Here is a 72089-nt window from a genome sequence, read left to right on the forward strand (position 1 = left end):
AATTCAAATCCAAAATTACTTGGACTTCAATATCTCAAATCTGAAATTTTCTGAAATTCCAAAAATCTACTAAATGGTTACATATTTCATAAAATTTAAAAAATAATACAACTAGCTCGAATTGAATTGATTAAATTTGAAAATTGAATCCGAATTTGAAAAAACCCGAACCCGCCCATTTGTTATCTCTGAACATCTTTGGGAGTTTCATATAGGGGGCAAAAGTACGAGTTTAAAGCCCAACAATTTTGAATGGAAGACAAAGATGATAAAAGGGTATGAAACTCCATGAAGAAATGCTAGACTACAAGAGTTTTTTCGGTTCACAGGTTGAATGAGTGCCGCAATTTTTCATGGCAGAACATTTCTTCCAAATTTAAAGGAGGTCAGATCAGAAAACTCTAGCAATTGTCAAAGGTTTAGTTTGGAGATACATTTAATTCAAGTACACCACAATGCTTTCAATAGCAAAGTGTCCCTTCAATGAGTGAATGGACATGGGAGATTCTATGGGGCTCTGGTGGGACTTAAATCCCGCTAGACGCAAAAGCTGACATGGAAGTGGTACCATTCAGTTCTTTTGGCTGTAATTAAACAGATAACAACATTGCTGAAGCTGCAACCCACATCCTAATTAACTCAAACTGAAACAAAAAGAATCAATATGATTATACCTGGCTAACAGCTATGGAGAGAATTGCCATTAACCCATTAGATCTAAAGTTTTAGAAAAAGCTGTCATTCTATCAGTAATTGTTATAACAGCTTTGGCGAGAATAGCCATTCCCAACTAGATCATTTGTTTCAAAACCAGCTGAAAGTGACAGGATACCCACGGGGTTCATGGGTAGTAAGAGAGCTGAAATCATTCAACGAACAAAACTCATTACTAAAATAACAGTCTTGTATAGAACATGCACTGGATAATGACTGATGAAGAGAGTATGGTATCATCTTTTCTCCGACAAACAAAAATAACAACAGTTTTTACCTTAGACGCTTCTTGACTTCAGTATCGTCTTGTTGTTCGGTGCATTTAAGTGTCTAACTACAGAATTATTATGTTAGCCTGCCCATTTCTGTGTCTTCATATCAAGTCACCATCTCTATGCACATCTTAGCTGCCTCGTATTTCCATTAGAGGTTGCTGGATTGCTATCGCTGCTGAATATTGAGTATAATGCAGTTTTCATAGCATCCAAAAACTCTTTCATACGTCTGTCAATATATATTTACCTGCAAAATGAAACAATAGAAAATTTCAAAATTAACATAGGATAAAAAGTTTAGGTTTTGATGCACAAAAATGTAGAACAGCGACTTGCTGTCAAGATATTAGGGAAATCTTTTGCAATCCCTACCAAAGACAAGAACTCCAAAAAATTTATGGTCAATACAAAATTCTTGGTTTGTTTTACATTTCCAAGCAAATAATTAGATACTCACATGTTTGTGGCCTGAAGGATTATATTATTTCATCAAAACCTTTATGAATAACATAACATAGATGTTTGTAGCGAAAGAAAATGGCATAAAGATAAGAGAGAATTTCTTTTATAACACATCCACATATATAATTGCATTGACAACTGATACACAAACCAATTACAAATGCAACATAACTTTGATCCTCTGAATCAATTATGCAGAGAGAGAACCAGAAATGAATGTAAAGTCTATAGAGTCCAAATAATGTGAGTTGAATCAAAGATGTGGAATGACCAATGCAAAGTAAATGACGCATGCTTAAATGAAAACATGCCTTGCCAAAGGATATTGCCATGCATCTGAATCTATAAATTAGGATAGATGCATGCAGAGAGAAAGAATATAAATTTGGAGACACACGCGGAAGGAATTCAGGGTACAAAGCCTATGCAAGTTCTGCTACCTATTAATCTAAAGTTCTTTTCCTATCCTAACTTTAATAACCTTTAGGCTTAAAGAGCACACTTACTTTGTTTAAACCCCAAATTGCCTTTCTGATAAGGCTACTTCAGCTTGCAGCACTATAATTGCTTTGGTCCTTCCTTGCTACCATAGATCTCTGATTTCTCACTGATGAAGTCCATGCCTTCTTTGGATTCTTTATCAGATTCACCATTCTCCAATTTGATCTTTCCCTGAAAAACATTTGGCTTTGCTTCTTCTGGACTTATTTGCCTAATAGGCAGCAGATAGGAAGATGCTTCACAGGGCTTCATGCTCTCTGCTTCCAGGATAGATTCAGCCCCATGGTTAGTGTTCAATGTGTGAACGTCTCCAGGTCTTTGAACATTGGTGATCCCAGTTATTAATTCCTCTTCACCTTTTTTAATGGAAGTAACAAACTCAATTTGAGCAGCCAGGACCTCCCTCTCAACTTTCACATTCTGAGGGTTTATGCGGAGACAAGTGGTGACATGTTCAGATGCTTTATTTTCTGTTTTTGTCAGGTTTTCCACCTCATTAGCTGCTTTTCTACTGATGTTACCAGATCCTGTAGCAATTTTCTTTGAAGTGAGATCCAATGTAGTAAATGGAGCTTCATTTAATGTTTCATCTCCTTCACTTTCTTTCTTTTCAAGGGCTTCATTCTTTCTGCTAATGTTCTGTTGACTAACGTCAATTGCCTCACTGTTGATGTCAACATCTATTTGTGTGGTCTTTAATTCATCATAGCGAACATGAGACTTCATATGTGCCTCTAGCGTCCCCACATCTTTGCCAAATTCCCTACTGAAAGTCCTATTGGTTCTTATTCTTTTAGCTTTAGGCATAAGTCTTTTCCTTGAACCCTTTGGCTCTTTTGCTAATTCAGCAATGCTGATCTTTAAGAAATCATCTTCCACAGCTTTTCCACTTTCTTTAATGCTACTGTTGTCTGATACCATGCTCCAGAACTCAGAATGAGACTTCACTACAGCTGCTTCTGCTTTAAACTCTGTGCTAACTTCTTTAGGAGCTTCAGAAAAGAAATTAGATTCATCTTCTTCAGGACTTGCCTCACCAGGTTCTTCCTTGTCACTGACTTTATTATTTACTATTTCACCAACTTTCGTTGGAATCACATCCACATTAGAGGCTAAACCCTCCATAATAACTTCAGTGTCCTTCCTCCATCCTTTTGAACTTGTCCTTTTGCCCTCTTTCTTTGCTTCTCTTTTCAGCTTGGACTCTGAACTCTTTGTCATTGTTTTTGCACCACTAACATTTCTTGAGTACTCTTTCATCACAGCTTCTCTAACATTACCAGTATCCAGTCCATCAGCCTTTCTAGCAGAATAGGGTTTGCTTTTCAACTTGAAATTGTCAGTTGGCATTACCTCAAGTTCAAACCGTTCTTTCCTCAAGTCCAACGCCTCCTTGTCACCATCTTCATACAGAATCCTATGCAGCCTATTCTTCTTATCAAAAGCTATAATGCATCCTGTGAACCATCTGCGTGAACCTGACCAGTAAACCTTGACTCTCTTGCCAACTACAAATTCATTGTCATTCTCCTCCAGATTAACCATGCGGAAAGCAGGAACCTCTTTCCTTGGACGAAGCCTGGACACACTTGTCTGTGGAGATAACAAATATGCACAAACTATTTCTCTGTCTGCACCCCTCTTTCTGTTCATTGGAGTGTTTATGTTCTTGTTGTCCTCCTCCTGCACGGTGTCTACCTCTATCTGTCCATTGCCAATAGGAACCTCTTCACCAGTCTGACTCTCCTTTGGCTTAGAATACTCTGCCTTGGACTTCCCTTTCATAGTTATCATTTCTGTACCTTCTTTTCCCTCATCATTGTCAATACAATTTCCTAACAAGCTTTCTTTTGCCCTGTATCTAATGCTGTTAGATCTCCTACTAACTTTCCTCATAATTTCTTTTGGCAGACTCCCTATAATTAGGTCATCATCCTTGGCTATCTCATATGGTTTGAATCTGCCTGTGGTTCCCCTAGAATACACAAGTCCATATATCTTTCTATTGGCCCTTTTTGCTACCTTATCAGCCATCTTGAAAACAGAATATCAAGCCTGAAAACTTACATAATTGAAGTGTTGTCAATATATAATCAGAAGGGAAAACAGAAGGTAGATAAAGAGTGCAAAATAATTAACTTAAAAGATAGCACCAAGTCATAGTAACACAGAACATGTTGAAACTCTAATCTGGTGATGGAATCCTTGATCTCATCCACAACCATAAATGCCTATTTGAGTTATTAGTTTGCAAGAACTTCTCCTCAACCCACAATTTGCATGACTTGGAATTCTGGAATATTGTCAATCAGATTACAATTGTTCCTAGTAAAATGCAAAATTGTCCAAGCCCTTAAGAAAATTACTGAAAGTAAAAGTTCGTTCCTTAATAGAGCCTTGTACAACTCATGAGGAACCAGCTACCATCCATAACTAACACAACAGAAAGTGAAAACCATTGAACTACACAGCATCTATTTTTCTCAACCCCATAGATGAAGAAAGGACCCTAGGTATAATGGGCTAAATAATGTTTTAGTGGCTACAAGTAAAATGGCTGCAGAGAGGACCTAAATTATTAGGGATGCCCCTTGATCTAAACATTTTCCAAAAAAAAGATTTTCTAAGTGTTTATATTAAATTATACATGTTAATTGGAGATATATTGCATTGCTGATATTCTCAGAGGTTTAAAATGGATGAAATGGAATTGTTTTAGGCCAGTGGAGAGCAGCTTCCAGCAAAAATCTTAAAAGAAGCAAGGGAAAATATTTTGGAATGCTCATAATTTAGATGGTTGAGTATTGAAATGACCACATGTTGAAAAGAAATTAAGCAATTTGTATTAAACTTGAAATGATTCAAGAATATGCTATGTTTGGATGCAATTGAGAGTGGATTTTGATTTTATGTTTTATTTAAATTGTGAGAATGAAATGGACACAATATGCACAAATTAGCTAAGAATCAATATGCTTATACATTTGACAGGGCATAGGAGATAAATTTCAAATTCTCAAATATAAATTTTAAATTCTCAAATACCTATAGATATTTCAAAATTCACCCCTAAAATAGGCATCCAACAAAATCAATGAATTCGAGAATAACCATGAAGGCACATTTACATGTGCTTTATCACACAATTTATACTAAATTTGAAAACCAAATCCTTTCTCTTAAATCCAAGTTTCCAAATGCAAACTAAAACTCAAGACAAAACATAGTATGTGGTGTCATCACCTAGTTCATTAAAATTACAACCATCTAACTCCATGGTTTCCAATAAGCTGGACTGATTCTCTGAAGTTTGTGGGACGAGAACACACCGGTTAAGCAGGTCGAAACAGAGAAACAAAAGCAGCTACATCAGGTATTTTCAAGTATAAAGTTCTTACATTTTCTCGGTTTAATGGAACTCTGAAGGTCAAATAGTCACCATGACCATACTAAATGGTTAGAGAAAAGGTTTGTCAAATTGCATTGTGCGTAACTAGCCCATTATTCTCTTCAACTCTCTAAACCCTATTGTGCATGGCATTGAAGTTTTGAAATGAATTTGCAGGATGCCAGTTGGAAGCTTGTGTCGGTTGACAGTTACTATTTTGAATGCGTAAAATTACTTGTGCAATAACAATTGAGTTGAAAGAATATAACTTGAAACTTTTTCCTTTGGCATGTGGTAAGAAAGATCCTATTTTTTTAAGAGAAAATTAAAGAATGAGCTTGATCATGAAACATATCTAAACTTTATTTATTTATCTATTTTCACATCAGAAGAACCTGTATCATCAGAATTGATGACTAAAACTCAACAACACACAGAGCTAACTCATGTACAATGACGAGAACTAAGACAAGTAGAGTGAAACTAAAGCAGTTCAAACAAGGCATTTTTTGCTAATTCTTTTGAAGCAATAGTAACTTTAGAGAGGAATAGGAGAATGATAAACAAATATATAAGAGACAAATAAGCAAGGACCAGAAGACTGATACTGAAAACCCCAGATTCATCGGATAAGAAAGCTGGAAAACAACATTTACATCCTAACTCGTGACAAAAACCTTGTTAAGAGGAACTTGAATAAAACGAGTTGAACACATTCAAGACTGGCTTGAAACCAACATTACCAAAAAGTTGAATCCTCAAGTCAAAAAACCCCCAATGGCCAAAATTTCATCATGATTAAAGCTTAGAAAAAAATAAAACCCCTTCATATAGGAAAAACCTGACTATAGTCAAATGGTGATCAGATAATTCTATAGCATAAAGAAGGTAAAAACTAGGTTATTTTCAAGGGAATTATTAAGATGAATTGTTATTACTGTATTTCTTTCAGGAATTTTGAAGTTCTGGGATACTAGAATTGCATGGAAGAGGAATTTCACAGAAATTCATATAAAGACTCAGCCTTGGGCCACAAATAAAAAAAACCAAACGCTCATTTACAAAAGAACTCCAATACAAAGAATTCATACAATTGATTGAACACCATAACCTATACCTAGATTAAAAAGTAATACTTTAAAAATTGAAAACTTTTACATGCAAAATGAAGAAATAAAAAGGGAGGAAAAAAGAGTCAAGGCAGCTAACCTTGAATGCAGCCACAGAAACTTTGGTTTTGCAAACTTAGAAAACCCAAATGCTTTCTCAACTGAGACCCTCAAAAATGTGATACTGAAAAGCCTCTTTATTTTTATACAGTGAAAAACAAAAATACCCAAAAGACCAAAAATGCTTCTTGGAAACCAAAAAAAAAAAAAAGGGAAAAGACAGGACAAGCCTGAGTGCCTGAGTGTCAGTTTAAGTAAAGATACAATGTGCCAGGTGAGACTTGGATTTTGGTGGTAAGCTACAAGTATTGTATCCTTGTTGGGCTCCTATAATGTTACCTTTGGCTAGGCACACTCAAGGGCCATGTCAGCTTTGAAAAGTGGCGGGAATGCTGTTGGGTTTGACACGTGGCTAGCTGTGTTGGGCTTTTCTGTTTAACTTGCAACGCAGCAGTAATCTCAGTTTCTAGAAATAAAATACAGCTTTTCCATTATAATGATTTTATGTAAAGAAGATGGCCTTTAAACACTCTTTTCTATTTTCTATTATTTCGTTTCTTGTTCCTAGACTATGTTTGCTTCTACATTTTTTGAAGTCTGAGAAAGCATAAAAACAAAAATACAAAAAAATAATAATAAAGGGACAATTTCGTAACGAGAGCAAGCATTACAAATAAGAAAAAAATGATGCATTGGAAGAAACGGAGAGAAAGACAGGACGGGTTCTTTAGTAACGAGAGGAAGAATTGTAAATAAGTAGAAAGAATGTACTCGAAGACGACGAAGAAAAAAACTAGAGTAGTTTTAAAGTATTAAATGTAGTGATAAGCGGTGATTGACGATGAAATAAGGTTGAGAAAAGAAGAGAATCAAGTTAAGAAGGAAACTTGAAGGAGAGAATTGTAGAGAGTTTTGAAAGAAAATTGTGAGAAATTTGTCTATAAGTATCATTTGTCTAAGTACCTTTTGTAGAATAATTATTAGTGAAGTAAATTTCGATCAAAGAATTTTCGGTAAAAATGTTGGTCGATGAAGGTGTCGATGATGTTCCTTAAAGAAATGTTTATGTGAACAACTATTCTCTAAGGATGGTGTTCTATGAAAGAGTTATTTCGTGAATAATTGTGAAGAGAAATGTATCATTATATAAAGTAATAACAATGAAGTTTTAAAATTTTTAATTCTTTAAAGTTAAAATCAATTAACAAAATCATACAAACACATTATATATAGGTTTTGACCAAGGATGATTACCTTTAATGCCGACTTTGATTTACTCTAAGGTAGTGATCACCCAAATTCTCTTGCAAACCAAAAGTTGTCTAAACATACTGCCTTTAATGGTGATTCACACGAATTCTTATAAAAAAACTTTTTCTAAGGATGGGAGGAACACAAACTATACTCTAGCTAATGAGTATTTCAAAAAATCCTTTTGTCTTATCTCTCAAGTTTGTTTTCTTTGAGTTGCTCTTAGCTTATTTTTTGCATCTAGCATGTTATAAGAAGGGTAACGTGTATTCCTTTTGAAGATGAGAGTTTGGACAACTTATATTTGTGCATAAGTTGCGTTATTCATAATTAGCCATTATGCTAGCCAAATGTATATAACAAGGAGACATTATGTCTATTATTTTATTTTTTGTATCTTTGGGTTTAATTCACACCAAATTAAATTCAACTTAATTTGTCTCAATTTTGATCTTTCACAATTGTTCTATTGTGTTTGACTCATTTGATTTCTTAGCATATTGATAATAAACATAAGCATTGTAATATTTTGTATTTGACTTAGATGAATTAAACTTTTTGACTCTATCACTAATTCTTTAATTAGTCAATCTATGTTTATAAATTATGATAAATACTAGCTATATTATCATGAACCCCAATTGCTAAAGAAAGTCAATATGACTTGACAATCTATCCGTGAATGGTCTTAATGAATAATTAATATCCTTTCATTATTAAGCATCTCGATTTGAAATTGAGTATGGTTTACTATCTACTCAATCTTGTCCAATCCTATTAAGTTTTATCCTTGACATTAACTCACAAATATGCTTTAAAACAATTCTAAACTTTTGTTTCACTTTGGCCCAGGGTTGAGAAAAAATCGAACAAACTGAAAATTGTTTCGAAATCATAGTGTTTGATTCAGTTCAGATCGACTTTTTTCTTATTTAGTTCGGATCAAATTCAGATATTAAATATGTATATTAAGTTTAGATCTGATTTCGGATCAAAATGTGAAAATTTGAAAAAACCTGAACCAAATTATATATATTTCTTGGTTTATATATATTTTAAATTTTTATAAAATAAAAATAATAATTATATATAAAAATCTACTTAAGTATATTAAAATTTTATATTTAAATAGTATATAAAAATAAAAAATTAAATTTTAAAAATTGACAAACCGAACTGAATCTAACTAGTAAAATTTAATTTGGTTCAATTTAGATCATATAAAGCTTTGGATTAGATTTTAAAAATTCATAATATTATGTAATATTTGAAAAAACCAAACTGAATTCGATCCAATTCGAATCGTTATCTCGTTTACTTTGGTAAAATATTTTTCAAGTTAATTCAGTGAAGACTAATTGAGAAACTCTCTTGATCACATAAGATGATGAATCCTATCTTAATTACTTCATACATCTTCATACGTTTTATTTTATACATAACAATACTCGATTTGAGTAATTTTGGTCAGAACCATAAGTAAAGAAAAGTTAAAGTATAAAATTTATCACATAAGATCATAAGTAATTTCAAGTCAAATGATCACTTATATAACTATCACATGATAATGTAGATATAGACACTATATGAACTACCAAATAACATTCTTATTTCGGGTGATGTTCAGTGAACTTGTTCTTATAACAAACACCTATATGTTAGCTTAAGTTTACCTAAACTTCAACCTATGAAAATGGTTGCTTACTTCATAAGCAAGAGTACAAGCATGTGCTAATCTCAACAACTTTTGTCGATATATTTTTATTGATAAAGCATCAACTAGGAACTATTTTAGAATATACAGCTTTTATGTAATGATGATATCATAATTACAATCTCATTATAATTCTTTTGTAAAGCTTGTTTTATATTCTTATGACATCATGTAAGCACCAACAACCAAATATATCCATATAAGCTTAATAATAAAACAATCAAGACCTTTATTAGATATCAAATACCAAAGTATCATAAATATGAGAATATTTTAATTAAAAAATGATTTGACTTGAAGGGCAAATACCAATAAGTTATTCTATGAAATAATTATCCATGAATAGTTATTCTATGAAAGAGTTATTCCATAAACAACTGTTCTATAAGAGAATTGTTTTGTGAACAACTTTAAAGAAATTGTTTTATGAAAAGTTGTTCCATGAAAGAGCAATTTCATAAATAGCTTTTTCATGAAACAATCTTGTTATATGTTTAGAGTTGTTCAATGAAAGAGCTATTTCGTAAAACAATCTTGTTATATGTTCTGACTTAACCTCAATTTTAGCACTTTTAGAAAATTTTAAAGAATAAAATCGAGTATCTACATTTTGTTCCATGAATGAGAATTTTTAATATAAGAAATTCTCATACACTAGTAAAATGAAAGAGTAAAATAATATATGACAATAAATAAGATATGCTTGTTCTTATAATTTAAAGATGAATAATGAAAATCTTTTTAAAAATGTAAGTTAGAGTAGCGTTACCATGCATAAAAAATTATATATATATATTTTTGTGGCTACACATATGAATGTTTCTTATGAAGCATTTCTTAGAAAAAATACATATAAAAGTCTAAAAAATCACGATTTTAAATAGTAAAAAATATTCTTGAAACTATATGGAAAAACACTTATTGAAACAAGATGTAGGTACATTGTAAAATTTTTTACTATATTTAGGAAAGTGTATGAGAAGTGACTTTTAACTGCATACATAATTTTTTTTTATTTTTTAGGTAAATTGTTTTGTTAAGAAATGTTTTTTGGCAATCACTTTTTAAATTGTAAAAAACATTTTTTTTTACTTTGTAGTGATGCAAGAGATATACTTTTCAAAAATTATGAGTGAAAAATGATAATTTTTAAAAATCATCATTTAAATCTAGAAATCATTTCATTAGAAATGTTTCCTAAAAAATACACATGAATATTTCAATTGTTAAATTCTTAATAAAGAGTAGCATTTTTAAAAAAAAAATCACATTAGAAGTATTTATTGAGATATTATGAGAATAAACAAAAGAACACTTAAAAAAAAAAAAGAGAATTGCTTCTTTAAGTAGTTTTGAAAACACCATATTAGGATAATTCATGAAAAACTTATAATGATAAGAACTTTTTGAGTAATATATGAGATGCTCTTCTCAAAAAATACTTCTTAATATGAAACATAATCATTGGCTAGGCGTTTCTTAGACGAATAATGGCAAAAATCACTTTTTATGATGTTGTGTGAGAATATAAAGGAAGTAATTCTTGAAAAATGACCATAGAAGACATCTTAAGTTGTTGAACAACAAGCATTTTTAAAAAATGTTTTTTAAAGTAACACAAGAAATGCACTTTTCAAAAAAATCTTTAAGTGACATGCAAGTATAAGTTAAATGTTTCTTAGTATAATAATAAGATATTTCTCGAGATGTTGCATAAAAAGTTTTTCACAATAAAAAGTATGCAAAAGATCTCAATTGTCAATTATTTTTCTTTCAGAAGAATTTGTATATAAAAGTAAAGTAATAATAATAAAAAAAGTAAAGTAAAAGACTTAAATGGTCATTTCTTTTAAGAACTTGTATATAAGAAAATGTAGTAATAGAAAATACTATAGCAATGAATTTTATTTTGAGAAGAACTTGTATATAATGATAACAAATAACTTTCTATTTTCACAATAAAGTGATAAAAAACTTAAGGGATCATAACATTTAACTTTTTTTTTTTTTTAGGAAGAGCTTATAAACGAGAATGATGTAAGACTACAAAAATTTATTTCCTTTAAAAATATTTTATATGTGATAAGGATGAAAATGGTGCAACACCACAATAATTGATTTTTTCATTGGAAAAACTTGTATGTAAACAAAATAAAAATAGTAAGAATCAATGCATTTCGCTTCTTTTTGAAAGATTTTCATGTATGAAAACTTTTCAAGTTAGGATATTAACTATTTATTCCCATTTGTATAATCAGATGAATGCACTTTTACACTTTTACTCTATCATGTTGTAAAGGGTTTTAAGCATTTCATATGTACATTATTTTCATAGTACTGTGAAATTTTTAACTTATGAAAATATGTAATATAATAATATGTATATGATGTAATATTTATGGGATTTTTCAACTTTGATATTTGCAGAGTCTTAAAAGTATTAGTGTTTCATTATAATTACAATATCTCATCCTATGAGTTAGTTAAAGTGTGTATTAGTAACACTAATATAGTTATGTGCTCAATAAAGGAGAACTCTCCACTTCATATTAAGGAGATAATTTCTGAACCCGATACAAAATAGATATTCAATCCAAAAAAGAGTGGTGAAGTTGCAACAAAAAAGATAAAGAGAAATGATTTCTATCAAAATATAAATTATGGTCAAGAAAGAAATAATAAAGTTGTAGCCAATGAAGGTATCTCAATTTATAAACAAGAGATAATTCATGGGTTGGTATTAAGGGAGCTTACTTGATAGCAAGTATAAACAACAAAATTACGCCCAAAGAATAAGCAATATAGTTGTGCATAAACAAGATTTTCTATTTATAAAAAAGAAATAATTCTCAACTTTATACTAAAAAAGTTTATTTGATAGCAAGTATCAATAATAAAATAATGACAAAAAAAGTGTGATAAAGTTGCAGCTAAGGAGTGATTCTAAAGTTCATATTAGGGAGGTAAATTCTCAACCAAAAAAAAAAAAAAACATCAAACTCCATTATGTAGTAAAGAGATAATTTTTTTTTTTAATTTAGTACCAAAGAGATTAATTTAATTCAAAGTATGAACTATTAAATTGTAGCTAATAAAAGTGGATTTAACACAACGACCATATTGATTATCAACTTTGTATCTCAATTTGATTTTGAAAATTAGTCTCATGTCAAATTAAAGAGAATTCTTAACCCGAATTAAGGTGATGGCTTTTTTTTTTTTAATTATAGAAAAGAAAACCTTTCATCACTTATGCAAATTTGGCAAAGAAGCATGTATTAATGCATGCTAACATATCATTTTTCTAATGTTACTTTTATTACTTAATTGAAATCTCAAACATGTATGCATTAAATAAGAATAGTAAATAAATACTTAGTTGAAAATGATAAAAGGTAAAGATTAAAATTTTGTAACTTATTAAACTTGTATAATGAAAGAATAAACATTCTAACCGAATTATTGTTTAAGTTCTATTGCTCCACCACCGAGTATTTTTGTGGCATTAGGATTTTCCATATATATCAAGTTGCTCATGTCGTTCGGTAATGCAAATGTATTTGGTAAAGTTTTACTCAATGCAATTGTTTTTTCTTAACAAAGTTGTCTAAATGCAAAAAGGTTTTTAGTTATAAAGGAAGTGTTGTAAACAAGCAAAAAAAAAAAAAATACCGAAAAACAATGTAGTGGAAGACTAGAGCAATCCTTAAAGTATTAAATGCAGTGGCAAGTGGTAATAGACGGTGAAAAAAAACTAAGAAGAGAAAAGAATAAGGTTGAAAATGAAACTTGAAAGAAAGAATTGTAGAGAGATTTTTTAGAGAGAAAATTGTAAGAAATCTGCCCAAAAGTCTAAAAGTCCCAAAATGAATTGTGCTAGCTCCTATGTAAATCTTCAAAATAGGAGTTACATAATATGTGTAGCAATGACAATGAGTAAGGTCGAAATGAGTTTTTGCTCATGCCAGCTTCATAAAATTTATATCCAACTTTGACCCTACACCAAAACATTATTTTTTCATACATGACCTGACCCACATATGTATATAATTACAACTAACCTGACTCGAAATTAATTTAATAATTTTAATTTAGTATAATACTCATAAAATATTATTTTTAATATAAATTATATCTCAATTAGATACAAATATAGCATTTTTATTAAGTTAATACTTAATTAAAATATTAAATAATAATATTATTAATATAACACATATATAAATATAAAATTAAATAACTAATAAAAATATTATATATATACTAGGTTAGGTCAAGGTGGATTTACTTAAAATCCAATTCTAATTTGACCCGACTTAAAAAAAATTTGACTTGAAACTTGATTTAAAAAAAAATTGAGCCTATAAGGTTGGGTTAGGTTGAAACTCGATGGGTTCATGTATGTTTGCCATCCTAAATATGTATGTTAAGTAGGTATAATGATAGAAATTGACAATTACAAAGGTTTTAATGCTTTGTTTAATGAGAGTTTAGCATTTGGTAATAGTGAATAGTGAACATAAAAGTTCACTGTTTGTTGTGAAAGAAGAAGAGAAACACTCATATTTTAAGAAAAAGTTAAGATGAGATTTCTTAACTGTTTTTATATTTGATCCATTAAGTCAAGCTATCTAGAACATCCTAATAGTGAAGTTAGCCCAAGAACTGTATCATATTTTGAGTTATTTTTTTTTATTTCAATCGATGATGTAACATTCGGTGAAGTGTATTTTGTAAAATAATTTTTAGTGAAACAACTTTTGATGAAACAACTTTCAGTAAAGGTGTTATTTGATGAATGTGTCAGATGATGTTCCTTGAAAAAGTGTTTCAATGAACAATTGTTCTATGAAGATGGTATTCCATGAAGGAATTGTTCCATGAACAACTATTCCATGAAATAGTTGTTCTATGAACAACTATTCGATGAAGAGTTGTTATATGAAATTAAAGTTGTTTTGAAAACAACTATACTATGAAAGAATTGTTCCATGAACAATTATTATGAGAAATAGTGGTTATGTGAAAAGCTATTTCATGAAAGAGATATTCCGTGTACATTTGTTCTATGAAACAATTTTGTTATTTGTTTTGACTTAACTTTAATTTTTGTAGTTTTAAAGAAACTTAAAAAAAAAAATATTAGTAATTAAAATCAAATATCTACATAAATAAAAAAAAATAAAAATTTGGCGAGTGGACAAAAAAACATCTATTTATCCATATGCTCTTTTTATTGGATTTCTTGTTTTAGTTTTTCAATATCTAGTAAATTAACATAGAGTACAAATTAATGGATATACAAAAGAAAGCAATTACATACAAAAATATAAATAATCTAGGCAATTCTAATAAGATTTATTATTTTTTTAGAAGTTACTTCACATATTTTAAAAAACAGAATATGAAAATTATATACGAAATTCATACTTACAAATAGCAATAGCAAAAATTAATAATTAGTAAGTAATAAAATTTTGATATTAATTATTTGAGTAAATAGCACTTGTAGTCTTTATATTTCGAGCGGCATATTATTTTTATCTTTATATTTTTAAATGTCACCACATATTAATACTTATATTTTCAATATTATAATGAAATGATTCATCTATCAATACTTTCATTAATTTTGACACTAGTGTTCATTGTGAGTTGTCACATATGTTTGTAACATAGCAAATATGTGCTTATGTGCACAAAAACTTGATTACTTAGATTTTTCTTTTCTTTTTTTTTTTTTGTCTTTTCTCTTTTTGGTTGATCAGAAGTCATTTGAAGGGTTAAATCTAGCCTAATTGATGCTTTGACGACAACTATAGCTAAATCGACCTTATAACTATTGGCTTGATGAGGTAGAAAAGAAATTGAGCTTCACGTTATTTATGAAGCCTAAGCCCTTTAACTTGTCAAATTGGTAGTTAAATGAGTTGATCGGACTCCAAGTTGATTGGGCTAAATCTTACTTTTTATTTTGGTTGACAAATCATTGATTTGCAATAGGAGAAAATGGAAAAAAAAAAAAAGTAGACAAAAATTAAAAAATAAAAGGGAAAGTTTTTAATAAAATTTTATAATTAAAATAAATAAATTTTAATTTTTTGTAACTTTTTATTTTTTTGAAAATATAATATAAATTTTAAAATTTAAAATTAAATAAAGTTCAAATAAATATGTAATATAGATATTAATAGATAACATACAAATGTCATCAACTAAGAGAAAGACTTACATGAAATTTTTTAATTGAAATATGTGAATTTTTTTATTAAGTCGATTAAAGAAAAGTTAAAATTAAAAATTAAAATTGATAAATTAAAATTTTTTATTATATAGATTAAGAATGTAAAATTTTTAAAAATTTTAATAAATTTTTTATCATTAAATAAACATCGATCAAATATAATAATTATAAAAGATATTTTCAATTATATTTTTAAAAATATTATTAATTTTTTTATTAAATTTTATCGATTTATTGATTTAAATTTTTTATTAAAATTTATATTAGATTATCTTTAATAAAAAATTTTATCTAAAATATTTCATACAAGTTCTCTGTCAACTAAAACTTAACATCAGAAATATTAAAAAAAAAATCAGTTTATTACCGTATTAAAAGTATAGAAAGCAACAAATGACTTAATAAAATAAAATATACGGATCAAGGTGGTATATGACAACTATAAATGCTATTTATTCTATTTGTAAGTGATCACTCACATTATCGGACATTTTAACATTTTCCTTTTTATCATTTCTTTTTTTTTTTTTTTTTTGGTCTTTAAAGCTTTCGTTAATAAGAAAAATGAAAAGAGATGAACATGAAAAAAATTATTAAAATACCAACAAAAAGAATAATAATTAAAAATAAAGATTCATAACTATTTTTTTAAAATTTAAAAATAGATGAATCATATAAATTATGAATTTGAAGTAATCTTAATTAATAATTATCAATAAAATTTAAATTTAAAATTTTTTCATCAGTAAAAATAAATTTTAATTAATTAAACTAATCAGTTATCCGTAATTTATAATCATTTTCATAATTTATAACTTAATTATTAAATTAACAAAATTTTTTCTCTCATTATTACCAAGTAAAGCTTCACACTTCAACTCAACTTCCAACTCCGGAGGAATGTATGACAGTTGACCAAAAAACCGACCAATGCCAACCACTTACATCCCATTAGTTTCCCGCCTGCTTTTGAGGACTAACAGCTCGGATTGAATATTAAGAAAGGATTGTGATTTCTTGGAAAGATATTCGTATCAGCATACTGCAATATACAGGTAACTGCTTGTTTTAGGCTTTTGCTGGTGTTATGGGTAATTTTCTAAGCTTTGCTACATATGGGGTTTCCAATTCCTATAGGTTTCTCACAGTTTTAGGGCCTTTAGGTAGTTTTCAAAATCTGATGCATATGGGCTTCTATATTTTTTTTTTTTTTAAGATTTTGTTGTTTGAACTTATGGGTTCCTCCTGAAATTTTGATTTCTATGTGCATTTATTCGTTTTGACTTCGAGTCATGGTTTCTAAAGTTTTCAACTTTCCCATTCCTTCCAGGTTGTTTGGTGGTTTACAAGCCGTGAAGAACCTAGTTATCAGCTTTTTTCCAGTTTGATTTGTGAGCTTTTCTGACATGAATTAATTAAATCATTTGATGTATAAGTTTTTCACCCCATAATCTGTTAGAGATTTCAGGTTGAATCATAAAAATTCTTGGGTTTCTTGGATTTTTATTTAATAATTATATAACGTGGATATAGTAATTTTTCTATTCTGGAATATTAGGTCCTTCTGGAGCCATGTTGCTTGTAAGCACTAAAACCTTCCTTAGGCCCATTGCACCTCAGGTCTTTTCTTCATTGTAATGGAGTTGAGAGATGATAAACTTGTTGTAGTTCAGCAGTTTTCATTCTTTTCTGTCATGAATGGTTGATGATTACAAGGTTCCATTTCATACAGAACTCTTACTAAGGAGTTGTAAAATTATGAATTTAACTAGGAAACTCGTAATTTGGTTATCAATGATTCCAGGATTCTGAGCCATGTGAAAGGTCAGCCTTCAGGAGAAGTTCTTGTCACTTAAATAAGCATTTATAGTTGTGGATGAGATCAAGACTATGATTTCTAGATTAGAGTTTGAACACGTTACTCGTTACTATGAGTTGGGAGTCAGGACTATCTTCTAACCATTCCATTATCTCATAGTCTTGCCTTTCCTTCTGTGTTTCTTTTTAAATCTCGACAATGTGAATTGTACAAGTTTTCAAGTTTCTACTTCTCAGGGTGGCTGATAAGGTCTTAGCATGAGAGACCGATAAGAAGATTTATGTGCTTGTGCATTCTAGGGAAACTACTAGAGATGCCACCAAATGACAAACCAAGGATAATTACCAGAGTATGGGTAGTCTGTCAAAAGAAACGATGAGAAAGGTTGTCAGAGAGAGATGTAAGGGAGGTAATACAGAGGAAAAGAAAGCTTGTCAGAAAAATTTATTAAGAATATTGAGGGAGAAGAAAGTACAGAACAGATAACCATGAAATAGAAGTGCAAGGTAGGGTATTCTAAGCAGAAGTGGAGTCAGTCTGGTAAAGGGGTCCCTTTTGGCAAAGGACAGATAAAGGAAGACATTGCAAAAGAGGACAACAAGAACATAAACACTCCAATGAGGAGATAGATGGGTAAAGATGGAGGAACGTTTTGTGCATATTTGTTATCTCTGAAGAAAAATTTATCCAGGCTTCATGCTAGGAACGAATTTCCTGATTCCCCCATGGTTGATCTTGAGGAGAATCACAATGACAATATAATTGGCAATGAATGTCAAGGTCTATTGATCAGGCTGTTGCATATTTTTAACAGGAAGCATACCTTTTGACAACAAGAATGGTTCCATAGCATTTTGTATGCAGAGGGTGACAAAGTGGTGTTGGACTTGAGGAATGAACAGTTTCAGCTTGAGGTAAGGGTAACTGAGGGTTGCAAGTTGAAAACTGAACTCTCTTCTAAAAGATAGGTTGGAAGTTTAGATATTGGCAAGGTTAGAGAATATGTGATGAAAGAGAACTGAAGAAATGTTAGTTGTGCAGCAGCGGCAAAGAGTTCAGAGTCAAACCAGAAATAAGATGCAAAGACAAAGGGCAAAAGGATAAGCTCTTGAAAAAATAACAAAGAAACTGAAATGTGAAGTTACCATGGAAGACTTGGCCTCACATGTGGATGTGATCCCATAGAAAGTTGGTGAAGTAGTAATTAAAGAGTCCATTGACATGGAAGAACCCAGTGAGAATATCAGCAATGGCATATATCTCCAGTTAACATGTATAACTTAATATAAACACTTAAACATTCATAGCCCATTGTACCTACGGTCCTTTGTTCACTGCCATAGGGTTGAGAAAATAGACCACTGTGTGGTTCAATGGTTTTTAATTTCCTTCTTGTCAGCAATGGATGGACATTGGTTCCTCATGAGTAATACAAGGCGCCATTTCAGAAAGAACTCTTACTTTCAACAATTGTCTTAAGGGGTTGCACAATTTTTGCATTTTATGAGGAACCCTTATAATTTGACTGACACAAATATTCAGAATTTCTAGTCATGCAGAAGGTCTGGGTTGAGGAGAAGTTCTTGGAACACTAACTTAAATAAGCATTTATGGTTGTGAATGAGATCAAGAGTTTGAACATGTTCTGTGTTGCTGTGAGTTGGGACTATCTTCTAAGTTCATTATTTTGCACTCTTGATTTTCTGCTGGTTTCCTTTCTGATTATGTCTTGAAAACACTTCAATTATGTAAGTTTTCAGGTGTGATATCCTATTTCTCAAGGTGGTTGATAAGATAGCGGAAAGGGCCAATAGAAAGATATATGGACTTGTGTATTATAGCGTAAGCAGTGACAGATGCAAACCATATGAGATAGCCAAGGATGATGACCAAATTATAAGGAGTCTGCCAAAAGAACAATGAGGAGGATTGTTAGTGGTGGATCTAAGGATATGTTTGGTACACAAGATTATAATAGGATAGGATAAGATGATTTTGTGAATAGAATTAGATTAAATAATGTTATCCTATCTTGTGTTTGATATGTGCAAGGACTAGATAGGATAATTTATTGATTGTTCAAAATTATCCTTTCTCAAAGTTTATACATTTTAAATTATTTATGTAAGTTTTAAGGGTATAATATGATATGTAAATTCAATCCCATGGATTAAAAATAATCCTTTCCTCTTTGGGAGGATTGAATCATCCTATACCAAGAGAATGATTAATCCTCCTAGTAATCCTATCTCTTTCTGTAGAAACAAACAAAACATAATATAGGATGATTATCATCCTATCCCATTCATCATCCTATGTACCAAACATGACCTAATAGTACTAGATACAGAGCAAAAGAAAGCTAGTCAGAACATTGTTTTGACAATGTTAACGGAAAAGAAAATACAAAAACATTAACTGTGAGAGGAAAGTCCAAGGCAAAGTGTTCAAATCCGAAGGAGAGTCAGACCGGTGAAGGGGTTCATTGGCAATGGACAAATAGAGGCAGAAACTGTGCAGAAAGAGTACAACAAGAAACTAAACACTTCAATGAAAAGAAATAGGGGTGGAGACAGTGAAATAGTTCATGCATCTTTATTATCTCCACAGAAAAGTTTGTCCAGGCTTCATCCATGGAAGGTAGTGTCTACTTGCTGCATGGTTGTCTGGAGGAGAATGACAATAAATTTGTAGTTGGAAAAAGAGTCAGGGTTTGCTGGTCAGGTTCATACTGGTTCACAGGATGCATAGCTTTTAACCACAAGAATAGTTCCATAGCATTTCTATGAAGATGGTGACAAAGAGGTGTTGGTCTTAAGAAAGAACGGTTTGAGCTTGAGGTAACACTAACTGACGGTTTCAAGTTCAAAACTAAACCCTATTCTGAAAAAAAAAGGTTGCGAGTTTAGATACTGGCAAGGTTAGAGAATATGTGATGAAAGAGAAAGAAAAAATGTTAGTCATGTAGCAGTGACAGAGTTTAGAGTCAAACCAAAAATAAGAAGCAAAGACAACGGGCAAAAGAATAAGCTCAGAAGTGACAAGAAAGACACTGAAGCTGCTATGGAAGACTTGGTCTCACATGTGGATGTGACCCCATAGAAAGTTAAGTAATAAGTCCATTGACATGGAAGAATCTGGTGGCAATTCCTGAAGAAGATGATGAATCTAATTTCTTTTTATAAGCCGCTAAAAAAGCCAATGAGGAGCTTGAAGTAGTGCGGTAGTGAAGTCTCATTCTGACTGCTGGAGTATGGGATCTGGCAACAGTGGCATTAAAGAAAGTGGGAACGCTGTGAAAGATGACTCCTTGAAGATTGGCATTGCTAAATTAGCAGATAGACTGAAGGATTGAAGGAAAAGCCTTATTCCAAGAGCTTCAAGAATGACGACCTGTAATTCTCTGAGCTGGAAAGATAGCAAAGGCGGGGTGAAGTAGGACACTGATATAGAAGCTCATATGCGTCATGATGAAGTAAAGACAACCAAACTGGATGTTGATTGCAACAGTGAAGATAACCATGAAACTTTATTATAAGAGAGTGGAGAGCATGAAGCTCTTGCAAATGAAGCTACTGAAGTTGATTGAGTGCCAAATGTAGTTGAAACTACCACATTTGTCTGATGCCGAAGAACAACTGATCCAGAAGCTGGCACTATTAGTGGAGATGCAGCTAATGAGGTAGGAAATATGATGAAATAGGGAATAAAATATATGAAGAAGAGGCTAGTACTTTTCTCTTTCTTTGATCACAAGGTGAAAGATGAATAAAGGAGCTGGCTGTACATGTGGAATTTGCTATTTAAATTGAAAAAGATTAAAAGGAACTAATAAGTGGGAGAACCATGTACTAAATAATGAGATTTGTTACGTGGAAGAACCTGGCTGTTTAAGTTCTCAAGAACATTATGAGTCTCTTTTTCTTTTTATTTTATGAAAATACCTAAAGAATCTACTACAAATTTTGAAACAGAAGTGATGAGGACATGCTAAAGAGGAGGAGGTGAAATTGTAGGAAGGAGCTGTTTCTTAGTGTCTTGATGGGAACAAGACTCTGGTTTATTAAAATCCCAAACAACAACAGGCAGGTGCAAAAGCAGTAACAATTTTGGAAACAAAGACAACCTTGTCAAATGGGCATAGATGGTTAACAAAAGGTGATTTTTTTTTTTTATTCAAGTGTGGTTGGCGATAGCTTAAATATAGTAATTCTTGCTTTATTTTTTTTGTTTTGGAATGAGGTTTTAGGTTGTTATCTTTTCTTGTAATATATTTATCTCAACGACAAGTTCATGGTTGTCTGCTGAGAATTCTGTCTCTCTCTTCCTTCCTCAAGAGTTAACCAGCTTGACTGTCTGAGTACCAAATCCATCTAGCGCAAGGTCCCATAGATTTCCCGGCCCTTTTTCTAGGTGTTCAAATGTTTGAATTTAGGCTCTTTGCTAGGTTTTCTGGCTCAAAATTTCCTTACTAAATTAGTATCATTCCCTAAAAACAAGCTTATGCTAAGGCTAAAGTAAGAGCTAGATCTTTGCCAACATTGGTGGATTATACTTGAAGCCATGTTAAGTACATTTCCATAGGGTAGAGTTGAGATTAGACTTGCTAAATTTGAAGGTATTAAGACTATTTAGTGAAGGTAATAGTAACTCAGTCCTAACTGTTAAAGCTGAAATTGCTCTACTGATGCTATACGGTTATATAAAATTAGCTTGTGTGATAGCATTGAGAGCATCTAGCTAAAGGTGGACCTGAATTAGGGCTTTCTACCATATATCCAAATTTTGAACTTAAATATGCATATCAGATATTTCAAAAAAAAAAAAAAATGCATATCAGATATCAAATCAGCAAAAACAATAAATTAATGAACCATACCTTCTGTTTACTAGAGAATCATAATTAATGAACCACATTGAACTTACAGGAAGATTTGAATTCAATAGAACAAAAGTATAGTGCTCTGATCTTCTTCACATCCATCACAATGTAATCATCCAATGGAAACCATTGTTATTTCTGAACCTGCAATCTAGGAATTTAACTGTCTAACATCTGATTAAATGCACTAATCAGTTCAGAAATTTGTAAAATCCTTTCTTTAAAAACTAATCCAGAGTGGCAAATAGGTTGAGTGGTTATTAACTAGCCTTGTGATGTCAAATCATGTAGAAAATCAATTAGCATATGCTATTGAATTGTCCTTTTTTTTATATACTGTGAAATTGCCATCGCCAGTATAATTTAAAAGATCAGGAAAACAAAACACATGTAATTAATTTTTTACAGTCTGTCACTCTTTTTTGTGATAACCACAATATAACTCCAAAATCGGAAAACTCCAAATATGATAATACATTTTATATAATTCTCAAAACAGCAAAATTTGTTTTAAACTTTGTGCCTGTAATAACCCCTCTAGATTTGATATTTATTTCATATACTTAATCTCAATTGAAAAACTATCTTATAAAAATTATATTCGAATATATAAAATAGAGCTGCTACTGATAAGAGTGAAGAAGCTACTATCTATCATATAAAAAGTTTAATTTGAACTTGCTAGTTATATGCCAGAATAAGTCTTGATTTGATGTTTTGTTTAACAAAGCTGCAAAGAAATCAATGTTACAAAACAAACTGCATGTTTACAATACTTGAACCTGCATTGTGAATGACTTTTCACTCTTTAGGATTGTACTTGAGCCTTTGGAGACTACTCATTCATTTGATCAATTAATACAATCACATCCACTCGACTTAATTTATTATTACATAAGACCTACAAATGTTAAAGGAAGTGAATTAACTATTTGACAGAATTTGTCCTACATTAATCTGAAGAGACTAATTCCAATCGATAGTGAGGCAGATTTCAACTTATTGAATCATGTAAGGAGAAAAGAAAATGATACAAATCGTATGTTGCAAATAAAAATATAAAATATATCTGCTAAAGGGATGATCGAATCCAAGGAATTATAAAAATCTATCAATTAAATCCAAGATGAACTAGAAATTAAATATCAACTCTGTCTACTGGATGAATGATCAAATTCTAGGTCGAAAGAAAATGCTTTCTTTAATCACTAATCATGATGGAAAAGCACTGATGGAGTACTACAAATACAAAGATTTTAATAAAGGTTAAATCAATTCAAACAGAAAAAAACGTGTGAGATATTCATCCTCCTGGTAGAAGGGAAGAAAAGATGGGAGAGGCAGAGCTTACCAAGAATGCTAGGTGAATATCAGACTGTTCTTATAAATTTAAGAGAGGCATGGTCTAGGAGACCAACAGTGGCAGCTGAATCCATTGAGGTTCTTAACTTGTCCTTATAGTAACAAATTAGGGATATGCATCACATTGATTTACCTTTTTAGGTACATCTAATATTGGGCTATGCCAGGTATGTAATCCTTTCTCATTCCATAACTTCATTGGTGAAATCAGTTGTATGTTTCACGCGCTACATTCATTGGGTGAAATGATAGTGGTATATGCAACTGCTAAGTTCATTGGTCGAATATCAGTAGTGCATGTCACGCGCTAAGTTTACCGGTGAAATAGTTAGTGCTTTACATGGTGTGCCCACTGTTATTTCATACCACTGTATACAGCTAATCAACCATGCGTTATCCTTTAGTACAGCTAGACTCTTGAAACTTTTTAAGCTCCGTCTGAAATTTAATTGTCCTTTTAAAGGAATTTCTGGAATATACATATACAGTGCTAATGCTTAATGTCCTAGTATACACCAAGTCAATATTTATGCATTAACCACTGATTCAGTGGGATTATGAACCTGGCCTGTGAACTATAATCAATGGTCTAAAACATTTTTCTGTCACCATGACATGCTAGTTGCATGTGTGTTTTGTGATAGTAAGAATGTTTAAGAACCTCATGTTAAATCCATAGTCTATTGTGTTTGTGGTTTTGTTTTGAATTGTCATAAGGTGATGATGAAATTGTTTAATAAGGGTATTAAATAAAAATCAAAGGCATTTATTGATCTGTTCTTTGAGTTTCTTTTGGGAAAGGGGGTGATTTGAAGATAAAAGTTCAAATGCAGGATCATATATTGATTGATTATTTTCATAGAAATTAAATCAATTTCACTGTAGTTTTATGGAAGAAAATTCAATGCTATAAGCTCTGCAGGTAAATTAGAAGGTATTATTATTCTTATACTCTAGCAAAAGATTTGATACCGTACATGATTATACATTAAATGATTTTTTATGATTGTATGCAGATAATTTATGAAAGGTTACCATGCTAGCCTCTGATCAAATAATTGAAGGGGCTTTTTTCATTGCTTTTTGAGAGAACTATTATTTCATCTCAGTAACATAAAATTCATGATTAAGGTAGTTGCTAGCATTTGTGAGCAAACATAGTTAAACACCTGAAAATGAGATGATTGAAGAGAAAAACTCTTGAGGAAAAATGAGCAAAGGTATCTTCCCTTTTATGTGTAGGTTCCACTAATTCAATTCCCTTGTAGCTGTATGAAATAGATAAAAATAAAATACTGAACAGTTGCAATCTTTTATTGGTAAAGGAAGCCCCCAAGATGCAACAGTCTGTCTAGTTTTAATTAATATAAAAGCAGGAAATCAAATTAGCTATCTAATTTTCTTACCACAGAAGAGTTTCAGTAATAGTAATTATGTAACATTGAAATTTTGTATTTTTTTGGCAGTTAAGAGGGTAGAACGTTATATTTTAAGGTAAAGGTGTGGCTACCCTTAGCTTGTTATGGTCTTAACTGAACCACATACTGATAATTTAGCCCCAGGAAAATCAAGTAAAGGTTGCTAAGGATTCTAGCTACCATGGAGTTAGGCGGCATGACATGATAAATAACAAAAAAAAAAAAAAAAAAAACTTATTATGGATATAGTTTACACATGAGATTAATATATATATATATATATATATATATATATATATATATATAGCACACTCCTGTTCTCTTTTGGTCAAGAGGTAATAGCGAGCTACAGAGCTGACATAGTGAAACTGTTCAGTAGAATGTTGATCCATTATAATGCTGGATTGAATTTTTTTTATGCTTAAAAGTGAAATCTTATTAAAACTAGAACCCAGCGGGTGAAGATGTTGATATTTGAAAATGAACACATAGATTCAAATTATGAAGTGAGAAAAATACATTAGAAAGAACTTATTAATGTGCTGTAAGCATTAATACTCAAGAGTGGTACTCAACTCACTCTTGAGTTGTAAGCATTTGATCAGATGACCTATGTGAGATTTGGAAATTACCTGCATGAGGTCTGGCATTAGAAGCTGCCAGCAGATATGCTCTGCTGGTTATTTGCACTAGCAATCTAGTTGTCAGCACTGGTTAGGCGGTCGGCGATGCTAAAATGTGACCCATCTCTCTTTGAAATCTATGCAACCTGACTTTAACACATCAGGTGAGGTTGGCTTTGGGTCTCTTGAGCCTGATTAATTGATTATACCAACGTATATCTGAACCAGGATATATAAACTATTTGAGACAAGCAGGGACGCTAAGCAAATTTCAATTTTTAAAAAACTAACAGATCAACCGGAAGCCTCATTGTAAATCACAGCAAGTTACAACGGAAAAAGATCTTCATTGTTACAATGACAAATGATCAAAGCATATATGTTTCTTGTTTTAACTCGTGAAAGAGACCAGCTCATTGGTTGGGATCTTTATATTAAATTTGCAAACTGTATTATCAGCTATCGAGGGCAATTAATAAGGATTTCTGCTATTTAAAGTATTTATAAAAGAAAGCAGGGCAATTTTAATTTCCTCAATCTGGTAATCCACCTAAAAAGCTCGAAGTGGTTGTATGTATCTTTTGACAGTACATAATGAAAGCTATTGAACAGACAGATTGAATGCCAGACATACACTTCTAACGAAAAAGACCTGTTGTGTAAAGCCTCATCCACATATTTACAACCACAAATTGAACAATTACTTCAAATTTCCCTCTCAACACTTCCTCTTCTTCTCCAACTTCATCACAAAGAACAGTCTGACCAAAGCTATTTAAAGACACTATAACACTTCAAGCCAACCCTACCTATCTCAAAGGTTCCACGTGAAAATATATTGGGAATAAAAAGAAAAGAAATTGACAATAATTTTTATCAACCAAGCAAAAAGCAAGGAAATTCTCTCTTTTTTCCACAGCAACATTAGTTCCTTTTTCTAATTCTCCATTCGACTTATACTCAATTGGCTAACTGTAATGAACCATCCCTCATTAACTTCAAGCTTAGACTGTTGAATCTTTCCCGCGAATATTGTCTGGATGCTTTTCTCCAATCAGTACCAGCCTTCATCATTGCAGCAAACTCTTCATAAGTTATGCGTCCATCCTGCAATATATGAGTAAGATTTAAATTCCAATCAAACGACAAGATAAAACTTCTTCCAGATGTTTTGGACCCAATGGTTTTAAAGAAGAACCACATTGAGACCTGTATCCAAGCGCTAAACACAATACATACAGGATTTGCACATACATAAAGCAAAATGATGCATATAAGTAGCTCTTTATATATCCGAATTCAATAATCTATAGCAGAAAGCCAATGGATGAGGTGCAATACAGAAACTAGTATAATTGCTGAAAAGAAGTGGATTTGATAAGATGAATGCATCAAACTCACCAGGTTGCTAATGTATGAAAAGTAGGGTGGTTGTTTTAGGTTTCCACTGATAATATAAGACATAGAGGTACAATTATCTGAATATGCAAAGAACAAACAGACAACATTGAACAAAAGATTGTTCAGTCATGCAAAGGAAACCAACTTTGGAAGGGATAGTGATAGAAGATTCACGGCTTCACCATAAGATCAGGCCTTGGATATTTCGAGGTCAAAATATCAAGATGAAGTTTTGATAAGTTCAAATTAAATCCACTATTACTAAACATGAAATTATTTATACGGTACTAATCACCTTGTCAGTGTCAACATCTTGCATAATGGCATTGATAACTTCCTCACTACTGGTGTCAACTTCATCATTTAACGCATCTCGCAGATCTTCTATCTCTAAATAACCACTTTTATTTAGATCAAGGAAGGCAAAAGCTTTATGTAAGTGCTCATCATTGGCCATTTTCCTAAGGTGAACTGAAACAGCTACAAACTCTCCATAATTCAGAGTTCCATCACCATCAACACCAGCCTGTTAAAAGCAGGTTGCAGTTATTCCATTGATGAAACTGGAAATTCTAAATATGAAACATTAGTCATAGAACATAATATGGTCAAACTCTGGAAACTGCTTCATGATTTCAGACTGGAAGAGCATAATATAGAATTTATGCGATAAGTGTCTCCCAAAAGAAGAATCAAGTAGGAGAATAATAGAGAATAATGATGCTTAGTCCCCCCAAAAAACAAAACCCATTCCATGTTTTTCTCTTTGGTTTTCCCCTTGGGTGAAGTCAAATTAGTTACAGATTTCAAATGTTTAAAGACAATATAAAAGTTCAAATATATCAGTTGTATTAGTCATATTATTAGTTCTTAGATCTGCAGTGATTAAACAAAAAATTGTGGTGTCAGGCACAAATAATCTTACAGCTTCCACTAGGATCTGCAAATCTGCGTCAGGAATCTGTTGGCCAAGCTTTTGAAGCCCCATCTTAAGCTCCTCAAGGTTTATTTTGCCTCGTTTTCCAGTGTCCATCATTTCAAATGCCTCTTTTATGCCTGCTACTTCCTCCACTGACAAATGCTCAGCAATTACCTGGCAAATAAAGAAAACTCCAAAGTACAGTTATTAAAAGTAGAAACTATAGGTGTATACAACCAATAATAAGCCAGTTCCTACCTAGCCCCAAAAAATTGTATCATGTCACTGAGAAGTAGATAAACTATAAGAGGAGATATTATAAGTATTACCCTTAGAGCTCTCTTCTTCAGCTTATTCATTACAGAAAATTGTTTGAGCCTGGCTTTCACAGTCTCACCCAATGGAACATTGGGAGCTTTCTTGGCATTCTGTAACCATGGATGTTCTGCATGCAATAGCTTGGATAATTTTTTATATAAAGGCAATACATATCAACATAAGTAAAGCACCTAAGATAACAGAAGGTTACCAAGCACTCCCTGAGCAGTAAGACGCTGCTTTGGATCAGGATTAAGCATTTTTTTTACAAGGTCCTTTGCATTGTCAGAAACCTTAGGCCAGGGGTCCCTCTTAAAGTCAATAACAGATCGAATAATTGCCTGTGCCACCCCCTGCTCAGTCTCTGTATGAAAACATGACAAATGTTTTTTATATCTATTTTTCTAAAAACATAAGAGTAAAGATAGGTAAATGCATGCAAAAAAATACATCAAACTCTTGATCACATAATATTAAACAGTTTTAAAAGAAAACTTTTTCTTGATATCTCTCTTATCTTCGCCCACAGTCTCTGAAAGCACACACTAACTTTAAAGCTATCTTGATCACTAACCTTCATGAAGTCAAATAAACAAAGGAAAAGTCGAAAAAAATTGAAAGACTAACCTGCCCAAAATGGTGGGACACCACAAAGTAAAATATAGAGGATAACTCCAGCACTCCAAACATCAACCTCTGGGCCATAATTACGTTTAAGAACCTCTGGAGCCATATAATATGGACTTCCCACAATCTCATTGAATCGCTCACCTGTTAAAAAGAGCATTCTTGAGGCAAACTTGAGCTGCTTAAGCATAATATAAAAAGGATATGACTAAAGCAGTTCAAATTTAATTTTCATCACAGATGGAAAAGGGGAGAAACACTTATAAAGCTCAAATAGTCAATAGTTAATATGCAATACCAGATTTAAATAAGACTGACAACCCAAAATCAATTGCCTTCAATGGGGCATTTTCCTTTTTATTAGCAAACAGAAAATTCTCTGGTTTGAGATCACGGTGCATGACTCCATGTTTATGACACACCTGCAACATAAATTGCATACAGAAGACCAGGTTATTTATTTTCGTCAGAAATAAAAGCACCATCATCCATATAGAGAAAAGAGAAAGCAATTGCATACAGGTATGTAGACAGTGAAATGTGAAGAGAAAAAAAGGTTGTCATCAAATGAGTAAGGAGTTCATTTATTATTAACAGCAATTCGGGAGTCCACACAGCCATAGTTGTATGGTAATTAGAAACATCCTTATTACTTTCTTAACATGAGCTTACACGTACATATATTTTAAATATTTTTATCACAAATAACTTTTAAAAACATCAAGATAAGCAATCAGCAGGAATGCCTAAAATTGTCCAGACATGTGGATTTTACACCAAATGACAAAATCCAATCTACCAAACCGATTATTAAGAGCAAAAGAGATCCAAAAAGGTGGATTATACACCAAACCAACAAAAATTCAACCTAGCAAATATTTTTGGTTTACCATTCCTCTTCAAAGAGGTTAAAATCAATATGAAAATGTACTCATTTATCACTAACAAATATAATTAGAAACAAAAATGCAAGAGCAGAACTGGGGCTCCTGTAATGCTAAAACCAGTTTTTTTAGCAAACATATAGGAAGAACTGTATGGAACACATGTATGACCATAAACATGAAATGCAAGACTATATCAATTCAACAACAGAAAGATCATTCAGGAATCAGAATTCAACCTGAACAACTTCGACAATCGTCCTCATAACCCCTGCAGCTGCTCGTTCAGTGTAGTGTCCCCTTGCAACAATCCTATCAAACAACTCTCCTCCCTCACACAATTCCATTACAATGTGCACAGCATCATCATCCTCATAAGAATCCTTCAATGTAACGATATTAGGATGCTTAGGCAAATACTTCATTATCTGTACCTCCCTTCTCACATCCTCGATATCCACTGCGGTCCTAAGCTTCTTCTTGGATATCGATTTACAAGCAAATTTATCACCTGAGTTCACATCAGTACACAAATATGTTACCCCAAATTCACCACGCCCCAGCTCACGGCCTAGATCATATTGAGCTGAAATATCATGACCAGTAGGTTCCTTCAAAACCCTTAGCTTGAACGTAGTAGCAGATCCATTAGTGACAGCATAATCATCTCCATAAAATGGGTTAGCCTGGTTCTTGTTTTTCCCCTTTTTATTATTCTCAACTGGAGAACCAGGGGTAGCACAGCAATTTCCCATGAATCAAAAGCAGCTCTAAAACCAGCAACAGCTCTCAACTTTCTTAAATTTCCTGAAATTTCATGAAATCCCAATTAGTAAAGCAGATAAAATAATGAATCCAGATAAAAAAAAAAAAAAACTTATGAGGTCAGCATACATCAATAAGCCAAAATTAAAATCTTAGATCAACAACCTCAAGTAACTTCAAGAAAAAAAAAAACGATTTTTTTAATACGAATTAAAGAAAAAATAAAAAAGGAAACTTCCTAGAAAGATGGAAGATTTGAACTTTGAAAGGTATTTCGCAGACAGAAACAAACCCAGAAAAGTGATATTCTCTACAAACAACCCTCTCCAACAAGAAGAAAATGGACCACCTTAAACAAAGATGACAAATTTGTTTTAAAATAAAAAAAAGGACGAAATTAAACTAAACCAATTTTTTCTGACAATTTTGGGCTCTGAGAAATTAATCTGAGGAAAACCCAAAGGGTTTTGAAAATTAAAATGGTTTTCTATATTTTGGGTGAAATCTGAAAGGAAGGAGATTCAATGTCAGAAAAAAAAAAAGTTAAAAGAGATAATAAGGAAGAGAGAGATACAGAGAGAAGAAGAGTCAAAAAGACTTTCTCTCTCAAACCTCCCTCTTTTTTCTTCTTTCTCTCAACGATGGAAAAGAGGCAGACAGAAGAAGAACCCTTCTGTTTTTTTTTTTTTTTCCTTTATTTTTTCATAATTATTTTCTTCCTAAACGACCTGAAAAAACCCCAAATTAATTTTTTAAAAAAGGTAAAAACTAAACTTTGTTTCTATTTTTGGTTTGTTTCTCTGTTTATTGTTATTTCCAAATCATTAATAAAGCTTTCTAAAAGTATTATATAAAAAATTAAAAAATAGAAATGTAGTTTTCTGCTTTTTGAAAACAACAGAAAAAAAAAATACTTTTCAAAATTTTGTTTTCCTTTCTGTAAAAAAACAAAGAAGGATTACAGGAAAAAATGAGGATAGTTGAAAAGGATACACTTACCAAACCAAGTCGAAATTTGCAGGGTGATTAGAGTTATAACTATGGATGATTAGATCATAATCAATACATTTTATAAAGGCAACATTTTAGATTAATCCAAAACAAAGAACATTGGTGAGGTCAAAAGTTGGTCACAGTTTGACATCTTTGTTTGGATCTTTTTGTGCTTATGTTCAAGTTAGGGTTCCGTTATTTTTATTATTTGTGAAATATAAAAATAAAAATCCCAATAAAAATTAATGACAATTGGAATTATTTATCATCATGCCAATGTGTTGTTTGCTTGTAACTGACTTTCCCTTTAAGATTCAAAATTCATCATTCCTCTTTTAACTCGAATTTGGTGCTGCCTTTAAGATTCAAACTATAGCGTCCGACTCCCCTCCACTGAAACTCTTTTCAAGTAATGGTCAATACCATTTTAGATTATTGCCACGTGGTTTATTGATTTTAATGGACAAGATTAATCTTTCAATTTTTACTCTTAACCTCAGTCCTTCGCCGCTAACTACTTATAAGTCTCAAGTCTCTCTCTAGAAAACAAAACAATTAGATTTATAATTTTAGATATTATAGGATGATTGGATATAAAAATAATATGATTTGAAATTAAATATATATATAATTTGATAAAAAAATAAAAAATATATTTCATATTTAATTTATCAATATAAATTATAATACAATAATTTTTATATTTCACATATATTTGTTATAAATAAATAAAATATAATACATAAATTATCAAATTTAGAAATACCTATGAATACTTAAGAGAATATAATTATGGATTGATTATGAATAAAATTTTTAAAAATAAAAAAATTTTATATTTAATGCACCGTGTATATATTTCAAATATTATTAATGAATTAAACATAACCACTTTAGTACCGTCCAAATTTGAAAATTTAGAAGCCTTTTGAAATGGATAGCTTTAAATTTTAAATTAAATTAAATGAAATAAAGTATGTCACTTATATCATCAGTTGCCATGATTTGGTAAATGAAAAACTGCAGCCTTACTTGTAATTTTTACCGTTGTGAACTGATGAAGGAATTTTACCGCTAAAGCAAAATAGAACACAGAAGACGAAGAAGAGAGTAAATTGTGAGGGAGGGAGATGGCAAGCTTGAGATTGGAGAACAAAACCCATGTCAAGGACACAACTGGGATTTATATGTCTCAATGAAGAGATTGCTCGTGTTGCTGGCTGATGCACAATTGGGATTTGGTAGTCTCTAACACTCGATGCTTAATTTTTTTTTTTTTTTTGGTAGGATGCACTATAGACGTAAGACTCTAGCTGCTCCATTAATGGTGGTTGAAGGCCGAATTGTTGTGGCTAGTTGTGGTTTGACATAGGTCATGGTGTTGGGGTTTTTTCAACGTTAAGTTGTTCAAATAAAACCCAAAATTTCCCTCTATCAAATACTAGATGTAATCGATGTTGTATTAGTAAGATCAAGAAAGTGTAAAATGGAAGTCATCAAACAAGAGAATAGGATTTTAAGGCACACTCTAAATGTTAAAAATTTTTAGATTTATTTCGCTTTCATCATTTATAATGTGCAACCGAATGAATTGAACAATCGCAAAATATAATAAAGTTCTTGTTTGACTTTACTTTGCATTAATGAAATCAAATCACTGAATATTTTAAGATAAAATTATCTTTTTTATATATTATTTTCTGAAAAAACAAAAAAAAAAAATACATAAAAAATAACTGATATGAATCGATACAAGTCAATATACAAAATTAAACGATACATTAACTTAGATATATTAATTTTCCTCAAAATCAATACGTATTGATGGATGGTCGGTACCAGTACCATACCAATAACATTAGTAGAAGTTATGTGGTTCAATTTAGTTATGTTGGCACAAGAGATTGATATAAAGACAAAAAAGAAAAGGATAATCTAACAACGGCTTCAAAATCTATTATGTTTCAACTTTAAAATAAAACTAAACTTCATTAGAGTACTTATAATTCCTCCAAGTGCACTAAAAGAATAAAAATCGTTTTTGGCCTAAGTTGAAAGAATGGACCATACCCTTCCTAGGTCGCTCTTGGACAGTTAACCATCATCTGAGATAAATATTTTGTTCTGGTTTGAAGATTAATCTATCTATCTACATACAATTTGTTATAAGAAAAACTATGTTATCTTTTGGTTCAGCACTTAGTTGCAAGGTTGTAGATGTCTCAGCTGACAAGTTGAAACGGATATTTTACAGGGTGTATCAAGCTTGCCTTGGCGCAGCTTCTCCACTTAGATGGGGAAGGATACAACACAAAAGCAACATCACCATGGCTTAAAAGATCCAGAAAGAGCAACTGAGGTTTTAAAAATAACCAAGAAAGAGGAAAAGAAATAAACACATTGCAGAAGCATAGGAGATTGGACAATCAAATAACATACTGCTTACTACTAATAAAGATCAGTAGAATCTAGGGACGTAATCAGGCATCAAACAATTTAAAATTCCAAATATAATTATGGTTTAAACCAAGTCAAAGGAATTTTAGAGTCATGCTTCACGTCCTCCTTGATGAGATGCACCCATATTTCATGGCTCATGCCATTTTCTAATGAAATTATGAAGAGGTACTAAATTTATGAAGCTCATTCAAGTAAAATCTATGGACATGCCATTCAAATAAAACAGGATCCAAATCGGGAGACTTAATTACATAGGGCTTGAAACATACTTAAAGGGATATATGAACTACCATTCACAAGACAAAATCTGTTCTAGCAAGTTAGTTCAAAAGAAAGAAACCATACAAAAAAACTACTGCTTCTCTTTTCTAATTTCCAGACCAGAGTGTCGTAACGGTTTTGCCCCAAATTGCCTAAGTGCCATCAATGGAACGTAACTTACAATGCCCCATAGCCCTAATAACGGAATCCATGGCTCATTTCCTCTACGATACAACAAGGGCACACGAGGCATTCAAGACGCCATCCATTCGATTTCATCCCCAGTAATCCTTCGCAAGAAAAGGACCCATTCTTCCTTAGTCTTTAATATCGGCCATTGGCTTTTGCAAAACTCTTCGAATGGTGCTTTATTTCGAAGATATGGTTTCGAAAATGCACTCTTCCCACATTTGAAATGACTTCTAACCCATACGTATAATAGAGATGCACATCCTATGAATCGACCTTTCCCATTTCGTCAACAGAAATTCAATGACCTGATAGTTTCGACTAGGACTGCTGGAGCGAGATTAATTGTTTAGGTTTTAATTTGCTCGAAAAAGTCTACCACAGTTATCTCAATGTAACCCAAAGTCTTCGGAAAGATTACCATGCCATACAATGCTAGAGCAAACACATCCATACCTTGATCATTATCCAAATGCTCCTGAATGAAATTTCGGAGAAAGTCCCAACGAATGCCGAGATGTTCACCTTTAGACTTCACAAAGGAATCAATGGTTTCTACTTTAACCTCCATAAGCTTGGCTAACTTTTTGCGATAACCTGATTTTGGCTTTCGGGTAAATACTTTATCTGGATATTATAGTTCTATCCCGAGTAAAATCGAATACTCCTCGATGGTTGGCACAAAATCTTCATGATTAAAAGTGAAGCATCTATAGGATGGATCCCAAAACTGTATAGCTGCTTTGACCAACTGTTCATCAACCACTACTGAAATGAGGGACCCAATCTGCCTATACTTTTTGCAAAAGCTTTTTTTTCTTTCTTCACTTAACTGACCCCAGACAGCAGCTAACTCTTTTAAATCATTCTGTGTGAGATCTAAATGCACCTTCTCGGGTAACTTAGACACATAACTGGTAGGCAAACAATCTCCGTTCTTTTGTTGAGCCTCTTTCGACCAAATATGTACTTCATTATACGACTCACATGGCACACTGACTGAGGATGAGCAAATCTGTAGTTCTATGGGATCCATAAAAACTTCTTGGGAGAAATGTCCTAGAGCAAATATCTTGATACAAAATTGTATGATATGATTAATGCAAAAAGAAACAAAATTGGTTAGTGTGAGGATGGTTTAAAAAACATTTTTTATTTTTTTTTATTTTTTTTTAGATTTTTTTGTTTGTTTTGTTTTGTTTTGTATTATACACAACTTTTATTCTTAGGTGTTTTCTACAAAAAGGTGGATGAGGCTCTACATAAGGCTAGTTTCCTAGGCTTATTATATGGTGAGTTTGGATTGACAGGGTCTAAAGGTTCCCAAATTGTTCCTCACTGTCGTCCATATTGGACTAGTAAGGCATCCCGATCCTCACCCATTACAGCCTACTAACGAATAGGGTTCAATTCGAGTGAAAGTATTTCGCTTGTCATTACGGAGGTTATCACCTCACGAGAACAATAGGTACTTTACTTCCTCCTATAAAGGACGGAGCTCGGGTATAGAGCTCATGTATGAGATGCATCGTGCCATTGTGTGCAAATATATCCTAATTTATTGACAGTAATATATACAGAAAAAATAAAATATAAGAGGTATAGTAAGAGAAATGTGTGAATTTTTTTGCTTTTTATTTTGTTTTGTTTTTTTTTACTAAAAACGAAGAATAAAAATTTAAGAATTTGATTAAGACTATTTAAATCAAAATTTAAGGATAACAAGTAGTTAATTTTGGCTTGACTCTCAAAAACAAAAGGCTACATCCCCAACGGAGTCGCCAAGCTGTCGTAATGATTTTGTGTCCGCCCGACGAATTTGGAAACAAAATAAAAAAATAACGGAGTCGCCACCAATCTTTTTTTTGGCTAGGTGTGATTGACCACTTATTAAAACATATCTGTTTAATGAAATCTTAAAATTAATTAAAATTTATTAAAAAGATAATTTTACGGTTTGCGAAACAGTCTGGGTTCGAGAGTCGATTATGCGTGGGGAAAGATTAGCACCCCCACAACGCCCGTTAAAAAATGGTACCAATTAACAACGTGTTATCCTTTGATTTTGATACAAACAGTCTTATTTTCAATATTCAAAAAAATAATTTCTTTGATTTTTATTTAAAAAAAATTATTCTTGAGAAAAATAAATCAAAACCTTTTTTTTTGAAATAATTCTTAAAATGTTCCAGTACGTTGGTAACATTAAAAGAACTCTTTCTCACATAGAGATTTTTTAAAGCATCTCTACTCGAAATACTTTTAGAATCTCATCTTTGAAGGCTCGAATTTACTTTTCGTAAGAAAATGTCATGTTAAAAAAATTTATTCTCGAGAAAAATAAATTAAAACCTTTTTATTAAAATAATTCTTAAAATGTTTCAGTACATTGATAACATTAAAAGAACTTTTTCTCACCTAGAGATTTCTTAAAGCATCTTTACTCGAAATACTTTTAGAATCTCATCTTTGGAGATCTAAATTTATTTTTCGTAAGAAATTATGTCATGCATGCCATGCAAAATATTTTCATGTTTATGCACACATTTTATTCTCATTCAAAAATTTTATTAATTATTTTATTAATTTTTTAATTTAAAAATGAAATTTTGAAGAAAAAAAGGAATTTAATCATATTGAAGATTTTTTATAAATATTCCAATACGCTGGTAATATTTTATAAAAAATCTTCTCACCTAGAGAGTTCTTAAAGCATCTCTACTCAGAATACTTTTAGAATCCCATCATTGGATTAAATGTCTTTTCTTCATATTTTTATTACTTATATTTTAATATATTAATCAATTTTTATTTATTATTATTTTTTTTAAAAAAAGAAAATTTTTATTGTATTGAAAATTTTTTTATAAATACTCCAATATTCTGGTAGTATTTTAAAAAAAAATCTTCTCACCTAGAGATTTCGTAGGCATCATTACTCGGAATACCTTTGAATCTCATCGTCGGATAAAAATTTCTTTTTCTCTTATTTTTTATTAGTTTAGTATTATTATTAAAATTATTTCTATATTATTGTTTTTAAAGTTTATTAACATAATTACATAAAAAAAAATTTAATCACAATTTCATCATTTAATCTAACAAATATAAATATTTTAATATATATAAATATTAATAAAATAATATATAAAAAAAAAATTTTTTTATCTGAACCAGACCGATCAACGGTCCGGTCAACGCGCGGTTTGGTTCGACGGTTCGGTCCGACGGTTCGACTCGGTTTGGGCGGTTCAGTGCCGGTCTGGTTCGGCTTGTGCGGTTCGGTTCGGTCCAGTCAGACCGGTCACAGGCTGGTGAAGAAGTGGGTTACGGGTCGGGTGCGCGGACCTCGGGTCGGGTCGCGGGTTGACACGCCGATCCTCAGGGTTAAAACGACGTCGTTTTGGACGTTTATTGAAACGACGTCGTTTTGGCTATTGACAGTTTATATAAAAAGTTCAAAAAGATTTTTTTTGGTCATTTGGTTTGGTTTCAAAAAAAAAAAAAAAGAGAGAGGGAGAGGGAGAGCTGGGGGAGAGATCCTCCGGTCGGTAGCCGGACCACCGTTTCGATCGTCGTCTGGCTTGCCGCTTGCAGTTGCTGTCGGTGGTTTTCGATTGCCGGAAAAGGCCAAAATACTTCTGAAAATTCTCTTTGACGCGATCTTTCCAGATCCGGTGTCCTTTTTGCCGGAAACAGCTCAAAGTTTCGATCTCTTTTTTTTTTTACGGAATCGACTGATCTCTCTATTTTTTTTAGGTGGCTTTCTAGCGCTGGGTTCCCCGTTCCAGAGGACTGTTTGTTTTTTTTTTGTGTTTTTGCAAAATTTTTTTTTTTTTTTTTACAGAAGCTGCCCTTCTTTTTTTTTTGGCCGTTTTTTTTTGCTTCCGTTCTGCCCTCCCTTTTTATTGATCTGGTTTGCAAGCTCTATTTATAGAGCTTGTTGGGATTCAAATCTCAGATTTTCTGAGATTCCAATCCCATTTTTCGACTGAAAAATCACACCTACCGTCCGTGATTGGTGGTTTGTCGGTCGTTGACAGCTATCGGTGGTGCTTTTGACTTTAAGGATTGTGTACTAGATTTGAACCAGATAAGGATGAAAAAAAAAGGAAAAAGAAAGGAAGAAGAAGACAAACGCAGAAATGGGAAGAAAAAAAAAATTTAAATAATAAAAATAAAAATTTAAAAAAAAAAAATGGTGTTTACACATAGTAATAAATGTGCAAAGCTAATACTTAGTCCCTTCCATAATCTGAGGAAAGAAAAATGGAAACAAGATATAGGAGGTAAGTGCTGTAACAATAGGTTTATAAGATACTCTGAAACCCATTGAACTAAATTTTAAACGTATCAAGCCTGACCTATTCTTCCATTAATTGTAACAGTACACTAAAACTAATTAAAATATAGAAACTTTGGTAAGCATTTACCTCATTTCTTTTCTCCTTTTTCTGCTTCTACTTATAACACCAAGTGAAACCCTTGCGACAAGAAATCATTCCTAACAAAACAAAAACCAATATATGGGGCGTCATATTGCATCAAGGTCATTACACACCTACACGCACACACACAACTACACAAGTATTCTGTCAAAGTCCAGCATAACAGCATAATAGAGGCAGAATTCTAATCTGTGTTCTGTTATTGAGTAGTGAATCACTTAGACCGAGAGTTAAGCAAGGAAAATCAGAACTTACAAAATGTAAAATTTCAATTCAAATCCAGTTAATTTAGTTCAGAAGTTGAACAAGAGGAAAGAATTTTACCCCTTCTTGTTCTTTTTCTGCTTTTTCTTATCAGTTTGCTTCTTCTTGTTGAGCATTGCACCATTACCATTAAGAGGGACAAGGCTCCCAACCAACATTTCCGCTTCAAATGAACTTGGAGCACCTTGAATCTTTACATTCTTAACTCTTTTCCTTCTCAGGTCATACCAAACAAACTTCTCGTCATCCCGGTTCAACAAAATTTTGTCACCACATCTCGAATAGGCCAAAGGCAACACAAAATCAAAACACAAAGCGACCTCAGTTTGCTTCACAGATAACAACTTAGTCCAAGATTCTTTCACCCAATACTCTTTCATCATCCATATATCAACAACATAAGGTTTCCAATAATTAGCAATCATACAAAGACAACCTCCCAAGGCTTTTACATTCATATGAAACCCCTTATCTAAACAATCAGGCAGTTGCACCACACGGTATTCCTCAGTCCCGAGATCGAAAGCAACAACAAAGCTCTCAGTATCCGACTCGGGCTTTTTAGAAACGACCCAATGCAAAGCATTGTTAGCAAGAATCCCATACGCTCGCTTGTATTTAAGATAAAAAGGGAAGTCCTTGATCCTTCTCCAAGAGTTGGTCTTCAAGCTGAAAACCTTAACTTCAGAAGCGAAAGAGTCAACATACTTGCCATAGAATTGCACCATCCGGACCAACTTGTAGTCATCAGAAACAGGATCATAACCCAATCCATAAACAATGAAATGGGCACAGCAAAACCAGGGTGGAAACTCTATTTCGGTAACAGGTAACATCAGGGACTTTCTTGTTGAAGGATTCCACAGACATATTTCCTCCTCACCGTTACACAAAGCCAGCAAACCATTGCAAGAACCCAATATTTCAGTTCCTTCACCCTCATCGTTTTCATCAAGTGGGTGGTAGAGTTTTTGGGCTGTTTGGAGTGAGTCAAAGTTGACAGAGAAGAGGTAGGAGCTTCTAAGAATAAGAGAGAGATTGGTGTTGGTTGAGAGGGAGTAGGACAGTTGGAGCTTGATGAAATCAGGGCTATTAATCAAAGAGCACCATGGCTTTGAAACGCACCTGAAGCGTAGAAGATCTTCCACGCCAACACGGCATAAGATTTCGGGGATGAGGTCGGGCGAGAGGCTACACATTTTTCAGTTTGGCCTTAGGGTTTCGGGACAGAGCAAGAATAAATAAGCAGAAAACGGTTTAATTAATGTTAAATTTTTATTAACAAAAAGTCAGATTTGTTAAATAAATTTATTATTTTATTTTAGTAATAATATAATTACTATGATTTGTTATTCAATTACTATATATTTTTATAATTATTATTTAATATAATTAAATTATAACTAATGCGATATATGAAATAATTTTATTTATTTAATATATATAAATTAGTTTTTTTCAAGTTATATTTAAATTGTTCAAACTCATAACATATATAATATATATATATTGATTTGTTATTAAAAATAAATTTTATGAAAATAATAAAAAAAAGTTATATATTTTCTTTGAATATTTTTGTTTGCAATAATATTTATACATTTATAAGATTATATCAAATAAAAATAAATTATGTCTTTCTTAAAAAAATAAATATATATTATTGAATGATAAATTAAATAATAATAAAAATATTAACATACTTTCATTTTTGTAATCTTGACTAAATTATTATACAAAATATGAAAAATATTAGAAAATATGTAAAAAAAATAAAATGGAAAAAATGTTATTTTTCATAAGAATGAAACTATAATAATAAAAAAATATATCTTGAAAAAAATTTATAAATAAAAAAATAAATTTTAATAGTAATAGAATATATATTAAAAAAGTTACTAAAAAATAAAAAAAAATTGATGTATAACACATTACATTTGTAGTCTTAAATTTATAGAAAATTTTTTAGTGATAATTAAGATTAAACAAATAATTTTTAAATTAATTTTTTAAATTTTAAAATGGATATAATAAGTGATAAAGATAATATTAAATTTTTTGCATTTATTTGAACTATAAATTTGATAATTAGAGTTCAAATGAATATAATGGTTTTGATTATCTTATTATTTAAAAATTTAAGATGAAAATTTTTTTGAATTTTCAAAATATTACATAAAGTTATTTGAATTTTTAATGTATTACGTAATTTTTTTTAAAATATAATTTTTTAAATCAATATAAAAAAAATTGTTGAAATATTTGGATAAATTTAATCTTTATAATTTTTAAATATGTTTGAAAGATTTTGATAATTAAATAATTTTTTAAATAAGGTTATTTGGTAAATAATTAAAATTGTTTATTAAAAAAATAAAATCTATATTTCATATTTTTAATTTTAACAAATATATCTCTAAATTAATTTAATTTTCAAATATAATTTAAATAATTCTGATATTTGAATAAATTTAAAATTATTTAATTTGTAATTAAAAGAAATTATCTTTTTTTTAAAATATCTTATGTATCATTTAAGAGAATTTTTTATATAGACGTTCATGTGGTAAAAATTTATTTATGTACGTTGTTATATAATATATATATATATATATATATATTAGATTTTATTTAAACTTACAATTTTCTTAAAAAATATCACATATAAAGTTTTTAATACAATTTATTTGTGTGATATTACAATTAAAGGCATTTTTTTTACTTTTTAAATATAAACAATTAAATATAAGTAGTTTTTGAATTTGTTTGATTATATATGCTTTTTACTCCTTTACCCAACCTTTTTTTTATGTCTATTGATTATTACATTTACTTCATTTCATTTTTCAATTGGAAGTGTTCTCCTGGAGATGTTTAAACTAGATACCATTTAATTATAACAATCATTGGTTTTCTCGACAGATTTGGTTTTTCCTTCATCATTATCATATCGTATCCTTCATGTAGAAAAATGAAAGAGTTTAACTCATTTAATAAGAGAAAATGACGAAACCTCTTCTCTTTTCTTATCCAACCATTTATCCCCATATGTTAAATGTCGATTTAATGTTGTTTTTTTTTTTTTATCTTCTCAAAGTTTATCTTAAAAAAACCTTTAAAAAAAATAATTATGTCCCTTCATTTACTCAGTATATTTGCCTTCTTTAAAATAGGAAATTGTCAATTTGTAAGCAATTTTGACCATTTTATTAAGACTTTTAAGATTTATTGCTGCTCATAGTTGCTAATTGAAAATTTTTTTTTTTCAGAATTTATCAATTAAAAGACATAGATTAGAAATTCAAAAGGCATTGCAAGAAGCAGATTGTGTATTTATTGATTTAATGCATAAAATTAATAACCATTCCATTTCGTTGTTTGAAGTAAACAAATTGCAAAACATTTTGATGAGTTCTGTATACAAGATTGAATATTTGAAAGCTTAACAAAACAGGTATGTCATTACTATAAACCTATTTTTTCTTACCTGTAAATATTATATTATCCAAATTTTTTGTTTACTATTTGTTTATCATTATACGATGTTATAGAATCTATTCATTATTAGATTTTAAACTGGTTTGCAGCTGTAATGGATGTTGATAGAATAGATGCTGTTAGGAAAAAAAAAAGCAATGAGATATGAAATTTTAAAACTTAAATAAAAAAAAAGAATTGTCTTAACAATTAGGTAGCACACCAACAAAGACGATTAGAATAAGAGATCCTGTTGCTGATTTTATGTGTAGCATGAATTATATAAAATCATTAGCTCATGAAAGAACTACTAATTTATTATGCATCGGATAACCTAATTATTCTAAAATACATGAAAGTAAAAGCAGATAAATAAATGAAGATTTGAAACAAATAGTTAAATTTAATAGTAACCTTTGTAAAAATTACCCTTAAACAACATAGATTTTTTAATTTTTCCTTTTAAAATTTTGTTGTCTAAATACATTTGTAGGTATTGAAACTATTTAGTGCTAAATGTTTATTTGAAAGAATATCTATTTAAGAGTCTAAAATTTTAGTAATAAAGAAATGAAACCTTGTTGTTGACTTAATGGATACATACTAAATTAAATGTCTGTTATCTTTAATTTAGTAACCCATATAGAACCTTTAAACTTTGGAGGCCTCACATGTATATGTCCATTTTGTAGAGCTTATATGTGGTATGAGGAAAGAGTAGACATTATTCATAGAAGTCGCAATCTTATATTTAATTTGTGTTGCATGAAAGACTGTGTATATCTTTCAACTCCTAAGTCTACCCATCCCTTTTTATATCGATTATTAGATTTTGAAATACATGGCCAAGCTATAACATTCAGGGAAAACATTAGGATTTATAATGTAATGTTTCAATTCACTTCACTTGATGCAAAAGTTGACCATTCAATCAATATAAGTCAATGACCTTTTGTATTTAGAATTAGTGGTCAAATTTATTACAAACTTTGCTCTTTGATCCCATTTGAAAGATGTAGACCTCAATTCACTCAACTTTACATTTACGACATAGAAAATGAAATAGAAAATCATAAATTAGCTTTAAGTTTTAATAGCAACCATATGATAATTGATGATAAATTAGTTCAAGGGCTTTTAGATATGCTAGATGAGTACAACAAAGTTGTAAAAGCCTTTAGAATGGTTAGAGATAGAGCCAACAATACAAAAGTACCCTAATTACAATTGAAATTGGTTGCACATTAATCAAATAAAGGTAGAACTTATGCATAACCAACGACTTCAAAAATTATTGGCCTTATCATTGAAGATGTTGAAGAATTAGCAACCACCATGACATTATTGTACAACACAGATATGAAGGTTTCCAATGTATAAGTAGCTTACATCCTTTATACATGCCTATGCAATATACTTTGTTGTTTTCAATGACAAAGATGGGTACAGACCTGACAATAAATCTAGGAATATTATTGGTAAGAAATCTATTGAAAAAAAATATGTAACTGTGAAGGAACATTTTGCATACATGGTTCAATGACTCACACACAAAAATTAATTATTAAGAGGTGAAAAACTATTCCATCAATTCTTAGTTGATGTTTTTACCTGTGTTGAGAGTGATAGATTAGATTACATTAAATTAAACCAAAAGCAAATAAGATCCAAATTGTATAATGGAATAAGAGATACAGTTTGAAGAGGAGATGTTGATACAAATACAATTGGTAAATGTATCATATTACTTGCATCTTTTATATCAAGGCCTCGATATATATTTTAAAATTACCAAGATACGATGGTCATTTGTAAATATTACAGATTTTTATATCTATTTATCATATTCACATGTAATCCAAAATGAAAAAAGAATCCAAGTAGCATTGAAATTTATCCCTGATCAAAAGCTTGAAAACCATCTAGATTTAGTTTGTAGAGTCTCTAGGTTAAAAACCCGTTATTTAATGAATGACTTGACAAAGAACAAACATTTTAGAAAAACTACAACAAGTAAGCATTTCTCAATCTACTTTATTATAACAATAATTTGTTTGTGCTCCTATTATTGTATTACAGTTTTTAAATAATCAAATCTTTTTTTAAAAAAATTTTCTCTTACAATTATATATATTGTAGAGTTAAAAAAAAGGGACTTTTACACAAATATTTTGCTATGGATATATGAAGAAGACAAGATGATGAACTCTTCCAATGTAGATAAGTTCATTTCAACTAAGATACCAGACAAATTAAATGACCCAATAGGATATCTTATTGTTTCATAGTACATGATTCAAAAACCATTTGGTACAGTGTGTTCAAATGCTTTATGCATAGAAAACAACATCTATATAAAACATTATTCAAAACAGTTTCAACAAGAAACAATTTTTGAAGATGGTAAGTTCTCAGTTTATAGAAGAAGGGAACACTTATTTAGGAATCTTATTGCTATTAAAAATGGAATCTAGGTTGACAATAGGTGGGTTATGCCTTACAATATTGATTTGGTAGTAAAATACTAAGGGCATATAAATGTTGAGGTTTGTAACAAATCAAGAGCCATCAAGTATTTGTTCAAGTATATAAACAAAGGTTCTGATAGATTAGAAGCTGTTGTTGTTCAACTAGCTTAACAATCAACATAAGAGAACTCCTCATAAGAACATGTTGATGAGATAAAAAAATTATTTTGATTGCAGATATTTATCAGCTCATGAGGCTTGCTGGAGATTGTTTGATTTTCCAATCCATTCTCAAGAACCATTTGTTTAAAAACTTTGTATACATTTACTAAAGCAACATATGGTGTCATTCAATGATAATGACAATCAAGCTGATGTTTTTTAAAGACCTGAAATAGAAAAAATAATATTTACAGAGTTGATGGAAACCAACAATAAATATAAGCATATTATATGCTTTACTTATTCAAAATTTCTTATAAAATGGGTTTGGTACTCAAACAACAAAATGTGGACAGAAAGGTGTGTTGAGTGTTCCATTGAAAGAATAACTTTTATTCACCTAACATCAAGTGAACTTTAAAAAAGAGCCCGAAGCTATAAAGAATTGAGGACAATCAATGGAATTACATATGACAATTTCAAACTAGCTTGCAATGCCATTAGATTATTAGGTAATGATAAAGAATGATAGGATGTTTTAGATCAAGCTTCTCAATGGGCTTCAAGTTCATAAATGAGACAGTTTTTTCATACTTTTATAATGTTTTGTGAGGTAAGCAACTGATCTAAGTTGTCAATAAAAAATTATAAGCTTATGTTTGAAGTTATCGGATATCATTTTAAAAAAGCTTTTAGAATGCCTAATTATAGAATACCAATTTACACCTTAGAGAACAAGTGCTTATTGCTTTAGATGACTTTTTTAATAAAAATTTAAATTCTTTAGTAGAATACAACCTACCAAACCATTTCAGTATTTAAAAATACTCTTTTATGATAGACTTTTTCAAAAAGAGCTTAATAATTATGTTCTAAATCTTAAAAGAGAGTATCAACAATTGTTTGCTAGCTTAAATGTTGAATAGCTTAAGGTTCACCAAGCAATTATACAATTAGTTAATGAAAATGAAGGAATGATGTTTTTTGTTTATAGACATGAAGGAATAGGTAAGACATATCTTTGATGAACAATAATATTTGGTATTCGAACAAAAAATGAAATAGTATTAGCTGTTACCTCTTTAAGAATCGTCTTTTTACTATTGCTTTGAGGAAGAACAGCTTATTCAAGGTTTAAGATAACTTTGACAGTAGATAACTTTTCTACTTATGCTATAAGTAAAGAAACCCAGCTTACACGATAAGTCCAAGCAAGCAAACTGATTATTTAAGATAAAAGCACCTATTATATATAGACGTTGTTTTGAAGCATTAGATAAATTACTTAGGGACATAAATTCTAACATTGACCCTAAAATTCATTCAAAAGCTTTTGGGGGAAAATAATTGTCGTAGGTGGTAATTTTAGATAAATTTTACCAATAATTAAGAATGGATCTAGACACGATATTGTTAATGCTAGTATTAGCAAATCAAGCATGTGGAATAGTTGCAAACTTATTTAATTAAGAGTTAACATGAGACTGATTAGAGGTACAATGACAAATGATGAAAAAAATATTAAAAATTTTACTCATGGTTGCTTGACATAAAAAATGGGAAAGCAAAGGCTTTTACACAAACATAAAAATCGTTAAGAAGATGAGATAGAAATTTTAGTAGATCTAGTGGTATCTTACACAAATGATCCAATTCATGAGATTTTTATTGCTATTTGTCAAAATTTTTTACAAAGATAGGCTATTGATGAATACCTAAGACAAAGGGCAATAATTACTCCATATAATGAAACTGTTGACATTATCAGTTAACATGTTTTATCCTTTGTCCCTAAAAAGTAATAGGTTATTTAAATTATGATTCAATCTGTCTTGAAAGCTGCAACACAACGGATTAAGATGTGTTTTTCTAGGATTTTCAATCATGAGTTAGTTTTGAAAAAAAAGTTTTGTAATCATGTTATTATGGAATATCAATCAAACACTTGGCCTTTGTAATGAAACTAGACTTATTGTTACACAACTCGCTAGGAATGTAATTGAAAGAATAATCATTAGAGGTTCCAAGAATTGTGATGATGATAAAATATCATAAACAGCCATTTGTTTTGAAAAGAAAACAATTTCTTGTAAGGCCATAATCATAATTATCAGAACCAAACCAGATTGTCAGTCCAATTGAGTGAATTGGTGAACCAATGCTGAAATTAGTCTAGTTTTGTAGTTAGACCAATTTTGTAATTAAACCTTTTTAAACTATTGTGAATCAACGGTTTACATAACAAACTAAACTGGGTAATTTTTTTTAACTAGACTAGTTCAATACCAATTAATAAGTTTAGGTAAAATATGAAAAAAAAAACCCTTCAAGTATTCATAATAATCTAATTAAGCTCTTATACTATTATTTCATCTAAATAAGCCCTTAAATTTTTATTTTTTATTATCGAAGCTTTTGCATCCTTATATTAATGATACATAGACATATTTTGACACGTGGATAATAATATTGCAAAAAAATTTATACATGTATAAAAATAAGTAATTCTCGAAAAAAGATAATCTAACAAAAAATTTTATTAATCGATACCATAATTAAAAATAATTATAAAATTAATAAAAAATAAAATATTAATAAAAATGATTAATTATTTGACCATGATAAAAAATAATTAATAAAAAATGTATATGTGTAAAATTAATAAAAAATCTACAATCATATAAAAAAATATAAAATGATTTTAATTTTATTTTTACTAATTTTCATATAAATATAAATATATCATTTTTATTAATTTTATATATAGATATTTCTTTTTTATTACATAAAGACTAATTATTATATATTAATAAATAATATTTATATTTTAATAAATATAAATAATAATTATTTTTATTTATTTATTACTTATTATTTATTATATTTATTAAAATATAAATATTATTTCTAACTATTAAAATATAAAATATGATTTTAATAAAATGTTAAGTAATTTCATTTTTAACTAGTAATTAGTTGTTCTACGAATTTTATATTTTGAAATTTGTAGTTTATGATATACCTTAAAATTTATAATTTTATGGTTGAATTATTAAACTATAACTTTAGTTAAAAGTTTGAATTTTGAATTTTTAAAATATTTTTTATTGAACTGATAATTGACCTGTTGACCAAGTGATTGAACCATTGAACTGATGATCCCAAACCTTGAACAATTTAATATCCGATCCAGTTCTAATAACTCCGGCCGTAATATGCTATGACCACAAACAAAATTCAAGGTCAAATTTTAAAATTATGTAGGCCTTTACTTATCAAAACTTGTTTTTAGTTATGGACAATTGTATGTTGCACAATCAAAAGTAACTACTTTCAAAGGATTGAAAGTCTTTATAGAAGATGAGAGAAAATGTAATCAAAGTAAAACAAAAAAAAAACGTTATTTTTTTATGAAATTTTGAAGATTTGATTGAAGGTATAAATGTCTTACTGTACATAATCGCTAATTGCTATTATATATGTACTGCTCTAATTAGTTTTTTTTTTTTTTAAAGATTGATATATATATTACTAAACAATGCTGAAGCTTTACATGAGTTATTATATTTCTCACTTAATTGCTAACAATGTTATCCTTTTCTTATACAGGTGATTAGAAAAAAAGTATTGTTGCATCTTAACCTAAAAATCCAATAAGCGACAAATAAGACATGGTTAAATCTAACAATAACAAAATATTTATGCCATTAACAAATTGTACAACTTATTGTTTTTTTTTTAAGACAAGAACATATAACTTAACATAAGTTCTTATAAAATAATATGAACCACTTACCTCTTAATTAGCATCTGATTAAACAAAAAAAATTTGTACAATAAGAATAACCATTATTATGATTTCCAAACTCACCAGCAAAACTTAAAAATGCATAGTTGAGATTAAGGTATTAAGGATATGAAAGTCAATCAACCCTAGCACAAACAACTCTCTGATAAGTCATGATTTTCTTGTCATTTATGACGAGGTAACCCTTATATATATTTATGTTTCTGATAAGTCATGATTTTCTTGCCATTTATGAATAGGTAACCCTTATATATATTTATGTTTTTTATATATACCAATTAAGTTTTATTATATACTTGCCACGTAACAAATATGCTTCATAAAAAGACAACACAATATTTTGTAACATATTTATTATTTTAATAAGAATAGTTATTTATACTGTTTTGAAACATTTATGAAAAAATCTTAAACTTAAGTATATATTGTTGTAAACTATTCTGTGTTTCTTTTTAGAAATAAGGGAAAAATAAATATAAATAGCTTTGGTTAATCCTTATGAATTAAATGCATGACATGAGTTAATTTAACATGTGAACCTTCCATGTTTTAATACTCTATTATATATATAAAAGAAAAAGAATAATGCTATTCGGGGTATTATAAAATCATCAGACATGCCAGCATATGAGAAAATTTTGTAAGAGAATGAAATATACCAAATTTACTATAATGTTGTTCCAAAACAAAAATTGTTAGATCAACCAAATGCATTTCATCAATCCTTGAACACCACAATAACTTTGCACAAATTGATCAACTTGAAAGCAAGATAAAAAAACATGAAATATTGTCAGGTAATATAATATTATCTCTTCATGAATGATCAACTTCACAATAGTAGTATAAATTACTAAAATATTACTTTTTACATATTCACCATTTGAATGTTAGATATGATTAGAATGCTAGTGATTATTACAAAAGAAGGAACTATTTTTGTTGGTGTATCATTACAGGAAATTACAAAAAAAATGTTGAGATCAAGATTTCAAAGTATGTAATCAAACTAATATTCAAATTCATTATTTCTTAAAAAATATATATAATCTAAGAATTTTACATACTTTACAATGAAGATGTTATAAGAGTTACATTTTGAGTGAATTCGTAAAGCTGCTAAACAATGAAGAGTTTGTTAAAAGCAAAGAAAATTCAATTATTATCTTCGCATCCATGACAATTACAAAAATTTTAGTTAATGTTCATATACAGTGATAGATAATTAACATTGTCTTAAATTTATATTTAATTTCACATCTTACTTAGCATGTTAACAACTTATCTACTTTTTAAATAAAAAAAATATAAAACAGCTTTCAATAACAACATATTTAGCTTCATGAATTATGGTAAATTCTGACATAAAAAAAGCTTATGATTGAAAAACATGTATATTGTTTTGCTTGAGAAAAATAAAATTTTACATAACAATATTACTTTTTACATGCTAAATGTGAAAACCAACATATATCTAGGTTGAATTGCTTGAGCTTAACATTACAAAAATGTTACCAATAAGAAAAGAAAAAAAAACAGATTCACCATTGAAGAACTCTTTAAACAGACCCAAATGAAACCCTAATAATACATTAACTTTTAAACTATACTTAACAATTAGTACTATTAAAATAAATTGTAAAAAGTTTATATTCTACTATTACAGAACATAAAATTTATATGTGAAGTAAGGATTCTTAAACTTAATGCAACACTTGAAAGGTTTTACAACAGCTATAATAAATGTACAAAAATACTTATACTATATGATGAAAAATTTTGATGCCTTAAACATAGTGAGGGAGTGCTTTTTCCTAGGTATTGTCTAAACTCCAAACTAAACTTATACTAAATGATAATTGTGTTGTTTGAAAAAATATACTAAGAATAAAAAAAATGCAAATTACCAATTATAGTTGAGGACCAAACTAGGATCACCCAATTCATGTTTTTTAGCAACCTAGAAAAAAGATTGGTACAAGGAGTAATAATGAGCCTTATTGCAAAGACCAAATGGGATCCTTTCAAGCTACCAAAAGCATTGAAATCACTTAAGAATAAAAAAAGAATTTTTCAAGCATCCATGATACAACCACTTTAAAGTGGGCTTTCTTACCACTCAATCAACACTAATTCATGTCAAATGAGATGGAATCCAATCCAAACCTTCTAATGTTAGCTACACTGGATAAAAATTATGAAACAAGTAATGCAAGACTGTTTGGAAAGCTCCAACAATCACCAACACATGTTCCCTGCCTTGAAGATTTGTTTAATGAAGAATTGCCAACCAAGAAACAAAGGACAAGGTGAAGGCGTTATCTTTATAAAATATAAATTATAATTAAACATAAAAGTTTTTAACAAATACCTTTAAAAGTACAACAAGAAAGGAAAGAAACCAGTTATAGAATAAAGATCATTAAACAAGTATGATAAAACAAATTATTTAAACTCATTTCTTAAAAACATAATATTTGTTAAATAGATAAACATTATCATAATGAGATTCTCTGTACACATGCCTAACAACTAAAGTTGTTCTTTAATTTAATGTAGAGGGAAAACAAATGCAAGTACTCTGATTAAAGAAGCAATATAAGTTAAATTTTCATATATGAAATAGCTTGTTATTTATTTTACACAGAATTCCAAACTTTGATAGAACAATTATGTTAAAGAATTATTTTTATATTATCATAGTATCATGACTTGAACTATCAAAGTTATTAGCATAACTTATAACATATATTTCTATTATACTTTATACATGAATTATTGTCCCAAATATGTTATACATAAAAAAAAAACTTAGGCAAAATATATCATAAGCCATAGTAACGCACTGGAATCTACCTAATGTATTTCTATAATTATTATTATAGCCATTAATGATTTAGTTTTAAATTTTGTTTGCATTTTTATCCCAAAATTACAATAAGAAAAATAACATTAATGGTGGCTCAATTTGTAAAAATTACAAATTTAAAAATATAAAAAATTTACAAATGCATAAAAAATACAAAAAAAATTCAAAATTAGAAGATGAGAAATATTAAAATCAAAAGTTGGATTGCTACGGGCTATAACAAAGCAATCAAACTTTTTCATCCATTTTGAATGTTCTTTATGGAAGCATATCATTTATAATTAGTATAATACAATTAATTAATTTAAAATTATGTGGGAATAATAAAAATTGTATATAGAGCCCACACTTATAAATAGTGGACTATTACATAATTTTTTATTGTGATTAGATAATTATATAATTGTAGTAAAAAGAATTATAAGTAAAATGCTTCATTTTTTACAATCTTGCATTCACTTTTTGCTTATTTAATATCATTATTTATGGTGATGCGATTAATTTCAAATGAAATTATTTAAAATTAAATTAATCAAATTATATTATTTTATTTTTATTAAACAAATTGAATTTATTAATTTCAAAATTTAACTAACTGAATTTAATTCGATCGATTTGATGAATTTTTTGGTTAATCAAATAATGAAATACATTTAAGTTAAATTATATTTAAAACTTTTAATATCTCACATTTGAAACAAATTAAATAAAATTATCTAATAAAATATTTAAATAACAAAGTATTTAGTTAAAAACTCCAACAATCTATAAAATGAAATTGTTATTTCATATATTTTTATTTTTATGTTTGGATTTTTTTATATTTCAATTAAAGTTTTGATTAATTTGATCAATTCAATTCAAAAACATTAATTAACCAAAATTTTTCTAAAATCATTTCAATTATCAATCAAAATTAATTCGATAACTGATTGACTAGCCAAATTAAATAAATCTGATGGATTAATTCAATCAAAATCAAATTTTAAGCACCTGTAAATATCATATTCCTACCCATTCTTCTATTGCCCATCATCACATTTACCATTATCATCACCCTAGATACATTTTTTTTTTTCAATTTGAATGCTTGAAATTCTGCCAAAAAAATCTTGAAAGTTTCTCCATTTTGAGGTTGTGATTAATAATACATAAGATCTATTTAGATAGGTGGTGAGATTGATTTTGATAAAATTAAAAATAATAGTGGCAATGAGATTAGTTACTGTAATGGTGATATTTGTAATGGTAAGATTAAAATTAGTTATAGGATATATGATGTGTTTCAATGTAAACACACAAATAGTAAGGTGAAGTATAATTAAAAGAGAAAATGATAATTAAAAATATTAGATTAAAATTTATATATAATAAAATTTATAATATATATTTAATATTTGTGAAATTAATTAATTATTAAAATTATTTTTATATATCAAATAATACTTTTGTAAATAAATATTTAAAAATTATTTATATGTGTATTTTGTTAAGTTGTGTGAAGCCTAATTACTATCCTGTTATTGGTTATCCTTATGCATATGTTCATTGTATGTTTTAGATGTGGACAATCGGATGAAACTTTTTACCATGCTTTGAAAAAGTATTGATCATTTGCAATTGAGGGGTGAAAACTTTTAGAAGACATTTGGTTCACGAAATTTAGGATTTTCATTGTTAAGTGATTCCTCCCAAGTTATTTTACTTGATAGATTACGAGGAATCAAAAGATTCTTGTGTTTTGTTTAGCATAACAGAGAGTAAGTTTTTTTTGTTTGGTTAAGCAATCTAAGATTACCTAATTAATTTTTTTACTATTTTACTCTTGATGATACATGAATAAGATGTGACATTCATAAAATCCTTTTAAATAATTGATTTATTTAACATTTTTTTATAATTTATTTATTTATTTAACATGTAAATTTTATAATTTCTATTATGATAATAGATGACATTTACCTTCTCAAACATCATCTATTATGATAAGAGATGACATTTATTTGTTCGAACATCATCTATTATGATGATAAATGACATTTACTTTCTTAAATGCCATTTATTTTATATATATTTATATATATTTAACTTGTAAATTTTATACTTTTATTATGATAATATGTGACATTTACTTTTTCAAACGTCATTTGTTATAATAACAGATCAAATGTCATCAATTATGATAATAGACGATGTTTACTTTCTCAAACATCATCTATAATATATATATTTAACATTTAAAATTTATTCTTTCTATTATAATAATAGATGATATTTACTTTTTCAAATGTCATTTATTATATATATATTTAATATATAATAGCTACTACTTCATGTATGAAGAAGAGCCAACACCCTTTCTTATTTTCTCTCTTACATTTAGATTATATAAAATTTAAAACTAATTTGTTAGATAATAACATCTTAAAATTTACTAAAAGTTCATGCAAGCATATTAATTATTTTAAGCAATCGATAAATCTGGTTAAAATACCTTTTTATTTTTGTATTTGGAAATTTTAATTATTTCTTGAATTTATTTTAATTTGCTTTATTTACGAAAATTTATTTAAGATTGTGTAATTAAATTCATATTTGTAAAAATATTAAAAAAAACATAAAAATTAACTTTTTTTCTAAGATTTGCATCTGAACATTTGATTTATTTACTTTTTAATTAAAGATTCATCGATAAATGTAATTTTGTGAACCAAAATATTATAAAAATAATGAACTTATGTTTTTGTAGACACTTTATTTAGTCCAGGCCTGAACCAATTGGTGCTCAAACTAATTAGGCCTAACTTGATCAAGCCCAAACTAATCAAGCCTAGTTGTTTTATTTTTATATTTTATTTTTTAGATTTTTTATTTTAATTTTATCTACATTTATATTTATCTTAATTATTCTTTATTATATGATTTATTTTATTTGTTTAGATTTATTTTTGAGTTTATCTAGTTGGTAAAAAAAAAGATAATTAAAGAAAAAATTAAAATGGTCAGCAAGTTGGAGATTGAGTTTTTTTAAAAGATAATCCACGTTTTAATTATGAGATTAATTGGAAAAAGAATTCTTTTTTTAGGATAAAGCTTAATTTTTGTGATAAGATGGATTTTCTTTGAAGGACTTTGATTTGATTTTTATTAAAACACCAATCGAATTGGAAATCTGTCTAATAAATTAGTTCCATTCAATAAAGAAAAGGACACACGAAAAAATCACAAGCGAAAAGCGGAGAAAGATACGTAGTAAAAAAAAAAGAAAGAGTACAAAAGAAAAAATATAAATTTTTTAAGAAAAAGTTTTTTTGGAAAGTTTGATTTAGTGTTGTTGGAGGATTTTAAAAGGCAAAAAGGATTTGAGAATTTTTGCAAGTTTTTTTTTGAATTTTTGTAAATGTCTTTCTAAAAATTCTAGTTTTTAGTGGAGCTTTCCAGTGACCTTTGAATATTTTGATGACTTTTTTGGCTTAAAACCCAGTTTTCGATGACTATTCCTAGATATCGGTGTGTTTTTCCAAAAAATGGTGGACATTCCACCTGTGTTCTTCCCATATAGAGAGAGATAGAGGAAACAAGGGTTAGAGAGAGAGAAAGTAAGGAAACAATTATGAAAGGAAAAGAAGAAAATTCAGCCTTTTATAAATTTGGCAAATGACGTTGTTTTCACATTTAATCTTTCATAGGATCTGTGCATTTTCAAGTGGGTAGTTTGACCTATGCCGCACCTGACCCATGTGCCTAGAATTGGTTTGCAGCTAAGCCGGCAAAGCCATTTATCTGAGCTTCAAGCTACGTCCTCCAAGTCATTTCTTTATGTCTTGAGCCACATCCTGTGAGCTTCCAAGCCGAGTCGTTCTTCTGGTATTTTTATTTTTATTTTATTTACGTTTAGTTATTTATTTATCTATTTTCCATTTATTTTTTATTATTTTATTTATTTGTTCTTTAGTTATTTGTTATTCATTTATCTGTAAATATTTTAAAAAAAGAAACAATACTTTTTTAAATAAAATAAAAAGAACCTTACCAACATATTAGAGCATTTAGATTTATAAAAAATAAAAAAAATCTTTACAAATAAAAATGAACCTTACCAAGATATTGGGGGGTTCAAATTTCTAATAAATAAATTTTTAAATAAAAAAATCTTACCAATGTAATAGAATATTTGAATTTTAATAAATTATTTTATAAAATGCCTTACCACCATATTGGAAGGCAATTTTAATTTCAAAACAAGGTTTTACAAATATATTGGAGAATTTTATTAATTTTTTTATAAAAAATAAATTTTAAGAAAAAAAAATTTCAATAAAACCTTACCAATATATTGGTAGGTGATTTGATTTTCAAAATAAGGTTTTACTAACATATTAGAAAACCTGATGATTTTTAAATATAAATTAATTTTTAAAAAAGAAATAATTTACAAAAAATCCTACCAACATATTAGATGATAATTTTTAATAGAAAATCTTCCTAATATATTGGAGGACTTTTTTGAAAATTAAAAATTTTTTTACAAAGTTAAATTTTGAATATCCGATAGTGGAATCAATATGAGCGTTGTAAATAGGAATCCCTATATAAATTCCTAGGTAAAAAATCTTTTCTAAATTTTATCAACATGTTAGAGAATTTAGATAGGAATTTTCAATATTAAGATTCTGAATCTCATTTGATTATCATGCTTAGTTTTTTTTTAAATATTATTAAATCATATGATGGAGCCTTTTCAAAGTATGACAAATAGTTTTCTTAAATACTTCTAAGGTGAGGGGATGTTCTTGAATTATTACCAAAATATTGGAATAATATGAGGATAATTTTTTGTATTAAATTATTTGGTAAGTTTTTTAGGCTTTTAGATAATACGAATCAAATCGGTACCATTTTTTAGGTGGGCAATGTGTGGGGGCCATAACCTTTCTCATAAGTAATCATACTCTCGAACCTAATCTTAGTTTTGTATACATGAATATACCTTTTAAAGATACCTAAATCAAACTTGAGACGTCCCTTTAAAATGTGTCAGATTCAGTTAGGTGATCAGTTGCAACTAGACAAAAAAAAAAAATTGATGGCAACTTATTTTTTAGTGATAGGTCTACAAATCTATATATTATGATAGTTTAGCGACTTCACTTGAGACACTGAGAATTAGGCTAGTAAATTCATGTTATCTAAAGCCTAACTTAAAATTAAGATTTTGTTTCTTTGAATGTTTTATTTGTTTATAATTATACCTTATTTTTTCTATCACTTGTATCTATATAACATGAGCTCTACACTTAAGTTTTGTCTCTTAAGAGAGAGTTACATACCTACGCTCTCATGAGATTTTATGTCTCTGTTTAGGCTAGTGAAACACTCTTACTCGATTTGAACTTTTTCTATTTCTAGCATGTAATGGGTGAAAATTGGGGTGCATTACTAGTTTATGATGGACAATGATATAAAGAATAATTTAAGAACCTTTAGATTTAACTTGAACCATATATAGTTAACCTTATGAGGCCTAACCTATAGGTAGAGCCATGTTTCCTTTAATTTTTTTTAATTAACCTAGAGTTTATAAATCATGTTATTTTGTTTGCTTCCTATATGCTAACTAATTTGTTTCTTTGTTACGTTGATATTGATCTAACCAATTTATATGCTTGTTTCCTTTCTTTGTATATTGATAAAACATGTATAAAGACTGCATAAAAAAATTGCCTTGATGTTATTTTCAATAAAAACTTTCATGAAGTCCACAGATTGTTTAGTTTGTGCCTCATCCATATTTACCAAATATGAGTCACACGAATGATCTAGAGGCTAAGTTAGAAAGAATCCAATGAAAAAAGGGAGATTGCTTACCACCCAACTATATCTCCATTTTGCCAAAAGAATTTCATCTATGCCTCAAGCAAAATAACTTGAAAAAGTTGTCAGAGATATAAAAAAGTATGGGCCAATCCAGACAGTCAGCTTTCTACAAAAAGTATGGTCATATTATGCATCTTCTTTCAGTGGTAGTTTAAAACTCTCTCATTAGAGTAGCTATGCAATTCTAGGATCTTTCATATAAGTGTTTTATCTTCAATGAGATGGACATAACACCAACTATAAAGGAGTACTTTATATTAATGGGTTTACAACTTCAATCACCAAATAAGAGATATGTCAGAAAGCAGAAACTAGTATTTCATAAGAAATTAACCGATCTTATGAAAGTTAAAAAAGAAGATGTGAATATAAAAGTTCAAAAGAGAAGTAACCATATTAGTTTGCCCTAGGAATTTTTTCATGATTTCATCACAAAGTATCCGAATGATGACCAAGGGTTGGATATATTTACTTTAGTGGTATACGACATGATCATTTTTTTTAGGATCCTAGGTCATAATGAGATAAAAGTGATTGACTTCTTTTGGATATAGAAAAAGGTTGCAACCCCTTACTTGTAATCTTAGCAAAAATAATTAGATCCTTGAATCATTGTCATTAAAAGGGAAATGACATTTTGTCGGATGTGTACCATTGTTAAATTTATGGATGAAGAGTCATTTTGGGTGTAAAAAGAATGTATTATCAAAGCTTTAAGGAGTTTTGTAAGAGTGAATGGTTGAAACCCAAACTCAGAAGAGATGGATGGTTCTATTACAAGGTCTTACTTGCACCTACGTAAAATCGATGGTCTCATGGATGAATCATGAATCGATGTTGTATCAATACAGAGATGAGATTGGGGTCCCACTTCTAGGTTTATGGAAAGTAATAAGTTATGCATCGTTCATGATATAAAGACAGTTTAGGGCTAAGCAGTTCATCCCTGTGACACTCAAGCTCGCTCAATCAAACCTTTTATATAATAAGCCAAAGATGCTGCAAAAGTTGGATAACGTGATTAAGGTTTGGAAGAATCCCAAGATGGTGAGTCTTGGGTCTTTTACTAATAGGGTCACCCTAGGATATGTGGCATGGAGGGAAAAAAGGGCCAAAGAAGTTGTGTTCAGTTTTAGAGATTTTTGCTAGTCAGTGGAATAGCATATGGAAAAGTTACCTTTAGAGTTGAAGTTTACAAAAAAAGAATTTGGGTTTGAGAGAGGCAAATTGAAGCAAGAAATCCAAAAAGTCTAAGATAAAAAAAAATGAAAGAAGAAGTAATGAAGCAAGAGGCTAAGATAAAGAAGATTATCAAAGAACGAGGCACAGCTATTAATGACTTGTCAAAATGCACCAAAAATGCAAAAAAAATTACTATTGAGGTAGAAAAACAAGGGGCAAGACCCAAAAGATGGCTAGAGAATGTGACACTTCCCTTAATGAGCTGATGGAATCACATCAAAAATGTAAAAGGTTATGCATCCAAGTAGAGACAAAAAAGACAAACATCACTGATTTGAGTTGTGAAAATGAAATATCGAAAAGAGAATATTCTTAGATGGAAGATGAATATGCTGAAGCTTAAAAAGAGAATGAAACACTAAGAGAATGTATTTAAGTTTTGAAATAAAGATTAAATAAGCAAGGGAATCACATCATTGCACTTACAAAGGAGCATAAAAAGTTATCATATAAAGTATGATGTGACAAAAGGGAGAACTTGGGATGACAGATGTATATAAAGCATCTTGTGACTTAGATAAATAAGATAATAATCAAGGTAGGGGACATGACTGAAGAGGTTGAAGCCTCAGAGAAGTAATCACTCAATAGAAAAGCATGAACAATATTTGTTGAACTTCATTGAGAAAGCCAAAGACCAATACAAACAAGTCAAACATCTCTTCAAATTAAGAATAATAGATTTTATGTAAATAGACTTTTATGGAATAAATGAAAGTTTATTTTTGTTGGAAATTCTTCAAAGGGTAATATCATCTCTCATGCATTGCATTCATAATTAGTTTTTTATTTTTCACACTAAGTCATAAACAAGTTCCCTAATTAGAAATTATGGTACTTAAAGTTTAAGGATAGCTCTACCGTCCAAGAACCTATTCACCACCAATATAATACAATAGCACAAGCTAGACAAATGGAATAAGACAATGCCAATCATCTTGAAAAAATAAAGAGGGCCTAAGAAAAACTTAAAGGTAAGTTGAACAAGATTCTAGAAGCCTTAATTAAACTGAACAAAGAAAAGACTATTAAAATAGAAGACAACCCACAAGACCTTCATTCTCATGATGTTGTTGATCCACTATCATCCTGACTATGGTCTATATCATGCTCAGTCCACACAAGGCATCCTGTCGTAGTAATTTTCACACCACGTGGGCTGTACTTATCCAAAGATGCCATCTACATTAAATTAGGTGCATTACCAAAGTTTCGTCAACCCTATCTTTACTAAAAAAGTAATAAAACCAGTCCAAATCTCCAATTTGGATGATTTTAAAAAAAATTAAAAATAAAAGTGATCAAGTCCTTGGAGGACTCAAAAGCTAACCAAAAGATGAACATGCTCAAGAAAAGGTTACGAGTAGTAGAAAAAATCAATTTGTATGGTTCAATGATGCTGCTGGCCTCTGTTAGTCATAAACGTTGTTATCCCCAAAAAATTCAAAGTTTCAAAGTTTGAAAAGTATAATAGTACAAAATGTTCGATAACTCATGTTACCATATACTATAAAAAATTACTATTATATTAATGATGAAAAGCTGTTGATGCATGTATTCTAAAACAAACTTAATGGTTTAATGGCAAGATGGTATTTTCAGTTAGATAGGACTTGTATTCACTCTTGGAATGAGCTAACCTGTGAGTTTATCAATAAATATCAACGTATAATAGTTTTATTGTAGAATATGGAGAAAAAAGCAACTGAGTCATTTAAGGAGTACGTTTAAAGGTGAAGGGATGTGGCTGCTCAAGTTTGTCACCTTTAATTGAGAAATAGACTATAGTATTATTTGTAAGCACTTTGAAATCTTCCTATTATAAAAGGATGATAAGAAATGCAACCAAAAATTTTGTCGACATAATGATCTTAGGCGAAATCATTGAGAATGCTATTAAGAATGGCAAGTTAGAATGAGGATAATATTTCACTTAAAAAGCACATAAAAAGAAGGAGACTAAAGTTCAAGCTATGAGTTTTGAAAGATAGCAATTTCAAAACTACCAACCTTATCCACCACTAGTCTATCCCACTATAAATAACATATCTTACCTATACCAGCTAATTCCATAACCATCATACCTACCCACATATCAATCAACTTTTAGGCCACAAACTCATATGTATAGTCCTAACCCCCGACCTTCTGTAAGACCCCCAATCCATCTTATTAGCCCAATAAAGAATTAATTAAGAAAGCTTACTTTAACCTTATCTTTATAACCTATACAAAGCTGTATCAAAAGCTCTAAAATAACCACCTATTTCTCCCTATTCATTTGGAACCACTCAAGCCCTTTATCTTAAGTGGTATGATCATATAGCTCATTGTGATTACCATTATAGGAATGTTGGTCATTCTACTGAGAATTATATTATCTTGAAACATAAAGTGCAACGACTGATTAAAAATAAGATGATCAATTTTAATACAATTGGGGTAATAGCATCCAATGTCAGTGGCAATTTATTACCCAATCATAATGTCAATACTCTGAGTGAAGATCGATAGCATCATATAAAAACAAGTGAAAAAAGTCAAGACTCTTTTTAATAAGCTATTTGAGGCCTTGTATGAAATTGACATGATATAACTAGTGGATTCATGTATTTATCGTGAAAGGTGTGTGCCAAATAAGATATGCAAATATTATAATAGTGCTTTTGGTCACTCCACTGAAACCTGTAAACAACTTCACTGAGAGCTACGAAAGCTCATGAATTCTTACCAGATTGAGCTTCATAAAGAATGAGAGACTTCAAAAAATGTTGAAGTGTTTATGATTAACAAATCATCAAAATTGGTTCCAAAACCAATAACGATCTACTGTAGAGAAAAATCAAAGTTAATCATAGATAAGCTTTTGCCCAAGCCAGTAACTTTTAAAATCTTTATCCCATTTCCATAAAAATGACAAAGCTGTCTATAGAGATATAATTGTGATATGGTAGTTCAAGGGTAAAAGAAGATTGTGCCAAAGACTGATGTTGCCAACATAACTAGTGTGGGTGGCATAACCTAAAGTGAAAGATGTTATAGTCTAAAGATGTTGAAAAAAGTAAGAAAAAAACAAATATTAGAAAAGAGCAAAATAAGCTTGAAATAGTGCCCGAAAAAGAATGCCAGAAGCTAGTGATTAAAAAAGAGACTTATGAGTTTTTTAAACTGATGAAGTACAGTGTATACTTTATGGTTGAACAACTAAATAAGATGTTAGCTCAAATCTCGTTGCTATCACTATTATTAAATTCTAAACCGCATCGTAATGCCTTGCTAAAAGTATTGAACCAGGTATATGTAGCACATAATGTATCTGACGAATATATGAATCACTTAGTTAAAAACCTAGTAGTGTCGCATGTTATAGCTTTTGGCGATGATGAGATTCTTTCAAAAAAAAGGGAAAGCACTAAGGCTTTACATATAACTATCAAGTGCAAGAGCCATATCAAAGTCAGGGTCTTCATTGACAATGGCTCTACTATTAATATCATGCATATGTCCACTTTTGACAAGGCTATTTATTAAGTTGTCACATATAAAGAATAGCCTTATGATTGTACGTGTTTTTGATAAAACTAAGCATGATATCTTGAAAGATATTGAGATGCACTTATAGATTGGGTCATGTACTTTTAATGTTAAATTTTAAATGATATATATCTCTTCATCTTATAGTTGCTTATTAGAAAGACTATAAATCTATATGGTAGTAGTAGTCCTATCTACCTTACACCAGAAGGTTAAATTCAAAATGAAGGGCCAGCTAATTATTGTGTCTGGAGAAAAAGATATGTTGGTAACCCAATCCATGAATGCCTTATATGTAGAAGCTACTGAGAAGGCATTAGAATGCTCTTATCGATCCTTTGAGCTTATCAATTCTGTTAGTGAAGGATTTAAGATAAACTAACCTTGTTTCACAAAGATAGTGGTGAATTAGGTCATTAAAAAAGGTTGGTATCTTGGAATAGAGCTGGATAAAAATTTATAAGGAATAAAGAAGCCTTCGATGATAGTTGACAATAGTGAAAAGCTAAGTTTGGGCTATGAAACAGAAGGCTAAGAGATTAGAAAGAGACAAATGAACAAAAAGAAAAGTAGGATGGCGAAACTCAGAGGTTATGAATCGAAAGCTATGCCGATGGTCATTCCACACTTCTATGATACCTTTAGGCTTGGAAGGTTCATGTATCCCGATTCATATAAAGATTTTAAAAAAAAGCCAAAATTGAGCATGGAAAAGGCATTCGTTGAATTATCCATATATGTAATTGGTGATGAAAGAGGGCATGAACATAAAGTGTGGATCTGCCCTTGTTCGCCAAGTTATAAGCTAAATAATTGAAGCACCATTGAAATGCCCGCTATCTTTAAAACTTTTCTAATATAATTGTACATCTTAATTACTTATGCCCAAAACCATTGGGATGATTTTTTTATATATGGGCCATTTATTTTTTTATTATTTCAATAAAAAGATTAGGAATATGCATTTTCATTCATTTCCTCTATTGCTTTCATTTTTCATCAAACCTACACATCTTGCCAACATTTTTAATTCATCTAATTTCAGGTCCTTAAATGAACATAAGGATAATCATGATAACAATCAAGGGTTTAATTTTGAAAATTTGATTAATGCTGATGAACTTGATAATGAAGATGATTTTAAGGAATATGCACTACCTTCGAACCTAATGAGATTAATTGAACAAAAAATAAATCAATTAAGCATCATCAGGAGATAATTAAATTGGTGAACTTAAGAGATAGAGGAGAATAAGAGAAAGGTTAAAATCAACAATTCCCTTTCATTGGCAGATAGGTAAAGGTTAAAAAATCTGCTCTCAAAATTTATAGATATATTTGCTTGGTCTTATCAAGACATTACTTTCATTACCAAACAAACAAAGGTTAAAAGATCTACTCTGAGAATTTGTAGATGTATTTGCTCGATCTTATCAAAATATACATGGGCTTAGTACAAAAGTAGTGAAATATAAATTGTCGTTGATGCCAAAATATAAATTGGTCTAACAAAAGCTGAGGTGAATAAAGTTTAAGATGCTACTAAAAATTAAAGAATAGTAAGAAACAGTTTGACGTAAATTTCTTACAAGTAGCCAAGTATCTAAAATGGGTAGCCAATATAATACCTATCCTTAAAAAAAATAAAAATGTATGAATGTGTGTGGATTATCGTGGCTTGAATAGGGCTAGCCCAAAGGATAACTTTTATTTGCTTCATCTCATATTGACACACTGGCGGACAATACGGCCAAGCATTCTATGTTTTTTTTTATAGATGACCAAATAAAAATGGCTTAAGATGACATGGAAAAGACCACTTTTGTAACTATGTAAGATACTTTTTATTACAAAGTTATGTCCTTTGGTTTGTAGAATGCTAGGGTAACTTATCAAAGAACTATGGTGGCGTTCTTTCATGACATTTGTACAAAGAAATTAAGATGTATGTAGATGATATAATTATGAAATTTTGTAAACGAGAAGATCATATCACCAACCTTAGAAAGTTGTTTTTGAGGTTGAAAATATTCCAATTTTAGTTGAACTTCACCAAATGTACATTTGGGGCTAAGTTAGGGAAGTTGCTAGGCTTCGTGGTCAACGAAAAAAGGATTAACATTAAACCTGATAAGATTTAAGCTATTTAGAATTTTTCACCTTTTAGCATATTAAAAGAAATTCAAGATTTTTTGGGTAGATTGAACTACATTTCTGGATTCATTTCTTAGCTCGCCTATAAGTGTGATCCTATCTTTAAGCTTATTCGTAAAAATAATCTTGGTGAATGAAATGAAGAATGCTGATAGGTTTTTAATAAAATTAAGTAATACTTGTCAAATCTTTTAGTGTTGGTATCACTTATTCTAGGGAAACCTTTAATTTTTATTTGATAATGTGTAAAAAGTTAATAGGATGTGTGCTATAGTAGCAAGATGAGTCTAGCATAAAAGAGATGGCTATCTTTTATTTGAGTAAGAAGTTTACAGAATATGAGTCAAAGTATTCTTCTTTAGAGAAAATGTATTGTGCATTAGCTTAGACAACCAAAAGACTCAGATAGTATATGTTCTATCATACCATTTGGTTTATAACAAATTTAGATCTGATCAAGTATATCTTTTAAAAGCCTTTGTTACTTGAAAAGATTACGAGATGGTAAGTAATACTTTTAAAATATGACATTGTATATATGAGTTAGAAGGCAATCAAAGAAAATGTTATAGCTGAGTTTCTTATAGATCATGCTGTTAAAAATTATGAGCCAATGAGGTTAGACTTCCATGATAAAGATTTGATGGCTGTTTCCTAACTTAAAAAAGAATGGTATGATGAAAAATCTTGGAAAATGTATTTTGATGGAGTTGTTAATGCCACAAGGCACGAAATTAGTGCAATTTTGATCACTTCTAAAGAATGTTGTTATCCTATAATGGCAATGTTGAATTTCAATTGCACTAATAACATTGCTGATATAATGCTTGTATCTTGGGTTGGTGAGTTGCTATAGATAGAAAAGTTACAGCATTGAAAGTGTTTGGGGGCCCAGCTCTAGTCATATATCAGTTAAAAAGAGAATGAGAAATAAGAGATTAGAAACTCATCCTATATTATAAGTATATTTTAAAGTTGATCAAGTAGTTTGACGATATCTATTTTGAACATTTCCCTCATAAAAAAAATCAAATTGCTGATGCTTTAGCTACTCTAGCCTTAATAATCCAAATTGATGATAACATCGATATTTAGCCTAGCAAACTAGATATTAAAAATGTGCCAGCTCATTATTCTAATATAAAAGAAGAAGATAATAGAAAGCCATGGTATTATGATAACCTGCAGTACATTAAGAATCAATGATAGCTAGACTAAGCAATTGAGAATGATAAAAAGTCATTAGGAGATTAGCTATGAGTTTTTTCCTGGATGATGATGTTTTGTATAAAAAGAGCCATAATTAAGTGTTATTGAAATATGTAAATGTGATAAAGATGAAGAAGAATATTAAAGAGGTGCATGAAGGAATATATAAGGCAAATACAAATGGATATATGATGGCTAGATAACTCATGAAAGTTGAGTATTATCGATTGACAATGAAAAGTGATTGCATTGACTATGCTAAAAAATTCCATAAGTGTTAGATCTATGTTAATAAGATCCATGATTTGCCTACTGCTTTACATGTGATAGCATTGCCCCAACTATTCTCCATATGGGGCATGTCTGTTATTGGTTATATTACCTCAAAGGCCTTAACTAAGCATAGATTGTTTTTTGTTATGATAGATTATTTTATGAAATGGGTAAAAGCAATCTCATTTAGAAGTGCGACATGATTTGTAGTTTGAAAGTTCATAAAAGAGAAATCATTTGTAGATATGGACTCTTGAAAATGGTCATTTTAGATAATGCCAAGAATTTGAATAGTAAGTGATGAAAAAAGTATATGCCCAATTCAAGATTAAACATTATAATTCCATACATTATCGCCCGAAGATGAATGGGACAATTAAAGCAACAAACAAAAATATAAAAAAGATTCTTAGAAAAATGATTGAGTCCTATAAAGGTTGACATGAAAAGTTACCTTTTGCTCTACATGTTTACCAGGCATCAGTACATACCTTTATTAAAACAACCCCATTTTCTTTAGTTTATGAGATAGAAGTTGTGTTGTCAGTGAAAATAAAAATCCTATTTTTAAGAGTCTCAATGAAAGTTAGATTGGAAGAGATCGAATGGATTCAAGAGTGTTATAAGTAGTTGAATTTCATTAAAGAGAAAAAATTGACAGCATTGTGTCATAGTTAGCTCTATCAAAGAATAATGATAAAAGCTCATGATAAAAAGGTCTGATCTCATTCTTTTCGAGAAAAAAAAATTACTTTTGACAAGAATTCTCCCAAGCCAACATGATAATAGAAGAAAATGGACTCTGAATTTGAAAGAGCCATATGTTGTGAAAAATACTTTTTCGGATGGTGCATTAATATTCATAGAGATGGATGGAGATAATTTGTCCAATCCTATAAATTTTGATATTGTGAAAAAGTACTATGCTTAAAAAATAGAGAAAAAAAAACAAAGAAAAAAAAAGAGAAAAAAATGAATGAAAACAAAAAGAATACTCATATCAAAAATTAAAAAAGGTGGTTTGAGTCAAAATGGGGTTCGTTTAAGTTAAAAACCTAAAAGGTCATCTTAGATAAAGAGGATACAATATCAAATTTGGGAACTCACTAACATGAAGGCTAGTATATTCTAATGAACTATGAGTTGTTAAGTGCATCAAGTGATTAAGTTTTCAAAAAGCTTTTAAGATATATTATCATGATTATCTAATTATTTATTTTAACCGTTGTTACCCCAATAACCTATTTTTGTAACTTTTTCCTTTTTATATTATTCAATGGCCAAAGTTATTCTATCATTTTTTTTTAAATAAGAGATATTTCATTTTATTCCTTATGTCTCTCTTTTAATGACTATGTCCTATTTCTTCCCAATCCATCCCTAGGTTTTTCCTTTAAATACCTTGCAATAGAGGAAATGTGTGATTGCATTTTACTTCTTAAAATTGATATAATGATTTATAAATGAATAATAGCATGAAAGATTATACATTACCTTGGAAATATTAAAAGTGATAAAGGCAAGGATGAAATGCTGAAGGCCTAGTAAGGTTATTGAATTTGGAAATAAGAAATGAAAATTTCTTTAAAAGGAAGATGTAGCTGCTAATATTGGAATAGAGAGATGACTGAGAATCGAATCGACTTGGTTTTATTGCTCGAAGCTTGAAGAGTTCAAGCTCTAAAGTAAAGAGGCTTGAAAACCTGTGTACCACAATTAAAAATATATTAATTAACATTTGCATAGCATGCATTGCATTTAGGAATATCTAATGCATTAATCTAGGAACCATGGATATTACAAAATCCCATAAGGAGAACATAAATATGAAGACTTTTTAGTGAAGAAATTTTAATTTCTCGTTTAAGAATAAACATTTGAGGTAAGATCTTAATCCTAGAAAAAAAATGTATCAAAAAAATCAGTCATGGTTAAGAAAATTTTTTCAAAATTTTAAAGTTGTGAAGCCATTGTTCAAATGAGTATTTTTCAATATTAGGAATGATTTGTAAGACCTATGGACATAATCTCATAGTTTTTTTAAATGCAATCTATAAGACCTCCAAGCATGATTGTCAAAATCTTTGAGTGTTATACTTTATTTTTAAAGTTATATGCCTCTATTTATGAGAAATTTTTATTTTTAAAGTTATGTGCATTTATTTATGAGGAGCTTTTATTTTTAAAGTTGTTTGCCTCTGTTAAAATGAGCTTTTATTTTTAAAGTTGTATGCCTCTATCATGGATGGGCTTTTATTTTTAAGTCATGTGTTCTGTTTTTGAAGAATTTTTTTTTTTTTTTAAAAAGTAAAAACATGGGATGAATATTTATGACCCGAACGTAATGGGTTATCCATGTCTTTGCGCAATTCCTATTACATAAAAAATATACAAAAAAGGGTAATTGTAAACATCCTATTTTGTTTGGGTCTAAACCAATTGGGGCCTAAACCAATTAGGTCTAACTTGATCAAGCCCTGACTAATCAAGCCCAGTTGTTTTATTTTTATATTTCAATTTTTTTAGATTTTTTTGTTTTTATTTTTATTTTTTTCGTATTTATATTTATCTTAATTATTCTTTATTATTTGATTTATATTTGTTTAAATTTATTTTTTAGTTTATCTGGTTGGTAAAAAAAAAGATAATTGAAGAAAAAAATTAAATGGCTGACAAGTTAGAGATTGATTTTTTTTTTAAAAAAAATTCACGTTTTAATTATGAGATTAATTGAGAAAAGAATTTTTTTTTTTGGATAAAGCCTAATTTTTTATGATAAGGTGGATTTTCTTTGAATGACTTGATTTTTATCAAAACACCAATTAAATAGGGAAACTATCTTATAAATTGGTTCCAATCAATAAAAGACACACGAAAAAATCATAAGTGAAAAGTAGAGAAAGATACATAGTAAAAAGAATAATAATAAAAAGAGTACAAGAGAAAAAATACAAATTTTTTAAGAATAAGTTTCTAGCATAAGTTTTTGTTTTAATTTTTTAAATTGGGGAAGTTTGATTTGGTATTGCTAGAGGATTTTAGAAGGCTAAAGGGATTTGAGAATTTTTGCAATTTTTTTTGAAAATTCCAATTTTCAGTGGAACTTTTCAGTGACCTTTGAAGATTCCAATGACTTTTTCGGCTTAAAACCCAGTTTTCGATAACTATTCACAAATATCAACATGCTTTTCCAAAAAAGAGTGGACATTCCATCGGCATTCTTCCCATCTAGAGAGAGACAAAGGAAACACAGGTTAGAAACAGAATGAGGAAGTAGTTCTAAAAGGAAAAAAAGAAAATTCGACCTTTTAAAAATCTGCTAAATGACGTCATTGTCCCATTTAACCTTTCATAGGATTCGTGCATTTTCAAATGGGTAGTCTGACCCATGCTGCTTCTAACCTACATGCCTGGAATTGGTTTACAGTTGAGCCATTTAGTTAAGATTCAAGCTGCATCTTCTAAGTAGCTTCTTTGTGTCTTGAGCTGCATCCTGTAAGCCTCTAAGCCACGCTATTCTTTTGGTATATTTTATTTTTATTATTTTATTTATGTTTAGTTATTTATTTATATGTTTTCCATTTATGTTTTTATTATTTTATTTATTTGTTATTTATTTATTTATTATTCATTTTTCTATAAATATTTTTGTTAAAAAAAATATTTTTTTAAATAAAATTAAAAGAACTTTACTAATATATTAGAGGGTTTAAATATATAAAAAAATAAAAAAATATATCTTTTCATATAAAAATGAACCTTAGCAATATAATAAGGGTTCAAATTTCTAAAAAATAAATTTTTAAATAAAAAGAATCTTATCAATATATTAAAAAATTTAAATTTTTAATAAATTGTTTTAATAAAAAGTCTTACAAACATATTAGAAGGTAATTTTAATTTCAAAATAAGATTTTGCCAACATATTGGAGAATCTTATTAATTTTTTTTATAAAAAACAAACTTTAAGAAAAAAGTTTTCAATAAAGTCTTATCAACATATTGGAAGACAATTTAATTTTCAAAATAAGGTTTTAACAACATATTAAAAAATCTTATAATTTTTAAATATAAATTAATTTTTTTTAAAAAAATAATTTACATAAAATCTTATCAACATATTGGAGGATAATTTTTAGTAAAAAATCTTACTAATATATTAGAAGACATTTTTGGAAATTAAAAGTTTTTTTTACAAAGTTAGATTTTAAAATCTCTGATAATGGAATCATTAAAAGCGTTGCAAATAGCAATCTTATATAAATTCCTAGGTGAGAAATCCTTTCCAAATGTTATCAACATATTGAAGAATTTAAATAAGAATTTTCGATATCAAGATTCTAAATTTCATTTGATTAGCACATTCAGTTTTTTTTTTAAATATTAATGAATCTGATGATGAAACCTCTCAAAGCATGACAAATAGTCTTTTGAATACTCTTAAGGTGATGTGATATTCTTGAATTACTACCAACATATTAGAGTAATTTAAGGATAATTTTTTATATTAAATTATTTGATAAGTTTTTTAAGCTCTTGGATAACACAAAATCAAGCTGGTACCATCCTTTGAGTTGGCGATATGTGGGTACTATAACCTTCCTCATACATAACTGTACTCTTGAACTTAGTCTTGGTTTCGTAGACATGAATCTACCTTTTTAAAAATACCTAAGTCAAGCTTGAGACTTCTCTTTAAAATGAGATAGATTCCATTAGGTAACCAATCACACTTAGACAAAAAAAAAACTAGTGACAACACTTTTTCTAGCAATAGGTCTATAGATCTGTATGTTATAATAGTTTGACGATTCCACTGGAGATACCGAGAGTCAAGCTAATAAACTCGTGTTATCCAAAGCCTAATTTAAAATTAAAGTTTTTTTTTCTTTGAATGTTTTATTTGTTTATAATTGTACCTTATTCTATCATTCACTTGTATCTACATAACATGAGCTTTTACATCTGATCTACAGCACTTATGAGAGAGTTTATGTCTTCGCTCGAGCTAGCGAAACACTCTCACTCAAATTGAACCATTTCGATTTGTAGTCTGTAATAGGCGAGGATTATGATGCCTTACTAATATATGATAGACAATGATATAAGAAACAATTTAAAAACCTTTAGATTTAATTTGAACCATATATAGTTAACCTTATGAAGCCTAACCCATAGGTACAGCCATGTTTCACTCAAATTTTATTTGCTTCCTATGTGCTATTGAAACTAACCAATTTATTTGCTTGTTTCTTTTCTTTGTATATTCATAAAACATGTATAAAGATTGCATAAAAAAAACTACAATGAAGTTGTTTTCAACAAAAACTTTTATGGAGTCCACAGATTATTTAGTTTGTGGCTCATCCACTTTTACCAAATGCGAGTCAGCTAATGATCTGAAGGCTGATTCAGAAAGGATCCAACGAAGGAGGGAGATTGCTTACCACTTGACTATATCTCTACTTTGTCAAAGAAAGTTCATCTACACCTCAAGCAAAATAACTTGAAAGAGTTGTCAGAGATATGAAAAAGTATGAGTCAGTCCAGACGATCAACTTTCTGCGAAAAGTATGATTATATTGCACATATCCTTTCAGTAGTAGTTGAAAACTCCTTCGTTAGAGCAACTGTGCAATTCTGGAATCCTTCGTATAAATGTTTC

The 72089-nt window shown here is 29.7% G+C and overlaps 3 protein-coding genes and 1 long non-coding RNA gene across 9 annotated transcripts; 1 reads left to right on the top strand and 3 right to left on the bottom strand.

The window, feature by feature from the left end:
• Positions 1-711: 711 nt before the first annotated feature.
• LOC111285358 (uncharacterized) lies at positions 712-6735 on the bottom strand. 2 transcript variants are annotated; one of them, XM_089762086.1, is made up of 3 exons: positions 6550-6735; positions 1958-4014; positions 712-1236 (listed from the first exon to the last, which is right to left on the bottom strand). In XM_089762086.1, exon 2 carries the CDS (start codon positions 3984-3986, stop codon positions 2010-2012), a length of 1977 nt encoding a protein of 658 aa, XP_089618212.1. In that variant the 5' UTR covers positions 3987-4014; positions 6550-6735; the 3' UTR covers positions 712-1236; positions 1958-2009. The 2 variants fall into 2 exon arrangements, with proteins under 2 accessions (XP_089618212.1, XP_089618213.1); XM_089762087.1 differs by having other exon boundaries at positions 1958-4007; positions 6550-6658.
• A 9824-nt stretch (positions 6736-16559) lies between these two features.
• LOC149518412 (uncharacterized) lies at positions 16560-17262 on the top strand. The gene is made up of 2 exons (XR_016342806.1): positions 16560-16773; positions 17049-17262. It is a non-coding gene; the product is annotated as an uncharacterized LOC149518412 (long non-coding RNA).
• Positions 17263-26320: 9058 nt separating this feature from the next.
• On the bottom strand, positions 26321-31870 carry LOC111284901 (calcium-dependent protein kinase 8-like). 4 transcript variants are annotated; one of them, XM_022873988.2, is made up of 9 exons: positions 31736-31870; positions 30211-30778; positions 29386-29509; positions 29088-29231; positions 28672-28824; positions 28472-28587; positions 28149-28316; positions 27519-27749; positions 26321-26929 (listed from the first exon to the last, which is right to left on the bottom strand). In XM_022873988.2, exons 2-9 carry the CDS (start codon positions 30724-30726, stop codon positions 26783-26785), a joined length of 1599 nt encoding a protein of 532 aa, XP_022729723.1. In that variant the 5' UTR covers positions 30727-30778; positions 31736-31870; the 3' UTR covers positions 26321-26782. The 4 variants fall into 4 exon arrangements, with proteins under 4 accessions (XP_022729723.1, XP_022729722.1, XP_089618215.1 ...); XM_022873987.2 differs by lacking the exon at positions 31736-31870 and adding an exon at positions 31029-31461; XM_089762089.1 differs by lacking the exon at positions 31736-31870 and adding an exon at positions 30902-31461.
• Positions 31871-33660: 1790 nt separating this feature from the next.
• LOC111285875 (F-box protein CPR1-like) lies at positions 33661-40601 on the bottom strand. 2 transcript variants are annotated; one of them, XM_022875519.2, is made up of 3 exons: positions 39412-40601; positions 39073-39143; positions 33661-34083 (listed from the first exon to the last, which is right to left on the bottom strand). In XM_022875519.2, exons 1-2 carry the CDS (start codon positions 40548-40550, stop codon positions 39104-39106), a joined length of 1179 nt encoding a protein of 392 aa, XP_022731254.1. In that variant the 5' UTR covers positions 40551-40601; the 3' UTR covers positions 33661-34083; positions 39073-39103. The 2 variants fall into 2 exon arrangements, with proteins under 2 accessions (XP_022731254.1, XP_022731253.1); XM_022875518.2 differs by lacking the exon at positions 33661-34083 and having other exon boundaries at positions 38858-39143.
• Between the last annotated feature and the right edge of the window lie 31488 nt (positions 40602-72089).

Source organism: Durio zibethinus, chromosome 6 (assembly GCF_047325235.1).
Source record: "Durio zibethinus cultivar Kanyao isolate XHJ-2024 chromosome 6, ASM4732523v1, whole genome shotgun sequence".
NCBI lineage: Eukaryota > Viridiplantae > Streptophyta > Magnoliopsida > Malvales > Malvaceae > Durio > Durio zibethinus.

Coding starts and splice junctions, on each gene's coding strand:
- LOC111284901 (XM_022873988.2), bottom strand. CDS start 30,726: ATGGGAAATTGCTGTGCTACCCCTGGTTCTCCAGTTGAGAATAATAAA. Junction 29,232..29,385: donor GTCAGTCTTATTTAAATCTG/GTATTGCATATT, acceptor TCTTTTTAACAG/GTGAGCGATTCAATGAGATT. Junction 28,317..28,471: donor TGAAGAAGAGAGCTCTAAGG/GTAATACTTATA, acceptor TTTATTTGCCAG/GTAATTGCTGAGCATTTGTC.
- LOC111285358 (XM_089762086.1), bottom strand. CDS start 3,986: ATGGCTGATAAGGTAGCAAAAAGGGCCAATAGAAAGATATATGGACTT.
- LOC111285875 (XM_022875519.2), bottom strand. CDS start 40,550: ATGTGTAGCCTCTCGCCCGACCTCATCCCCGAAATCTTATGCCGTGTT. Junction 39,144..39,411: donor CAGAAAAAGAACAAGAAGGG/GTAAAATTCTTT, acceptor TTGTTTTGTTAG/GAATGATTTCTTGTCGCAAG.